This window comes from Achroia grisella, unplaced genomic scaffold (genome assembly GCF_030625045.1).
Source record: "Achroia grisella isolate CSIRO2021 unplaced genomic scaffold, CSIRO_AGI_Agris_v1 utg540, whole genome shotgun sequence".
NCBI classification, from domain to species: Eukaryota; Metazoa; Arthropoda; class Insecta; order Lepidoptera; family Pyralidae; genus Achroia; species Achroia grisella.
In genome coordinates this window covers 2,220,507-2,292,595 of record NW_026712925.1, presented here as the reverse complement: position 1 = coordinate 2,292,595, position 72,089 = coordinate 2,220,507, and the positions used below count along the sequence as shown (strand labels likewise).

Here is a 72,089-nt window from a genome sequence, read left to right as displayed (position 1 = left end):
CTATAACTCAGTGCTGATACAATAAATTTATTATTCTTAGGGATTTATAATATTTAGTTAAAGTTCAAATTAAGTTTAAGTGTATAATGTTACAGATTAGTGAAGTATCTTGTATTTGTTCCGATGCATGCGATGCTCTTCTTCTAAACACATACTTCTTATAAAAACATGTAGTCCAAGGACGACAAACTTATAATCTACGGGAATTGTCATTTTGTAGGAGTTTTGTTCGTGCAGAGAAATAAGGTTATTTGTCTGTAAAGAGACAAAGAAGATGTAGATGATGATATCTGATAATATCTATATTGAACAACTATTACACAAAATTTATATTTTAAATTTATTAAAAAAGTACCCTATTTTTCTTAAATTTTTTTCACTACATTAATTAAATGGGTTGAAATAGTTATTATCATAAATAATGTCCTTAAAGATTATTATGTAATGGCTAGTAACTTAGTAACGACTTAACTATCTATCAAAATTTGACTTATTAAGACAAAGTAGCACAAAAGGTAATTTTTAGTAATATTTACATAATATTACCATTTCAGTGTTATAATATAATGATACATAAACTGAACTCTGGATATTATACTCTGAATATATAAACATGATACCACTCATATGTTGCCATTCCCGATGACTGAAATATCATGTTCCTTAACCTATAATTTCACTGTCATATCTCACCCTATATCCGAAACAAAACTCACCTTACGAAGCAACCTCTTAACGACTGACATAGGTGAGACCGATGTACTTAAGCAGACAACTTTTTAAAGTAAACTTTAATATGGATTGGTGAAATATTGCAGAAGAAAAATATGTAATCTGGTTGAGAACCTAGTCTTTTAGAAGTCGGTTGGAAAGTATATTATCTCCAATACCTAGATAACGTCCATGTAGTATTAATTGGGTATAACTATAACCATTCTTCATCGTACAAAAATTAAAATGACATACAGTTATGTAACTGTAATAATGTTCTCACAGGTACATGTAGCACGTACGTGGCTTTATCCGAATCACATTGTAAGTCAATATGAAGTAGTGAACCAGTAAGGTATTGAGACGTGAGGGGAACACGTGCCAATAATTGCTGGACCGAAGTACTACCAGAATAGGGTATGGTCGCAGTATGAGCGATGATGAACCAGAAGTAAAATATTAAATCCAAGTTGGAACTGCATCTGGCAAGCTGAAGTTTACTTTCCGTCATCTGTAAAGTTACAAGTCTATTTTTAATGTATTATAATTAGGGTAAAATGACAACTAACTACTGCCTACTTCCTTTATGTAATAATCATTTTTATTCATAAAAATGACATTTTATTATATTACGACTACAAATTGGAAAAGAAATTCATTGTATTTTATTCACCTGCTCGAGAGAGGTTTTGTATATGTGCAGAATTAAGCAGAAGACTGTACTAATAGAATAGGAAGGAGAAAGTAGGATTCACCAACCGGGTTAATTTGATGTTAAGTTTGCCTTAGGTGTACTCTTCATCCTTGATATTCCACACACCACCAGCAGTTGTGAAATACAGTTAGAATGCACTGTTTACGTAAATTTACACATATTATCTTGTTTTTTACTTAGAACACGAGAAATGTCAAACTCAGGTACTATTGATAGCCATTATGATCACACTTTTTTCTTTAACACACACACACACGTTCGGGGTAGTTTGGGGTTCACACGTTCATGTAATTAGTACCGGTTTGCGGGAATATTTGAATTTAGAAAAGGTAGAATTAAAGTAATAAATTATTATTAATACAAGGATATGATAATTAGGAAAGAATGTCAGAACACAGAGTCTATTAATTAATAAATTTATTTAACCATAAATAAAAAAAAATAATATCGTATCAAATCTATTAATTTATTATTAAAAATAGTTTCCTCGCAATATAATATACAATAACGTTGTTTTTTGTTTTTCTTCAACAAATTCATTAGCACTATTCACCAAACCAAAAGATTGCCTTCTAGGTCGCAAAGTTGTATGATTTAACCATAAGTCACACAGCATACATAAACAGCACCCTGTACCTTACATCCGGCCATAACTAGTTCCTCAATTAATAGTCGGCATCTCAACCTCTTGACTACCTTCAATTTGTTAAAAATATGCATCAAGTAGATATGACCTTGCACTACAACATGTATAGTCAGACCCCAACATAATATATCAAACTAATAAATAAAAAAAGATAATTTTAAAAAGTGTTTATGTATAAATTTCTGAAGTGACCATATACAATAAAATATTGCTGTTTATACTATTATAAACAGCAATATATATATAATATGGACCTGTATGTATAACAGTAAGTATGTATGTAATCTTATGTAGTTTACATACATACTTACCAAATGTAGGTAGGTAGGTACTTATTACAATCGTTTACAGTTGTATCGTCTTTATTAATTATAATACTATAAGTATCTAACTATTAATATAACTAAGTTAAATACCTCACAAGAGAGTTTAAGCCTACAGTTTTACATTAGCATAATAATTAAATCATAATCGCTATAAGTCGAACTCCATCCAAACAACAGTTTTATTTCTTTGAATTAGCTCTAAGAGAACTCTAATGTAATGTAAGGTACCTTGCAAGCGAGACCCTTTGTTTTTTTTTTCAATATTTTTTACCTACATGATCACACTATTGTCTCACTAAAGAAAGCTTACACTGATAAAAATTACTAGTGGCCAATTTCTTTTATTTGCAAAAACTTATTACGTATTTGTACTTTCTATTGTGAGTACAGTGACTACTAGAGACAGTATGCACATATGGAACTATAATAGTATTATTATTTCATGATATTGGTAAATATATCTTTTATCTCAAATTCTAATAAAATTTTGTTTGTTTCTGACACTAAATAAATGATGTATTAAAACTAAATAATGTATTTTCCATAAATGATATACCGTTATCTCGTGTTATAGGTATTGAGGTCATAGTCAGAGTCATTTCTATAGAATTTAATTTAGATTTTTTTAACTTAGATTTTTTTTTCTTTGGGACTTGTCTTCTACCAGTCAGAAAAGTTAGTCACTGAATTCGACATGCAAAATGTCTATTTTTATGTCAGCCAGATTTAAAGCTACTATTTTTCGGTGTAAATCGGGGCAGTAAACTAATAGACTATGCAGTTCTATACTATGTCGTTACATAGATTTGCAAATGTCAAATACATATGAATGATGACTATAGATATTGTTATTCGTAAAAAGGAAGGAATGTTTTCTAACTCATATAATTTGTTACAAATGAATCATGTTAGAAGTAATAATTATACCTAGTTAGAAGTAAAAAAGAAACTCAGCTAACTTTGTGGTCATAAAAATCTGCTTGAGTACCTTAGTCTCACCTATTTTAGCCGTGAAGCCGCTTGCTTTATAATATGTATTCGGTTGAAGGAAAATAAATGAAATTACAAGACAGGCCTCACATCTTATACCAGAACGGCAATGTATGATTACTGCAGCACTGTTAATGTGAAATAATATTACCGACGGTTACCAGTTTACATCAGACGGGTGTCAGCTTGTTTGCCATTCCAATTACATAAAAAGAAAGAAATGTTAAAACTGTTACATTTTCGTTACCAAAAAATCTCTATACAAAAGTTTCCAGTGGAACCGTTACGATATGAAACCAATAGATAAGGGCAAAGCTAACAGACTCGGGATTAACACCCTTGAGATAAAATGCTCTTCTCAATCCCTAAAGGCTCAGTTCTAGTGAAAGATGTTTAGAACTGAAAAAGCTTTTGCCTTTCAAAAAAGATTGTGCCCGCAAACTGTTGATTTTCTTTTTCAATGGAAATTAAAATAAATCGTCTTTTACTTATCTTGTTTCGTAAAGTATTTAGTATTAAGGAGATTTAGGATATTGTAGTTTTACTTCATACGTTTACAATGTTAATATTAATGTAATTATAACTTAAATTGGCATTTCAGTGTATTATAAAGAATAAATCAAAATAAAATAAAATAATTATATTTTTTAATAAACTTGGTAAATAAAAATATACGTCTACTACTACATCCGTATAATTCATATATTTTTATTTGTAAAGTAATTGCAGTAAAAGAGACATTAAATTTGAAGTGAAGCTTACTGCAATATTTCAATGAACACCGCACTAAAATCGGTTGAAATAAATCTCACAAAAAGACAGGCAAACTGACAAACTTTAACAATCATTGTTTTCAGTTATACTATGTTAATAATATCGTAAAATCAATAGTATTTCCAACATATTATTATATACATGGTCATGTACAGACAACGATCATATTCATTACATGTATAGATTTCAGTTCCAGCACAGTTTCGTATGCACTACGTACCGTTTGAAAATTAAATAGTAATAATTATCACCATGTACAATTAAATTATATACGATTTTAATCCGAAGTTTCGCGTGATTGAAATGTAACAGAATTTATGGCCTGTCAATATTAATGTAGGGCGCTTATTAATTTTCAATGATTAATTACTATATTAATGGAAATATATTTGTGTAATTTTGGGGAGAGGATGGACGAAAGACGAGTATATGTAAATGCGAATATTAATGATGACATAGATGTGTGGGGTGACCAGAAAATACAGAAAAAGAAAGTGTATATACGAGGACGTTGGAAAGTTGCGCCAGTTATAGATAACTTGCGAGATAATAGGTTGACTTGGTATGGGCAAGATATACGGAAGAGCGAGAATCATGTCTTAAAAAGTATTTTAACATGAACGTTGACGGATGGATAGGGCGAGGACGACAAAAAAAAAGATAGATAGATTGTGTTGAGCTATGTATATAAAGAGAGTAAGCACAGATGTGAAGGCTGATAAGGGATCAGTGGAGAAGAGGACATACAGCGCCGTCTCTAAAGAAAGGGATAAAGCAAAGTTATAATAATGGTGTAGTATACGTATGCAGCATTTGAGTCAGTAACCATCAAATTTTAAATTGGTTATTGATACCGATAATAAATTCGTTATTTATTCAGTTTAGGTCATATATGATGCAATTTATCATTGTTGGATAATAAAGAATTTTATTTAGAGTTCCGGATTCGGTAACAATTTTGCATACAAACCAAAGCAATTGGCTTTTATGGTTTCACACCTTTACGTCCCATCGGACTTTAGCTATTTCGATTTAGAGCACGCAAAAATATATTTTATATCACACCGTGTACACCTAAATACAAATAAAGAACTAGAAAAAACATAGAATTCCTTTTGTTTGTATCGAAAATATCACTATTAGAATATGTCGGTACTATGTTTTAGTGTAACTATTCTCTAACATTGAGATAATTATTATTGAAAGTAATATTACACATTTAATTTCAGAAAAAGATAGAAATTAAGGAGAAGATACATAAAAGAAAAAAATAACGAATCTGTAAACACCTAAAAATTTGGTTCTTAAATTTTTGGCCGTGTGACCTTTCCTATCCGTTATATTTTTCATAATTGCAAAATCAGTATTTTTATCTTATTAATTTTGTACCCTTTAATTCCATCAAAACAGTGCTTCAAAAGTAGTATGTAGTAGTTTGTTATTAAATAGTAATAGTAATGGTAGCAATAGTAATAGTTTTAAAACATTTTAATGTAAGTTGAATGAATATATGAGATGAGGTGAATGAATATTTGTAAAACATGCACTTTAAAAATCACACACGTAATACTGATGAACTACTTCTAATCAATAGCAAACAGAATCAATTTTATGAAAAGATGAAAAGTCACGTACCCGGCGCGACATCACGCATAATCCAGAGATTCGTTTAATGAATGAGTTTCATAAAAGCTATTCGGTTTATTGTAAACAAGGTAAGAATTCATTAGCTGGCGCTAACGTTACGGGCCGTGTACGTGACTACCAGGTGATAAAACCAGCAAGACGACGTTTAAAGCCTGTCGCGCCCTTAAATTATTAAACGAAATCCCCATTTGGAGCTCCTTGACTTTCATAAGATCGGCACAGTAAAAATTCGCTGTTTTTTTCATTACTTACACTTGTCTTACAATCGACGTAGCATTAGGCACGTAAATTATTCCACTTTAAACTATCCCCAGAAATGTTTCAACGACATAAAGTAAGTCTGTAGTAATCTTTTCCGCCTCGGCTCAAATTGAATTTATAGAACAAAGCTGTTCTGGAGAGACCGCGAAAAGATAAACTGAGATTTGCTAGGGAGCAATTAAAACTTTACCTTACAACTAACTTCGTTAGCAGCTAGTGTTTTCTGTAAAGGAATTATAAACGTAGAAAGGAAATATGTCTGCTTTCGCCTTTCAAAGGGAAGTCGTGGATCGGGGCGGCCAAGTGGTAAATTGAAGTGGAGAATTACAACTGTAATCAAAGTGTCTCGTGTAGAATTACACGCACGAAGTAAATGCCAGTTCGCGAATAGTTCTCTAAATTGAACATCTTTGAGATCAGCACTCTATTAACCTTGTTTACATTTGCCTTAGCTGTACTATTATTGCCTTTGCTACAAAATTTATCTAAATTACAAACCGACTAAATGAGCAATATCTTACCGTAAAGCATAATATAATTTGGAAGGTATTTAGTAAAAATAAATTACTTGATAATAACTTCATGACTTTAAGTATTTGTAAACTTTGAATTTATGATCAATTTATTGAAGTTAATATAATTACAAAGTACAGACTATATTATTACTAAGATAATGTATAGTTACATTTCTACACAATAATTTACGCATGCATATGACTATGTCACTCAATATGTAAGTGTGTATATGTGTATGTCAAGTTGTATATTCAAATAATGAAATAATTTCTTAAATGGATGCAGTGGTTATGGAGTTTACTTTCGATAACAAGCTCTTTCTTTGTATCTCATACTGATGAAACACTAGCAGAATATAGAAACAAATGTACATAGACCATTAAAAATATTATCCAGCTTTCTTTGTCATTTGTGTAAAAAGTCAATTGTATTATGAGCAGGCATGCTTTCATTCCAATGAAGAAGAAAACCAAGAATGCTACTCGTATGTCACCTGACTTCGCGTAATGGTAAGCTACAGAGCAAAATCCTGCGCTCTTGGCGGGCAATCTCAGTGAGTGGCTGACTGCGATGGCTTAACGTTTGAATGTGAAATGTTTAAAAGACATGTTTTAGATATTTGAAATTCTAGTACTTAGATTTGTTCCTTTTAGGAAGAATTATATTAAACGGTATTAAAGTATACTACCTGCCATTTTGACGGCTGCCTTGACAGCTTCGGTGGTATAGCGGTTTAGCATACCGCCTTACTTCCTATGGTTGCGGGTACGATTCCTCTCACGGTACACAACATTTGTATTTATGAAGTATGAAGTATGATGTTTGTATTGATCTGGGTGTTTACTATGTATAATAGGAATATATTTACGAAAAAACATATATCTATGTATTTATTTTTTTTGTCCAGTACCCATAATACAAGCTTTAGGTAGCTTAACTTGGGTCTAGATGGCGCTGTGTGAATTGTCCCGAGTTTATGATTATTTTCACTGTTATCTAATTTTCTCCACTTTTGCTAGATTTTTATGCTTTTTGGTGTATAATAATTATAATAATAATAATTATTATTATTTTATCCCAAACCTTTATTGACTTGGTAATATGGTAGCCTATGTCTTTTGTTATTGGCCTGGGTGCTGTGACTTCAGTTATTTAATTTAAGTACTGCGTAAATTGTAATACCGCATAGTTGTTATTATTAATAATTAATGATGGTTTCTTAACACGTTAAGGCCTGAAAGAGAAAGAAACTAACAGTACTAGTTAGAATAGAATAGAATACGACAAAATATAAATATTCCATTTATTTGCTGTACTTAGACTGAAACAACCTGGAGTCGACCTTTTCTAACAAACAACATGTTTTTAAATAAATCACGGAATATGTTCATAACGAACATGTCTTATAACAAAATATAAGATAAATATATCCACGGTTGGTACAGGTACGGGAGGTAGTTGCCGGAGGGTAACCCCTGACTGCGTCCTCCGTGCTGGTTAGAAATGGGTACGTTACTATGTTTTATTTGTTTATTTATTATACAGCAACAACTAAAGTCATGTAGTGGTCTACAAATTATTTTTTATATTTCTAATATTTAATTAGAATATACATGGATACAGAAAGCTTGACAGATTATTCAGATAAAATATAATTCCGAAGCATATAAAATGTCTTGCGCATTACAGAAGTACAGTATTTGCCTCATCTTTTGCACTTAAAGTAGATGTGATTGGGATGACAGAGGTAAAGTTTAACTCACAAAAATTATATAATTATATTACGTTAATAAGAAAGAAATATATTTTTTATGCAATTTCTATGTTGCCATTTTTTGATCACACAATACATGTTACATAATTCGGTTTCGTTTATTGCATATAAAATGCTCTGGCTGCGGCCGGGGCCAGCCAATATTTTTCATTACTATGCTAATAACATTGTCCCAATAAACGGGACATTCCGTCCCGCAAAGAGGTTAGCAGTTTCACGAACGCTTTTACTGTGTCCGCCGAAAAATTTGAATTTGCCATGCGAAAGGTCGGTCTGGTTAATTTGAAATGCAACTGGGCATTTTTAGTTTTTCCCCGGCCGCAACCAGCGCTTTTAGCGGCGGGCTATAAAATGGACAATGAAATTGTTGAGAGACATTTTTTTTAATAAATATCTATCAATAGTGTATGTTTTTTTATTACTACTATTGTACATTTGCCAACGAAAATTTGCTTGTCTCTCTTGCTAATAATTAGGTACTAATAAAAATATCATTATAGTTATTATTAGACACTGCATGTTATATTTTTTAGCGAATATTCAATTATATTCCAATTCATTATTATCTTTATTGCGAAAAATAATATTCTCGTCGCAAGTCTTAATTGACTTCTATATATTGATACTATTTTTATGTGTATGTCTATGAATCCACATCGTACACCATACTATGTACGAGTACATATTGTGATTTCTTTAAAAAAGAATAGATATTGTAATTCAAATATGTATAACTTGGATCCAGTTATATAAGAAAAACAAAATGCTCGAATGTTTGTATTTTATTTCATTGTGTTATTCTATACCATGTACATGTTATTCTAACTTACATAATCTATAAAGACAAGATTTTATAAATGCATTAATAGTTAATATTTACTCCATACTTACAGTACTCATACCAATATATTTTCTGCCTCACACGTTCTTCTGTCTTAAAGTCGTATTCGTCAGGCGGAGGTTGGCCTTCAGCCGCTCTATAAGTCCTTCCGCGGGTTTGGAGCCATTTGAACTCGTCCCCTATCATCCGGTGAAGCTGTAAAGGCAGCTGCGACCAATAGTATTAGAGTAGTCTGACAAAAAAAAACTATCAGGATGGCAACAGATGGAAAAATAGTCCGTACTTACTGTATACAAAATATAGTATGTAAGTTATTTAAATTTGAAAAATTCTAAATAATTATGTTCCTACCAAAATTAAATAATTTCTAGGCACATAAGTAAATATTTTAAGAATTAAATGGATACATATCATATCTATACGTAGTATTAAAAAAACCATATGAAATAGAGCGGGATTTATTTATTCAAGAATAACACTCGTAAATACAATAAACTAATTATTAGTAACATAGATCGGTTTACCGAAATATAAATATTTATATTTTAGATTAGTTTCGGAAATGAAATTAGGAAATATTGTCAGAGGGTAATATAACACGTGTTGTATATCGAAATACCCAAGACGGTCCAGCGCCGGGGGCCGTACGTGACCCAACTGCAAGACGTTCACCTCGAATATTGATCTATTGAATCATTTGAAGCGATTGTGTTGATAATAATATTTAGTTCACACGAATTCAAGCAAAACATTAATAAATGCTTAAAGCTTGAATTGAAATGAATAGGACATTTTTAGGCATTTCTACAACTTCAATGCTATTTTTAAACCCTACCACTCTACGTACTAAATTGCTCTTCTATCATTACGCGACTCTGGATGACTAGTAGTCACATAATTGGCAAAGGTTGTTCTTCACATGCCTCCATAGATTTCATTGTGGTTAATTCCAGGCCAATCCTCTTAATTTGACCTGATTTCATTACCACATTTCTCTCCAAAACTTAGCGTTAACGCAGGCGAGAGCACCACTCCATTATCAATAAAAAACATGTTTACATACAACTGTAAAATGCGCTTCCGTCGACAATTAATTAAAAAGTACAATCACTGTAAGACATTTATTTTATATTTTACATTTATTTATTCATTTCCTGTCGCATGATAAAAAATTAAATTTATACCTCTGTATAGTATTTCACTGTAATGTCCTCAGAACTACCACCTAAAACCAGTTGAGATATCGCATAAATGTAGGTTATTCTTTAGTTTAAAATATCCTCTTTCATCGATTGAAATCATCAAGAGATTGAATCTTCAATATTTCTTCTAGAACTGAATGGGTTTTAAAGAAATAAATTTTTTTGTCTTTTGGAAATTGGTCAAATTTAATTTCGAGTGAATTCCTTCAAACTTTTGTAGTTCTTGTATACCTAATATAGGCAATACCTCTTTAGATTTAAAAATGAAAATTAATTCTAAAGAGAAACCAGAATATTAGATTACATTTAACTTTTAATTTCAAATAAAAATTATTGATGCTCTGCTTTTAAACGCAATTTAGCAAACGTTAGATAATTAAGACTTGTAAATCCGTAACAATTACTAACTAAAGTTACAATTTGGAAAGTCTTTCCAATAATACGTACTATTACTTACCAATGAACTTCATGTTGATAGCCTATGACCTAATTCAATATTACATGTCTGTACTTTACACCCTTCTGTGTTCAGTTACATTATTTCTTATAGAATAACACATTATGTGACGACCGTGGAATACGTTAAGTGCCATATCTCAACCTGCAACTGAAACACAAAATACAAAGCTAATTGACGACAATAAGAGATTAGACAATAGTAACAAACGCTCTTTATACAAATTCTACTACTGGTAAATGTATTATTACAATGATAAAATGTTTATTCTCGTGTTGGTTACACATATTTTACATTATTGATAAAAAAAAACTACTTTTAAAGGAATGCAGCAGTTTTCTAGAGTCCTAAAACGAACTGTAATATCAAAAGGAATGCATATGCACAGACACATTGATCAACAAACAAATGTACCTCGTATTTCCTACCTAAACCGGAATATTAGAAAAGTTTTTCGATCCCCTGAATGGTGGTACGTGAGACTGAGACACAAGTATTGCACCGAAGCCAAGGATAATCCTTTGGCGAAGAGCCAATTCACAATACGTAAGGTAGTTTTCAATAGAGCAGTTTAGCCAGCGTGCCCAATAGTATGCGATAATTAAGCGAAGGCATGTGCTATTATAGAGTGGTTGGTAATACAGGAGTTACGTATTGGAACTTTATATTATGGAATCTAGATAATGGTAGCTAATAGTGGCTTCCTATATATTATATGTGCCTACATGGTTAAATGTTTCCTAGTTCAGTATTAAAATACTCATGATGTTTGTCCCTTTCCCTCTTTTTTCTATAATTCGTATAGTTATTAAAATTATTAACAACCTTTAATATTTCCTTCTTTATATTAATAGAAATCCTACACATAAATACATCAAAGTAAGTAGGAGCATAATGACAAAAATAAAGAAAAAAAGATAGAACCACGTGAAGTCACTGCCAGTACTACTATAAAACGAGATCAAGCTGTTTAACAGATAACGCTAATAAATATTGTTGATATCTAGTTTTCTATTTATTTTGAGTCAATACAATACAAAAAATATTATAACAAGAAACTTAGTCTATGTAAACACTAATCATACTTCTACCAATATTATAGGTATATAAAAACTATGTCTGTGTATCTATTAGTTATACATTTTCACTATAAAAATGCCTGAATTAATATTAATAAAATGACATATAGAGTCTTTTACTAAAATAAAATAATCTGCATGAGGTTGAAATAAGAGACCAAAGGTTATGCAGAGGAAATCGCAACTGGTAATTTTATTCTAAATAGTAGACGAAATCGTAACCATTTTAAAACATGAACGAATCGAACTAAATTAAAATTCTGAACGAATTATAATGTTACATGACATATGTGTATTACATTATTAGTTAACATAAAAGGTCAATGAAGGTGCAGGTATACAATAGATAGTGTAGGTGTAGACTATTAAAATATTTATATTACGTTAAAATTGAAGACGATAAATATAATTTCCTTGAAAATATAAGAAAATAGTTTATTTTCTCTTGAGACGTGTCAACAAGACAGGGGGAAATCATGAATCATTGTCCTCTCATGCAAGGTGCACGCCGGACGCGAGTAATGCTCCATCATCTACTCAGGCTACAGAACCGGATATGAAGGCTGTATCTTCATCCTCCATACTATACCTACTAATGATGCTCTCAGAGGCTGTTTTTGCTTTGAGATGATTGATGGAAATATTTTTTGTAATTTTGAAAAGGAAATGTATATGATAGATTCCATATTAATATTGTAAGTATGTATTGTATTGTAAGTAATATTCCATATTAATATATAAAAGTGTGTTTGCATATTTGATGTCTTTTCTACTAAATGACTGAATTGATTTTAATAAATTTTACGAGATATCTGAAATACTTAGCTAATTAAAAACAAATGAAGTCTCACAGAACAGAAGAAGAATGGTTAGAATATATATTAGCAAAAATCCTAACGTTATTATATTCTTTTTCACAATTCTTCAGCCCTATTTTAATGCTTTAGGATTAGAGAAAAACAATAACAAAATCAGATTTAAACCAAAAATTAAAAAAAAAAGGTTTCACTAGCATCTGGACAGTTTAAGGTTCGTTAACAGATGATATATAAGTAAGAGTATTCGAAGGAATATATCTAAAACTTGCATCTATTCTAACATTATAAATGCTATCTTGTGTATCTGTCTGTTCGCAAACTTTTCATGACGGAACGGCGGTTTCTTAATGACGATAGATTGTATATAGACAACAGATATTGTAGGATATCAATTATCTTAAAAAGTCACTTTTGCAATTATCCTATATATAAACTTATTCTGATTCGAATGCAATAAAACTTATCTAATTTAAAATTTTGCTATGCAAGCTTCTATAGAATTTAATTAAAAATGCATAGTTTATTATGTATCAAAGAATTTAAACCTAAAAGGTACCTATATTTTACTAGGGTGTACCTATATTAAACTTCCATATTTAAAATTATATCAACGGATAAATAACAAACAAATTTAATATGAGAACAAGTATTAAACCAACAAACTATCAGCCCTTGCTTCTTTGTCCACTAGTCGAAGCGTCAGAAGGTAAACAATTTGAGTTTCATTAAAGTTAAATGACTTGTTCGTTGTTGATACAAAATTATATTAAATTTAACTAAAGGTAACCTCGATGTACTAAACGGTTTTTGTTTGTATGGGTATGGTTGAACAGTATTTACAATAAGTGATAAATATATAGAGAGTTTTGACTATCTATGAATGCGTCTGCATCGATATATCAATGGTGTTGTTTATCCATCTTACACAAATGCTCGAAGAGGTAGACTGAAAAATGAAATACATAAATATCAGATCTAAATTGTTTGTAATTGAGAAAAATTTAGATTAATAACATTAATATTTAAGATACTTCGTCTAATAACCGTTTAGTCGTGGAAAGATACCAGACAGGTAGACAAATACTCTATAAAATTCATTATATTAGTATGGATTCGGAGATAAATGGGTTTCTTGAGTTTTAAATATCTTACATTAACACATTTACAGAGTCGTGAAACTATGTTGCTCTGCACTATCAGAAACCGGATAATGAACGTTAGTGACTGTGGCTGCACAGAACATCCACAACGAGCTAATTTAGAAAAGTTAGTTTTCCAGACCAGATCGAGGTCCAATCTACAACTTCCCGTATAAAGTAAATACCTCTCTGTATCTATTAACACTATATAATAATTTCAGTTTAGAGTAATTTCTATTGAAACATTGATGGTATTTATGAACACAATAGAGATGAGATATTAATACCGAAAAAAAAATTAAATAAATAAGTTTAGAGATTTCACAACAGCGCCATCTACCACAATACTAAATTGAATAAAGATTGTACGAGTGACTTTATAACTTATATAAATACATAAGAAATATCCAAACTAAATCAAATAACTCATTAATATACAGGTTTGTCGGTGAAAGAAAGAAATAAGTCAGTGTACTAAACCTCTAGACATCCAGGTCCAGTTGAACATACGATAAAGTAGAGTATGTTATTATTATTTATGTTATATAGATATATATTTTTAACTGACGATTATGTTAAACACATGTTTTATTTTCGCAATTTCGTATGCATTTAATTGACATACATATGGTTTGTATATGCCATAGCCTACGTGTTTATGATGCAATCTATCTAGATTTTCAACGACAAAGAACGAACAATTTGGTCGATATGTCCTAAAAACAAATTGACATACACATTTTTGCATTTTTACATAAGCTGGCTAAACATACATTTGTACGAGTATGTATATATCTATGGATTGTAGATTGTTGTAGTTTTTGAATAACAAATATTATGAAAGCCAGTATTAGCCTAATATGTAGGCATTAGTGTCACTTCCTTCAGTTAATTTACATCTTCACTCCGAGATGGACAACACTTATGTAAGTAAATCGGTCAGCGAATAATATCCGGTCGGAAGTCACAGTGTCTTGAGCGATGGACGGACGTCGGCACGTCCTCCGCTCGTATGTCTTGTGATGTGTTAACCGACATCATGATGAATAGTGCGGACTAATCTCTCATCGTTCATTTTAGCTGGTTTTCGACATACTATTTCATTTTATTCTATAAAATTTTAAGTACTATACGTTACTTCGTCTCCTTTTTCTTTTAAGATGAAAGATAGCCCATATCCGTCTTGAGGATATAATATATCTTTATAACAAATTAGTTACATTACGATCGATTCAGCAGTTTAATCATAAAATTAGACAAATAGACATACAGACATAAGTTTATAATATTAGTATGGATATATACCTATTATTGTTTTGTTGTAACTGTTTATTCAATATATAGAATGTTCTACGTACAAAATATTGTAAAGAAATATAAAGACGTGCTTATAACGAGTATGGGAAATTATTTCTGCAGTGCTTATTTATCTATATATATGTTGCATATAAACACAAAAACTATAAAAGTATAAAGTATAGGAGCAATGCGTAATATACATAGTAGATTAAAATAACCTGAAGATCTTGAACACTTTTCCTCTTTTCGAAGACTTTTGGAAATGGTACTAAATTATTTATATTATAAATAAAATCGATATAGTATTTTATAAAGACATGAAGGAAAAGATTTCGTTTATTATCGAGAGGTAGCTCTGTCATATTATTTTAGACCCAAAAAGGTATATTTTAGTATACATTCTAGGATTTATTGTGACATATTCAGGGCGGATAGACGAGAAGATCTTTGCCAATAGATCGCATATTAGCAATGACCAAACCGATGGGATGTGACGTGGAAATAGGTCGGATGTCACACCCTTTTCGAACATAGAATATTTTTATTATATCTTTATTTTTAATATCATGAAAATAATATTATATTCCAATACAAACAATATTGAAATATCTTCACATATGGTAATAATAATAATAAAACCAAATTATTTAGTTACTAAAAATTTGTTATAAAATAAAATAACGACTGGAATATATATGGGTCGTTTTACTTAGAAACATTCGGCTTTGAAAATACGAATACCCATATTTAATAATGGGTCGTTTTGTTATTAGTCAATCTATATAAAATACATTTATATTTTGTAAATATAAAAAACCCAGAGTCGAAGAATCGAATCTGGAACTGTTAGAAGTAATAGCATGTTCTAATCCGCCAGACCACCGTCAGTCATTCATAAAACCACCACAGTCAATAAATAAATACAATAATATAAAATATAAATTATCTCAAGGTAGAATTAAAAAGAAGTTTAATTAATAAATCAATAAAGCCTTACTTTGTAACAATAAACTTTAAACTAAACTATTGTTTCATCCATTTTCATAACTAAATCTAATACTTCCAGATACTACTGACAAATATTACATAATATATTTACTAATGAGACGGTATCTAATCCTTATGCATATCTAATTTGAACTCGGACTAACGTAGTTAGATATATATATGTATCCGATATAAAATATCTACTACGTTTGTATACTTTACGACATAACGATATTATCTGGGGACTGACATTTTCTTAATTTAAGCAGCTTCAAATTTCAAGTTTTCCAATTATGACGGAACCATTTGATAATTGCAGTACGGTACACTTACTTACTTATTTTGTATCTACAAAATAACTGTACCGTTTCCAACTGCAACTGTAAATCTCTATAAATAATTATAAAATTTCATTTTGTTTAAATAAAGAGAGTCGTGACCTACTAGTTTGTTACTACAAATTATGGGTAAACGTTTATTTATCTGGTGTTCGGGCACCTTGACTTTATTAGAGTCAGTTAGTAACATACATACATATATTACTAACTGACTCTCAAGTCAAATAAAGACCAATATTAAAAATCTCTTCCATTTGAGTTCTTGGTAGTTCTTCTCAACTGAAGTAGCTGAGTTGGATGGTCGAGATAGTGATAAATAAATATGACTTGCATAAAATAAACCAAAAATTAATGAAAGATATGGAGGTAAACATATAGTATATAATAGGCGTAATAAGTACCCATAGTAACAGGGTGCGACCCTGTCTCTTTGGATACTTATATATCCCTCGACAATAACGTTCGTAAATATGTCAAGTGGTGCGTTCACCATTACGTCGACTTTAAAAACAATACCTCTCTATACTCCATCTGCAATAATATTTCTTGAAGCTACATATTTACTTATAATATACAAAATAAGAAACCATTGCAACAGTGTCACCTAATATTCCTGCCGTCGTCTACCTAATAAATTATTTTCCTCAAACGAAACATTAAATTATATTCAGAGAGTTACCAACGCCACGTAGCTAACAACCATCATGTGGAAAAATATTAAAGCATTTCATTTTGTTTGTCAAACGAGAAATTCATCTTTGAAGGTGTTATCCTGACGTGAAATAAAACTGCTACCATGTTCAAAACGTGTTTACGTCGCCGTTTCATGATCTGACAATCATACTTTTGCGGTTAAATGATCTCTAAATATATGTGAAAGGGTCGAAAATCGTAAATAACATATTCGTGGGGGCAGAAAAAAATAATGATCCCTCGGTATTTTTCGCATTCAACGCCCATACGTGTCTTACTAAGCCGATTTTTATTACGTTTCAAAGCAGACGCTTATGAAAGTATAGATTAATGTACACAAAAAGCGAAGGCAACGACTGTTGAAAATGATCTCACATATTTTGAGGTTCTAAAAGAAAAATTGTAAGAATTCTATCATCTTTGAATTTGGAAGCAATATTTTTTTAATAATGTGTGTGGGTATACATGAATATTATTTTTTACTAAGTAAACTATTTCAAGATCCTTTGATATATTATTTAGATATTCGCGTTTCTACACACGGTTATTCAATAAAAATTTTAGTTGAGTTATATTTTTACACATGAAATAAACCTAGAATGCCTTAATATAATATATAAGCCTTAATGTTTGACTGTGATTTCTCAGTAAAATAATAAATCAATTTGAAATTATTACCATCATCAGTATCCCCTTTTAATTTTCATTTTATTATCTTTTCTTTATGATATATTTAATTAATTATGTTCATACTATTTACTCTTTTTATAAAATATATTGATGATGTATACATCAATATCATGTAAAATTATATACCAGGTGATGTGACTGAAATTTATTTAACGTCATGTTTAATAATTTACTGTTCTGTATGAAGCATATATAAAAGTCATAACAAAAAGTTAAAATAAACATATCTAAAAAGATACGGCATTTTTATTTTTAAAAATATAATATTAGGCGGTTACTTGTTCAGTTCTAAAATTTGTTTTAATGTTTAAAAATATCCTTCAAAACCTCATCCAGACTTTTCTAAATATTTCGTTTAATAATTATTATTTCATTTTTATTATACTACCATTACTTACTTATACATGAAGATACGTAGTTGAACTTAATATCCCAGACCAGCAGACAGAGTAAATGTCAAAAAAACAGATCTTCATCTAAATTCACATATATTGTGTACACAGTCTACTATTTTGATGGTTGTAATATTGTATTTTTATTTCATTTATATTCTATTCCACGTCCTCGATGGTCTAGTGATTTAGCACAACGCCTTACTTCCGGTACTTTCGGGTTTGATTTTTAGTACAATACAAACACTTGCATTCATGAGTATGATTGTTAATATTCGTCTGGGTGTATTTGCATCAGTTATCTATGTAACCATATTACTACCTCGACTTAGCTTGTGGTTAGATTGCGCTGTGTGAATTGTCCTGAGAGAGAGATATATATATATTATCTTACTAATATTATAAATGAGAAAGTTTGTCACTGTGGATGATAGATGTTAGTAATGTTACTTGAATGTCACTTTTCACACAAAAACTACTTAGAATGGATTTTTATTAAACCTTAGAATAATATAACTTATGCATCAGAAGAACACATAGGGTATAAATATCACACGGAGACAATCGCGAGAATAGCTGATATAAAGGACATACATACTTAAATATAGCATAAATGTATCTTATCATAAAACTAAAATCATATTTGGAGATGCAGATTGAATAATCATTTTATTGACAGCCAAAGGCACAATCAGATTAAGTGCAAATAACAAAATTTCTGCTTTATTGAATTGGTAGTTACGTGCATTAGATATACAGTTTGGAATACTCTAGAACCTTTTATACAAATTAGTTTCGTGGATTTTAATATAAATAATAAAGGCGACGTGTTTGCACAGGAGGATTTATTAAAATGAATATAGTAAAGAATTTTTGCCTTTAGCACTTATTAAATCTGTCTACACCATAATGTATCTATATTACATATAAATAATTTAAAAAGCTTACAATAAAATCATATTCAGTTTCTTGAAGTTAGTCAAAATATTCTTTTTTTAGTACTTTAGATATCTGATGTAAATAAAATATGTACATAGGTAATCAAAGTACGCGTCGTTCGCTTTAATGTTTATGTAGACTGAATTGGAATAGGTTATAAAGAGAAAATGTTAATGGATTTGTCGTTCAATCATTGAAGATAAATCGTACATTGATCGCTAATAATTGGCAACTCATTAGGGACCTAAAATTGTAATTCCACTACCCATCTATCAGGGTATGGCTCATCTAATGCATTGACAGACACATAATTTGTCATATTTACGAAATTACTAATGAATTGATGATAAAAGAAGTAAAAAATTGACTTAAAATAGTGTAATGAATATTAGTATAAGCAAATGTTACTGTGGATATCTATATCCACAATAGAATAATAATATTAAAAAATATATATACAAATCACATTTTACTTTTATTTGAAAGAACATATTGATGGATAAGGAAATAAAAAGACTTTGTTATATTACTGATTTTTTTTTTTTATTTAAAACTCTTTATTGCACCTTAAAAACAATACAAAAAAAAACAATATTCATAATGTACAGAAAGGTAGGCCAGGCACAAAAGGCGGTCTTATCGCTAAAGCGATTTCTTTGTTATTATGATGTTCATTATTAAATCAAACGTCATAAAATTTTAAGTTACTATTTAAATTAATTAGTATCTCCTAATTTGTAAAGTATTTGCTTATAAATTTCTACCTATAACATTTTTCATGCCATAATACATTTTAATCGCCTTATACGAATATATATTGATACAACAATACATTGATATTCAATTAAAATTGAGTTCACAATACAGCAGCGTCTTGTACGTTACCACCTACGTAGTTATTAACTTGCCATTATAAGTTAAATATCTCACAATCAATAGAATATATGGAGTATTTAAGGTTCCTTAATATGAGTATAAGAACCCTATAGCAGTGTTACCTGTGTTCGTAACAATATCTGATAAATTTGGCTTGAACTGAAATTGGGATTCGAAATATACCTAATATTGAATTAGTAATTAATGAAAAAAAAAACGGGGCGAACTCATGAGTTTTAATTGTAAATACCTGGTATCATCACAATTTGTCATAAATTTTCATTCGCTATTTTATCTCTGCCAGATTATTTTTGTTTCGTATAGAATAGGTGAACAATTCTGCAGTTTAGTCGTGAAAAAGTAATAAATAGATTGACATATTTCGCATGTAATATTAGTATGGAGTAACTCCTCTCTGTTGCATATATAAACAATGAGTAGTAAGATAAAATCAAAATATTTTGGAAATTGTTTTAAAAGTCGTGTAGTGTAGGAAAACTGACTTGCGAAGTAAAATAAAAAAAAACCTTTGCATTTTTATTTATGATCCCCACTTTAGTCAAGGTTTGAAAGGATGATCTTAAATAATTACAGTCAAGTAAATTGATACACATAAATGTCATCAAATTATTTAATACACTATTGTATTAGTCTAAGACCTGTAAAAATAGATGTAAGTGTAGAAATAAAATAAAATAAATATAAATTTAACCTTGTTTTGTCTATTATTTTTATTTATATTGTGTTAATGGCGGAACTCTACTTTACTTGAATCAACACCCGCTTGTCTGTTTTTCATTCTATCTGTAGGTGTTTTATAAGAGGCTTAGAATTTACAGATTCTCACAGCCCATTACAAATAACTGAAATCCTCTTAGTTTCTACTCGAGAAAAAACTACTACCTACATCATTTTATTTTTCCATTTTTCTGTTTCCAGTAGTTTACAAGGTAAATGGATGTTTGAATAAATTTTATTAACTCATTACTTTTAAAGAAATATGAACTTTATAATATATTTTTTTGTAAAATTATGAATACTATTATTTTTTTTTTTAATAATGAGACATAGTTGTTAATTAGTTGTAGTCCGATGTCATTTCGCAAACTATATCAAATTCTTGTCGAGGTTGTCGACGATCTTCCACATTAATAATCCCTGTAATTAGTATCAAATCAGCTTCCATTTATTTGATATCACCACTGTGCAGTATTCAGTGCGGTTTAAACACAAATCATTAAATACTTATAAATAATTATGGTCATAATCATTGATAATTTTCCAAATAAAGGCATTATGCATTTAACGTGCTATTTAAGGAAATAGAGATATAAGAGTAATGTATTATCTGTATATATACTTTATAATCTATATCGTATTCGAAATATATCTGTCATATAATCGTAATTTGTATGTATGTTAGTATTTCTTAATATATGACGCTCGATTAAATTATTTTCATACAGATGCTGTCTGTCACATTATGTCTTGGTTTTCGCTTTTAAAGTGGTAATTGTGATTTAATTATTCATTCTTAAATTTATTTAAATAGAGATAAATTTAGTTGAATATTTATACAAATTTTACTAAAATGCATCACTGAGTGAGACGAATTACTTGTTATTTCCTTTTCTACCATTTTTCACGCATTCATTGGCAGAAACGAATCGCTAAAACATTATCCAACACTTAGTCGTTTCGGAATGATTAATAAATACGCAAAACAAACAATGTTATTATTGAGACTCGCGGGATGGTGTAAATTCAAAAATATCAGTAACCCTTGATAACCGGTTACCCGCCGACCGGGCCCAAAGGACCTGGGGAGATGATAAATCTTCATTTGCCTTGTTCGCACATCCGACCCGCCCCTCCCAATTAGTTAACCCGTTTCTGGTGTTATGGTTGGTATGTGCGTTCGGATTTCCGCTTCGGTCACCTATACCCGTTTGCTGTCGGTACCTAAGTATTGTATGGATGCCGGAATCAGTAAGTAATGAGGCAATTTTGATTAACATAGTTGATTTCATATAATCAATGTTGCTCTCAACTGTGATTTCGAAACATATAAGTAGAATAGGTTTAATAGTCTTAAATATTACATTAATTAAGTGGTTACATACAAAAAACTGTAGGAATGATCGTAAATTTGAGAGAAATCGGCTGTACCTACTTTATTCACTTTGTGTTCATTTAATATTACAAATTTAGCCATTTAACAAGTCTAAATAATCAGTGAGAATGCTTGGGTATCCCAAACAGATAACTTTGAACAAAGTCTATGTATCTATAAAATATATTTTTTAATAGATTTATAAGTTTCGATTTTGATTATTACAAACAAGATCTTTATAATATTAGAATATCTACATATTGTGTGGATTTATTAGGTTTTATAAATATTATTATTATAATAAACGTTATTATTTTATTATAATATAATGATATTTAAAACAAAGAGTAAGCTTACATTAGCAGTAACAAAGCTAAAGTTCCAAGGTTAGGCAGCATAGCATATAATATAAGTTTTGCCTCCCCAAGTTGCTGCTGAACTGACTTTGCCAGTCGAAGTGACCCTGGCAGGTTTGATTGATGTCTATCGCACTAGTTACGTAATGACTCAGAAGACAAATGACAAATCATGTGAAAAATATTCTCACTCGATCTTAATATTGTTAGATTTCATACTGAAAATATAAAGTCTGCAATATGTAATTATATACGTATATAATTACATATTGCACACTTTGTATATTATATCATACAAAAAATGTACTAAAATCTCAGTCAGAACAATCCAATTTTGAATAACATACTCGTATAATACAATATAAAGACTATTGGTACGTATATGTGTATTCGTTTATCTTGGCAAAAATATATATAATTAACAGGAAAATCAGTTTCATTGTGGAAAATAACGCTATATAAAATATATAATAAATTAACAGAAGACTTTAACGATTTCTACTATTTATAAATAATTATTAAGAATGTTATTTATTTTCCCAAATTTCCTATACCATAATATCCGTGACATATGGGAGGATTTATGATACCATATAAAAGAAGGTGATTAGATTAGAAAGAATACAGGATTTTAAGACTCTTCTCTCTAATTACTCTGTAAGTAAGTTGTGATCATGTATAAATACATTATGTGTAATAAAATGACGTAACAAAAACTACAAATAGATTTGGCAATTGGCGTGGTTTTTATTTCCACATTTACACAGACATATCTAGGTGATGATGAGAAAACCGAACAAAGAATGTCAAGTGCGCTGAAATGGTGCATTCAGTAAGAAAATGACAGGGGAAGAGTATTTCACGCGCCACAAATTTCCCCGTGAAAACAATCGTAAACTGACTTTTATTACTCAAACATTCGCCATTGATTCACGGCCCGAAACAATAAAAATACTGACTCAATCAAGCTACACAATTTTACGAGCTTTGTAGGTGAGTGGATTTATTGTCCAAACGCCAATAAAATAATGTTTCATTTACACCTTGGAGCAAGATTTCGCTAAGCGTTTAATATTTACGGTAGCAACATAACTTGGTTATTATGACCGCGCCTAAGAAATTAGACTTAAATTTTTAACTCAAAAAGAGCAATATCGTTTTAGCAATATAATAACAATAAATCACAATATTTATGGGAAGTATTATGAGATTCCTTTATTTTTATAACGCATAATTTAATTACAAAAAAATTAACTTCATAGGCTGTACATTTGTTGAAACGATCTTAAATATTTATTAAGAATAGATAATGAACCAAACTTTAATATGATGCATTTTTTTTTTATTGTAAGTAGAAGTAAAAGTAAATTTTTAAATTCCAAATTAAAAAGGAATTTCTAATAACTTGCAATACACATTGTATCACCTCAACTTTCAAACAAAAAAATGCATCATAATCAGTCCATTAATTTTGAAGCTACGATGCAGACACACAGATACAATGACACTTTAAGATATAATAGATAATTGAATTCGGGAGTTAATAAAAATAAATAGACAATATTGAGAAATAATAAGGAAACCATTAATTTAACCGGAGGGTGGGAATTGTCCTCAGCTTTTCTTTGCCTGTAATTATGTTAATTCATATTCTTATGACAATTTTAACCTAATTCCTCATACCGTTTTTACGTAATACCATATTATATTATCTGTGGTAATACTTAATCACAAGTATGTAAGTGTTAAATTCTATGACATTACGTTAAACCACTAATATATGAAATATATTATTATTATATTAAAGCGAACAATGTTTCCAGAAAAAAATAGAAATTGACCTTGAAATTCTATATATAAATAATACTTTCCGGTATCCATTATGATTCAAATATTCTGTTTCTGTAAATTTTAACAGTACCTAATCAATAATTTATTGTAAATTGGCAACTTGAATCCGACTTGTCATGTATATAATTTTAGAGTATTATTAATTTATAACGACTTTCAAAATACAGTACTTGATAATAACAATAATTTTCCCCTTTTTTTAATCAGTTGAGTACTTATCTTTATAACAATAGTTTGAATGTATATTACATTAATTTAAATCTTGTCAAAAGGAGAGCTAAAAACTTCAGATTTATATATTTATTTGTACATGCGTATATATTCCCAGTGTAGAGTATTTTTGGAGCGTTGAAGCGTGTCACATCCTCAAACATTTCACTAAAAGAGCTGAATTAAATTAACTCTTCTAATGAGCAGTATATTTCATTGAAATTACGTTCGTCAGCTTACATTTATCTAAGTTTAAAGAGGCCTTGCGTAAAGACGCCTGAGCATTTCTTTCGGTGAGAGTAAGCGAGAATTCCCAAACGTGTACTCGTTTACCTCGTAATTTTTCATTGAGCCTGAGAGTCGGCGGGAAAGCCTTCAATTAAGTTTCTCTTTACCGTTTGGCCTCGGAAAAGGGAAGAAAAATGAACAACAGAAGCTAGGGACAGTTAGAAGGCTTTCGTCCGTTCACTCTATGATGTCAAATGTCCTATTACATCGTTTTTGTTTCAATATAGGAAGCATGCACTGTACAATATTGTTTGCACAATCTATTGGATCCTTGTTACTTTTATATGCACTTTTAAATAACGAATTGTTTTAATGAAAATATTGATATACTATTCAATTATTATAAATATGTCAGTGTATTACGTTTTCATATTTGATTCGATTGATTCGATTTTCATTTTTATGAGGAAAACACTGCGTCTAATGAGACAAATAATAATTGATGTTCCAAAATTACTTTGGTAAGTATTTATTGTATATCTAAATAATAGTAAACACTTATACAAATTGGGAATGATACATGTTTTTCTTTAATAATTGCTATTTAAGTAATAAAAACAATCATACTTGAACATTATGGTGAATATATGAATGTCGATATATGTTATCGACATCATATATTCACCTCCTTCTGCTCGTCCTAATAGATGTTCGATTATGTTGTGCATACATGAATAGATATAATAGCAATGGATGCCAAGATTACAATTATAATTTTCAATATATATGCGAAGCAATATTTTTTTATATGTAATAATATAAAATTACATTATTTTAAATAGTGCAATAAAGGATAAATAATAATACAAATCTATGAAAAGATCTATTGATATAAATTCACATGTGACACAAATAACAATTCCATTTTAATCTTCTATCGCTTATTAATAAAATCTAATATAATGTAATGCATAACAAACTGCTTGTTCAATAATAAATAATGTTACCTGCTGTTCTAAACGATCAATTTCAAAATAACTTGAAACCAAGAAACTCAGCTAAATCTCACAAGATACATTTAGAATGCACGTCCGCGATACTTTATATTTTAGTGTTCTTAACTGACATTTACAACTATTCCGAAGAAATATTACGTAGTTTCATAAAAATAAGCTTCCAGTTCGTTCACAATCTAGACTAAAGATATATATTATATGCCTTTGTATTTGTATGCAATATATACCTACATGGGATCATCTACAGAGTATAAATTGAATGTTAGACAATTTCATCTGAGTAAAAATAGAGGCCCGCCCTATGTTACACTAAATGCAAATATACGTGGCATGTAAAGTTGTTCGACACGACAACGACAGTCAACAATGCCTCTGACTACCCCACGTGGAATAACAGTCTTTAACTGTTATATACATATATAGGTATATTTATTTATTTTAATAATCTTACCATATATATCAACCTATGCAATATAATTTTAGAATTAACATTTTCGGACGGGCTTGTAAAATTACGTTCTTGCATAGAATTCATTCATATGTTGCACTCCGAATAGATTCACATTATATTCCTAAATGTGTATTTAGTTGAAGTTCCTAATGAAAGCCGCAATAGCATAAAGGCGACGCACAGTTCTGCCAAATATAAACAGCATAAACAAAAGACGTGAAACACCAAACAGATGGATAGTTGTGGACCAATTTACTCGGTACTTATTCTGTCTTTTCAGTAACAATATTTTATTACTAACCTAATAAATACAATTGATGGTTGTTAAAATTTAACAGTTATTTTCAATAGAGACGCACGTATGCAATATTACGGATTGCTCCTAATTGGTTAACTAGGCAGATGGCGGATTACGGTGGATGTTCATTTAGCGCTGTGGGTCTGCCCTAGAGGCCGGTTGCATAATTCACGTGGCACGATTAGCGCGTCGCATTAGTCAGGTAAATTAATGTATTTAATATGGCTATTGATTTTTATTTTATTAGTATTTTAACTATTGTATTTTTGTTGAAAAATTTTTTATAGTCATGGCCTAGTGGTTTATTAAACGTTTTTGAGCCTCAAAGATCGTGTGTTTAATTTTGCCCAACGCCAAAAAAAAGATAATAATAATCATCATTACCTTGTCTTTTTCGATAATTTGTGGTCAGTACAGCAAGTCGTTGTAGAAATAACGATAACAAACCAAATTAATTCGAGAGACTTCGGTAAACTTGCCTAATATCACGTTGGACTTCATAGACCTTCATGAAGAAAGACTACTGGCCGAAGGGCATCGTGGATGCCGATATACAGTACCGTGGTGTAATAAGCTAAGGTACCAACAATGCAGTCATCATTGCCATGATCAAAGAATCAATTTTAATACATTAGTATTACCTATAATATTAATTCATATATATGTTCGTCTATAAGGTATTTACGATATGATTTAGTATAAAATAAATAAACAAAATTTACCCTATGAAATGTCAAAGTCAAGTGTCGCGTTTGTCATAACCCTAACAGTTGATAGTGCCTCCGACTACCTCATCTTCCTAAATGAGGAAGTCAGAAGCGCGTATAACAGCAGATGAGTGATTTGATTATTTTTTTGCATTGAATAGGCTCCGAAGCTACTGTACCGATTTGAAAAATTATATTACCATTAGAAATCCTATATTATTCTTATAATATATTATAGAATATTTTCAAAAAGTTAAGGATTCGAATGAAAATACAAAATAAAAATTCTTATTGCGTACGATGCTAATGTTATTGACAATAGAGCAAAGTGATGTACTACAGTTTTTTGGAGAATATTAATATCGAAGCATGTATAACACTTATACAGCCTTCAATATTGGATTCTAATGGTAAATGCGCACGCTGTCGATTCCATAAAACGATAAACCTAAAATAAGATCTGAATATACTAAGTAAGTAATATTTTAATATCTATTTATTGCAATTCTAGTTCAATGTTCGATACCAATCGACTTACTATCAGTGCTACACTAGATTTCGCCATAATGTGCATTTGGGATTGCTTTTAGAGTCGTTTGCATAATTCCCGTTCTCCGATCAGGCGGTTCGGCTGCATTAGCCATATACTTTGCTACACCTAATGTAATTGAGATGCTAGTACGAATTTAATTTAAAAAAGTATTTATTTCTTAAACTTATTTTCGAAGTTGCATAAGAAACAATTTAAGATTCTTCGTTATTAGGTTAGAACCAATTTAATTATTATTGCAATTGTCAGGGTTTCAGTTTCGAGGTATTAGTGATATACTATATATATATTTGTCATTTATCCACCATCACTATCCTAAAAAACTAATTAATGATTATTCATTGGTTTTTGTGGATTATAACAATTATTATAGTATTTTTACACTATTCTGAATGCAGATTTTTTTTTATTTCCTACAGATTTTCCTTTGCTAGCAACTAGTTAGTTCCCATATTTTTTCTTAATTTTTCAAAAACGAAATATTCATTATTACTTAGATTTTACAGCATATTCATAAAAGTTGATAAGTGTCATGATTCTTGACTCGAAAGCTTCAGATGTGATATATTGATTAATTTGTTAGTGATTGCATAATCAACATACAATCGTTTGCATATCCAATTAACAAAGACGCGTGACTACATACAATGGTTGTATTAAACCAGAGGTTCCCAAACTTTTTTGTGTTGTAGACCCCTTGCCATATTTTTCGACTCCTTATATTGATTTTTTGTAAATTTCTAACTGTAGTAAAGTTTAGTGTTAAAAACTTAAAGTAAAAACAACATGACCATGAACATGATGACCGCTGTCGTAGACCCCTTGCAGTTTGTCATAGACCCCTGGGGGTCAACATAGACCACTTTGGGAATCACTGTATTAAACCGTATCTTAACTCTTGGGATACTAGGATATCTCATTACGTTAATTGTTAATCAAATAGAATATATCTATTTCTAATAGCTATTATGAAGTTGTAACATTACAGACAGTTTTCGTTTTTGCACTGTTGTCATATCTAATTATTTTAGAATAAAACTCTTTCATTACTTAACAGATTTTAATTTTTCAATTCGTTTTACAATTATTTACAAATGTATTTATCACATTTTCACAGTCAATACATACAAATTAATATTTACAAAAATTACAATAATTATTTTGCTATTTTTTTTATCGTTGACCTAATGGTTCTATACACAACTCTCTGGTCCTGGTATCTCTTCTGCTATGAGATGCTCTCTTCTACTTAACGTCATGTTTCCAGATATTGGCTGTTTGGCAGACGAAGACCTCGGTGGAGATAATAACTGCGAACAATAATAGAGGCAATAAGTAATATGAAAATAGAAGTAGAATAGTTTATTAATAGATACTATTACCCGAACTCAAAAAAGTAAAATAGAAATAATAAAGATATGACGTTTAAAAAATAATTTAATTAAATATACTAGATTTAAACATGGTGCCAATCTACTTAAGAATATTATTTTTATTTTATCTATAAGAATATTTTAAAATATTGTTTAGTATAACTAATTTCTTTATTCTGTGTGAGATCCGTTTTTACTTTTTAAGATGAAATTAGTTTAAAAAAATAACGAATATTTAGTATTCATAATAGCGATAACATCACACAGCATATCCATTATATAAATATGTATATGTTTAAGCAATATATAATTTTTTTTCTTGTTTTAATAATATGACTGTTTTCCGTATAATGCGACTGAAATACCAATGAAAATTTTATTTTCAGTGCTGTATCGAATAAAATTCATCACATTCATGTACATATTAAATATGCCAAGAATATTATTTTATTCTTTATCATTGCCATTATTCACAAGTAAGGTACATATATATATACATATAAACAATTTACGTTAATTGTTGTTGTTAGCCTTATTAATATTTATAGAATATTTTACATATAAAAACCAAATAATAAATTGTGTAAAGTTGTAACGGTTGACTATAACGGATTTGTGTAATACGGTAAATACTTTGTTAGTAATTTTTCACTATGCATGACCAAATATATAGTTTATATGCTAATACAAAAATAAGAACAATTCTTTATAAATTAAGATTTATAAAAATTGAAAGATTCTGTACGAAGCCGTCTGCAATTATTTTCATATTATATACTGACATTTCGTTCTCCCGTTGCGTGCAGCGAGCCGAGTCCACTCGCCCACTCTTCAGTCTCACCGAGAGGGCCATTTTTGACAGCCACCTCTATACCACACTTCACATTTGGAGGGCCGCCATCTAAAAATAACAAATTGGAGTTCTAAATTTTGAAATTAGATACGTACGTTACTGGACATTCTATTGTCTCTTGCTTCTTTCATAGCAGTCATTTTAAAAATAAAATCGACATAAAACATTGTTTGTAAATACTACTGACACTATTTATTTTTTCTTCAACTGTTTACTGAAAGTGTTCGTGTCTGTTTATGTAGGTACGGTCTTATTACGACTTTACCTACATAATTAGTGTCTAGCATAATCCCAACAATATGTTCTTCTAAATTGTCAAGTTTCTAATTTTTACAGCGCTATGTGCTAGTCTGAGAATAATAGAGAAAATATAAATTAGTTTCTATTGTGTCTAATAAACTTGAAGAAAGAATTCTCTTCAAGAACAGAAACACTCATAGTTTTATTTTCTTTGTTTCAAAGTTGTCTATTAACAGCGTGGACAGCAAAGATATTGTGGAACGAGTTAAAAATAGTAGCTTATATATTGTAATTATCTACAAGTATAAAAACTATTCTTTTAATTAGTGTGATCTAATATTCTCACTGAGTCAAATCAACGTATCTAACATGTTTAAATTACAGGAAGTATATACGGGTGTTACACTTTCATATATTAAAATAAATATACCAAAGTATATTCTGTTATTTTATTAATTATTTTATTATTAATTTTTACCTATTATAAAATTAATTCAAATCTCATTACTTACTACTAAATAAACATAGTTTACCTTTTTTATCAGGTGGTGGATTTAATATATCTGGTTGTGCTTGTTTAGGAGGTTTCAATGTGTAAGCTACAACATATTGGCTGTCGCCTGCATTTAATTGTAGTTCCGAAGACTGTTGCTTCATGGGTGGTCTGATTCTGTAGAATATTTTATGTTGATTCTTATATAGGTAAATAATAATATAAGATACATACTGTTATATTTTTAAAATATTTAAAAGCGGAGATATGCCTGCTGATAATTTATTTCATTATTGTTTATAACATACTAACGAACGTAAGAGAGTGAGAAAGTATTATATTATATTTTGGAACTAAACTATCGTCAGAAAGTACTCTGTTGATAGATGTAAACCCCATGAAAATCCATCAAGTACTTTTTGATATTATACTTAAGATTACTTACAGACAGATGCGGGGAGGAACTTTGTGTATTAGAATTCAATGGTAAACATCTGTAAATAATAGCTTAATACAAATTAATAGCTTATTCAACGTTATATAAGGTATTATATAACGTTGAATAAGCTATTAATTTGTATAGTAAAAAATGATCAGTCGATGGAGTTGATCGGACCAATTTGACATACCCTATGATTCCCAGTAACCAACTAGTCTAGTGTTGTCCCATTTAGTAGGAACTCTTACAGATCCCGTCGATCGACTTTACTGAAGTTAAATCGTTCACCTATAGGTATTTTTAAACAGCTGACATCAGAAAGGAAAAAAATAATTTATTTGTAATTTTATTCCCGCACACTAAAAACAAACAGCAATTAAAAAATGTACTAAAGTAGAACCAATTTTTTTTATGGATACCTTTTTCTACGCAGAAAATAACCAGTTACAATAGCGGCTGTGGCAAAAACAAGTGACGTAAGGATGATCGCCCAAAAAGCACCTCTCGAAACACCAGCCACCAAATTGTTGCTTCCATCTTCATTACGAGAAAAAAAAATACAATTAAGTATAAATGACTTGGGTGTAATTGCATAGAAAACAAACGGTAATTAACAGAGAAACGGTTTATTATATCGCTAATAATTACAAACAGTCATCTCTATATATAATTCGGCACGAGGGATTCAAATAACTGAAAATCGATAGGTATCGCTGTTAATGATGTGTAACGTGTCTACAACACATGAAAAATGTTTCAGTATGTCGCATCTCTACTCAAGTAGGATCACAAGTAAACAAAATATTTATTTTGTGTAAAAGAGTCTGCTCTATTCCGCTTACTTCTGCCGCCTAGCACTTTGCTTTAGATTAGATTCATTGCTATATCTAATCACAGGATATAGAGACACAACGTCTTCCGGAATGGTAGTATATGAGACTAATGATGACGTGATATCCATGGTGCTATACATGTATTGTATATGAGCTACGACCACCCCTTTATAACCAGGGGGCTCGTAAGCTTGTTTCCTATTTCAGTTAAATTTTTAAAAATCTACCAATATATCTACATAGAAGGTATATGAAATAAAAATATGATATAAATTTAAAATAAACATAAGATAAATACATATTAAAATTTCTCTTGTTTTAATTAAAACGTTTCGATTCCGGTTCAAATACGGTGCAGTTTCGTTTTCATAAAGTTATTTCGGTATTTTCTATGTTTTTGACAATTAAAAACTTGTGACCTATCGACGAACTGTTCGCAATCAAAGTTCAAATGAAAAAGTAATTTAATTGAAACATGCTCAATTTACTTTGTATTCACATATACCAGTATTGTACAAATGTTTTATATTGTATACATATTCGTTTACTAGAGGACATATAATTAAGAGCTATTCATAAAAAAACGTACAAAATAAAGGTAAAAGTTGTTGTAAACAACAGTACTAAATTATTATCGCATTACAAATGACAAAATTATATATTACTATGTATTTAAGCAAAATAAAGAGAAGCCCAGAAATAAAATAGAAAATTTATAAGAGGTAGGTTTTCTTTAAGGAAACAAACGGATTCTTAAAGGTGCAGAATTGATTACAAATACATATAAGTAACTATATATGCATTCCGAGTGGTTTTAATAACTTGCTATAGTATATAATTTCACAAATTCATAGAGTAAAAATAAATAATTAGTACCTAAATAAATACAAAAAATTAAAGAAATATTACAATTCAAATATTAATAATTTGTGAATAAATACAGATTACAGTAGATCTTTAAATATAATAAATCTTAAAGGTAAATAATATAAATACAATTATTACCTGTTCTTCTTTCTGGATCTTGGTAAGCTAGAGCATGTACCATAATCCGTTCAGAGGCGCCTTTATCATTTCGTGAATGCACTGTAAGTCGAAGAGTATTGCCACTCGACCACAGAACTGTCGGTGGCACAAGAAATAAAGCCACACCATCTGTTGAAGAAAAACAATATGTCGATTAATATTATCATTTTTCTCCTCATTTTCATTGTTTTCCTTTCTTTTCATTCCTTTATATGTTATTCTTTTATTTTCTTTATAAATATTTTCCATAAAAATAATAATATCAGTTCAAAAGAACTGATATTATTATTTTTATATATATTTGGTTTTCCAAAGAAGATATTAAGAACCTTTCAATATTGTTTTGGTGGTGTGTAGTCACACAAAAAAATTTAAAAGTTCCTTTGAATGAAGTTAAATGTTTCGTAAGTATGATATGATGTGAAAGTTGTTCATTAAGAAACATTCAATTTGTTTCTTAAATATCAAAAACACGTGTACAAATCAAGTATGAGTATATAATTTTCCTTCCTTTCATTAAATTAAATTAATATAGCCACTGATACATGATAGGTAAATTTAAAATTATAAACAGAGGTAAACTGATATCGATGATTTTGTAAATAATTGATCCATTAATAATATCGTCATGTAAGTGACAGCTATCAGTTATTCGACGACCTCAATATTTTATTGCTTTAGCACACCGCCTTGATTTTGATGGTCGAGGGTTTGATTCCTCACATGATACAAATATATGTATTCATGAGTAGTGCCTAGCGACTAATTGTGTGAAATATTCAGATTTTTTATTACAAATATAAAATATCTTATATTTGCTATTTTTATAACTCACCAGTTTCATTGCTAGTAACGTTGAATTTTACTATTCCACTAACAGCATCCAAAGCTTCGAGTACAACCAGTTGTGGTAGACCTCCATCATACCCAGCAACACAACGTACAACTAAAGCACCTCCCAAATCCTCATGACCAGAATCCTCTATCCAATTGGTGTTGTTCCCAGCCGATACCGTACAGTTGCGTGGAGGTGATGGGCGAGCTAATAAAAGATAAAATAATATATCTTTCTTTCTTTGATTCTTTTGTTATTTTTAAGCTTTTCTTATTTGTATATTACTCTTTTTATTTAATTGGAATGCCAAACAAGCTGACGGTTCACCTGATGGTAACCGTCACCTATATACCTGTCAGCTATATACATATAGCACTACAGATATAACGTTATCATATGACACCTGCGATAACATGCGTTGCACTAACTGCGATAACACCCGATGACTAACATGGCATGCGTCTTAATTTTACTACCTAATCTGCACCCTACAACCGAACTACAGCTTAGCAAGGAAGCGGGTGACTAAAATAGTTAAGACTGCGGTGAGGTGAGACCCACGCAAATGACTATTTATGGTGTACCTCTGGAATAAACCTACAATTAAATCAGTTTTCTTGCTTGAAACGATATTATTCACAACTCTCAATTGAAATGGATTATCATTAGTGGGATTGACATTTTGTATAAACTATTTGAGATTGAAGATGTGAGGTAATTTGTACAGTTTATAATTGGTACCTACTTATTGGTATTGATTGATACGGTTCGCGACTGTTGTATGGTAATATGGTTTAAAATGTAGAAGTTTATGATTTATATAATCATAAACGTCTACATTTCAAACCGTTACAATTGAGAATTATTTATAACATCGTTACATTATTAAAGGCCTTGTTAATTGTATGCACAATACAATACAAATGTTCTTTTTATACAAGTATAGTATTCATGTGTCTTTCTTTCAATTTATAATGCAAAATTAATTATATGTATTCAACCTAATATATAAATGTATATATAGGAATTATGGATGTAGACTGGAACAAAGCCTGTCAGAATATTTAATTTTGTTCTATTTTGTTGTATATAAATCTATTTATATGACTATTAAGATTTTATCTAGGTATTAATGAATTGTATACTTTAATTATTTTTTTACTTCAATTTCGTATTCTTATGGAAATACCTGCTGGAACTATTTGGAAGACACAAGGTTGATCCTGACGACCCACAGTGTTAGTTCCTCGGCATGTTAACGCTCCATAGTCCCTTTCACTGGCCGGCGTGTATCGAAGTTCGCTGACGCTTCCGTTTACTGTACCTGTTAAATTATAATACAATATATATATAATGCAACAAATATATTACATAAATGCATGCAGTTCATATGAAATGTTTGAAAAATATTTTCCCTTCCCACTAAGCTTCATGCTGAAATTGCTTTAGTTTCATGAATACTATCGCAGGTTTTTAGATTGGAACCGCTTTTATGTTTAAAAGTGCATACAAATGTTTATTCTATTTATCTTTTATATTGCCTAATATTTAATCTAGATCACCATTTGAAATAGGTAAATAAAAACTTACGTTATTGGTTTTTGTCATTGAATTATGAATGTGATAAATGACAAAATAAGCTAGCGGAATATTTTTATAAATTGTTAGTTTGCTTAATATTAAATATACGTGCTGTTGTAGCCTTGATTATGGTATCACAATTAATAATTGGTGTCATAAAAGCGACGGCCAAATTATAATGTAAATATTGTATGTAAATACGTAGCATACGTCCAGAATATTTATTACATACATAAATTTATTCCCAAATCAATAGGACTTAATATAATAATGGAGATATAATTATTTAAATGTGGAAATGTTCAGCGTATAAATTCCAAGTGAGTATTAATAATATTCTATTATTTTAACAGAATTTGTAAAATAACATAGATTTTATATTTCATATTAACAATACACTTTCGATTAATTATAAAATTATATAGAGTGCTATATATAATACGAGTAGAATAGTGATATTATAAATATAAGTACATATTGAGTTAATAATAAATATAATAGAGTGAATTTTAATTATTGCACTGAAACACGATAACTGTCAATTATACTGTCGGTTTAACCTCATGGAGAATATTCAATATTTTTTTGATTGTTCGTTGTATTATTTAACTAATATCTATAAAGGGACATATTATGCATTGGATATGATTACATGCTATGTGGTTCAAACAAAATCTAGAACATCCAACTTTTTTTTGAAAAGAGCAACAGCCAAGTTTCTTGTCTGATCTTCTTGACTGAATCTGCATTCCGAATATAGCAGAAGAATCACGGAATGCTTATATTAAGTTTTGAATAAAGATTGTTCCATTCTTTGTATATATGTAGTCGTTTCTATTTTTTTAATAGATGATGAGGATGACCTACCGTATTTACCCTCATAACTTTTGGTGATAGAAGAGCACAAAGTAAGAAGATTCAGGTCAATTAGAGCAGTTTAGCATGGAATTAACTACGATGATTAGTAGCGGGGAGCTGCGTGACTTCAACCCGATGTGACAATTTTTTAGCAATTGTCTCATTACTAACAATAGCGTACCCGAAGTATTTTTGCTAATACTTACCATATCGAGCGGGTGATACATTGAAACTCTCCCCACTATTGTTGAACTGCCACAAGAAAACAACTTCTGCGGGGTCGGCGTGTACAGCGCACCGGACACGCAGCGCTTCATCCAGCGCAGCGCCAACGACTTGTGGTGATAATTCACCACAAACCGGTGCATCTGTATAAAAAAACATTTAAGTCGTAGTTTTCATTAGATTATACCTTAATGGTCTAGCGGTGACTACTTTGACTTACTTCCCGATGGTCGTGATTTCGGTTCTCGCACAACACTTCTATTCAATTTATATGTGTATTGAACTGATTATTTTCATATGTTATGATATTTTTATATGTATTACAGATTTATAAAATAATGTATTTAAACATGTCTGTTTTGGATAACAACCATAATACAAACTCTCTTTAATTTAAGACTAGATGGAGTGCTATGTAAGTTGTCAGGATACTATTTTATTATTTTGCATATATAAGTATGATAAGTCACATCAGCTCAATTCTACGTATTAGTTGCAATATGTGAAATTCAGAATATTAATCAGTAATTGTAATAGATTGATAATAAATAAACATTTACAATAAAAACGAACCAATAAAAAAATATCTCAAATAAATGTGAAATAAGCTGAAAATAAAACACCGATAAAATTACATACACGCAAAACACACAAATGTGTTATTATGAAACGGCAAATATCGTCGAAAAATACATAAAACGCTGCGTCTATAAATTTAAAAACCTATCCAACCAGTTTTGCTGTCATAAAGCGATAAATATAAATCAAGGGGCAATTATTTCGGCAGCGGCGAATTATTTCGTCTTCCCCAACTCTGCAATTAAGTCTCGGTCAGGGGAAGGAAGCCTGCGATGCGCCAATATAGAATGCTGATAATAAATCTTGCACCGGACATCGTTGTTGATTTACGTAGCCCTCCTGTATAATTAACATGTAGACAGGATTCAATTGTACCTGGTTATATGCTACTACTAAGTAGTCCTACCATTTATGATGTTGTAAACTATACTATACTGAATACAATATTTAATATTTCAGATATGGCGATATATTTCATACAATCTTATGGCAAAATAAATAACAGAGTCTGACAAAATAAGCCAGGGAGCTGCACAAACGGTAGTTTCCACTGCCTAGAAACAGAATTTATTTCTGTCCGTTCACTAAAACAAAGCTCTATGAATTAAAGTGAAGCCACTGAACAACAGATTGCTAAGGTAGGTACAAGGATCGCAGTAGTATTAGGCAATAATTTTGATGATTTACTGCCAGCGCCGCCTTCTCCGGCAATTACTATGCGGCCGTTCGGCCACGGAAGGAAGTCGGTACGTCGATCCCGACCGCAATCATTTGAATACCTATTCGCAGACATGTCGGTATTTACAGCGTTGTAACTCATACTATCTATAGCGACATTTTACGGCGGACCTACATGTCATTGTATCCGATGTTTATAGTAGGCTATGTAAATGAAACGTCTAATAGATTGCGCTGTTTCATGTTTACAGTTCGCGTTTCGGCGTGTTCCGCTTGATAAATGCGAAATTTTGTTTTTTACCGGAGGCCACCATTAACTTGGTAATCGTTTTGATGTTTTGAAATAAACTTCCCTATTTTCATTAAGTAAGATATTTTCCTAATGATCTTAACTGAAGATTGAAAATTAAAGGCGGAAATGCGTAATTAGAACTAATCGTAGAACATTACGCACATTCGCTCAGATATGGCGTACTACGACGTTATTAGGTTCGAAGAATCTCCAAGCTATTTTAATCTATAGATTTTATTTACCAATAGAAATTCAGATAACTTTCTAAGCCTAAATCGCGATTAGGTAAATTAAATTTATAGCTATTTGTTGTTCACAATATATAAACTTGATAATTCAGTAGCTAATTAATTTTGGAAACTAACTTGAATACATAATATTAATGTCATTATAAACTAGCGAATCGCATAACGTTCACAACAACAATGGTCATTATTTATATTTTAAAAGTATTAATCATTCACTGCATACCTTTAAATTGTGCGTTAAAAATTATTATTTGCATAAATTATCGTCACATTAACATCATTATTATTAAGTATTTCATTTATTTATACATATGTATACATTATATATAAGAATTCAGCAGTAAGCAGTTATATGTAAGTGTATATAATATGTATTTATTTGACAATATTTATAATAATTAAGTAATGCCTTGACCAGACTCAGTGTTATTACTCCTCTCCATCGTAAGGTTGCGTGGAAGAAATCGCTATTTAGCGATAAGACCGCCCATTGTTACCTCTGTATAGTAATTATGTTGTTTTTATACTCGTATTTGATATACATATTAATTTATATAATTGTTATTTACTGTCAGTGAGAGGAACAATAAAGAGTCTTTTCATTTCAATAATCGTAAATGACTATATAATGTTTCGATTACAAACTGCTATTTACAAACATACTGCAAATATCAGGAAAAAATCTAAATTATCGGAAGAAAACAGAATCAAAATTCAGGGCACGTGAATATAAATATCACACTACTCCACGGATGATATTAATGGTTACTATCGTAAACTATGCAGGTATATCCCAGAAAACAGGAATTTATTAGAGACTTTGTACGAAAGTCGTTATCTTTTACGTTTTATCTAGTATTTCCATTCAATAGTTTGTTTGGCAAGCTGTTGTGGTTTGACGAATAACATATAGAAGTAGAATTTCTAATACCATATAATTATAAAACCCTTAAAATTAAGAATAATAACATATAACCGATACTAAAATCATTAGTTTTGTGACATTTATGGTATTTCATAATGTAATAGTTTCTTGTTTAACTAGCGTAAGTAGCATTATAGTATAAAGAAATATGTAACATGGTATTTACCAATATCACCTTATTTTGAACTCTTTTCGAGTCGTTAAAAGCATCCTTCAAAGGTTATTGTCTAGCTAAGTATTGTCGTACTTATCGTAACTAACAAATGTTTATTTAAACATTACAATAGTTTATTACTCATGAATACAAATATTTGTGTCGTGCGAGGAATTGAACCCGCGTCCATCAGAAGTAAGGCGGTGTGCTAAACCGCTAGACCACCCAGGCCGTCTACCATCTTATTAACTCATATATGTAACAATTGCAAACAACTATTAGAACGATATTATCTTCTTCGACTAGCAACACCAACGACAGTTGTCATTTTCAGCTGGCCGTAATAAATAAATAATTTTTAATAGTCTATCACACGAATATTATATTTTCAATATCGTTATCAGTGATATAATAGTGCAATAAGTGTCGATTATTGTTTGTGTACAATTTGGTAGTGTATTATTTGCAAAAATCGACATCAAAATAGTGTACCGGCCATCTGTCAAACTTCTTTCGTTGGTAAGCAACTAATCTTAAAACTATTTTTATTACTATTTGTTGGACTTATTCAAAGAATTTCATAATATATACAAGTTTTATAGAAATATTCACATAAAGTTAAATTGATATTAATAATTGTGAAGTTCAGTTGTTGCGTACGTCGAAGGAAAAAATATACCCACAAAATATATTGTAAGTAATTTTATGTTTTATATTAATATAATTTGAAGGAAAGGAGCACAATCTAATTCCATTTACTTAATCTTGTAAAATATAGGTTGTATAAATATATCTAACAGAAATTATTCAAAATTTTAACACATAAAATAAGTAAGGTTCAGTTGCTGTTCTCGTTGTGATACTTTGTTTCTTTTAGAAATAACTCACTTCACTCTCCCTAGTAACTATTCATATATTCAATAATGTTATCTACCCGTTCCACAACTGCACGGCAGACAGAGATGAAGCTTAAAGTGGCCCTACAAGAACTTCAGGCATCCAAAGATCTCAGTGACAAGTTGATCAGGGAGAGAGAAGAGAGTTGAAATTTTAAAAATTATAAATAAAAATACCCAATTAAAATCAGAATTGTCAGAACTTCATAATAGTCATCAGGAAATTATTGAGCAGCGGGATCAGCTTCAAGAACTAATAAGTAGCTTTCATCAATGTAGTGACACTCATGAAAGCCTAGGCGTATCACTGAATTGGAACTTGAGTTAAAGCAGGCATATTCTAAAATCAATGATCTAGACACAAGATTGGAATCTCAACAAAATAATGAGATTAGTAATTTATATGAGGAACTTATTAGTGTTAACTGTGTGCCTCCTTCTACTATTCCATGCACCCATCCTGTTGTAATTGACCTTATAGTGATACATCACCTAAATTAGGCAACTATAACAGTAACATTTGTATGTTGAGTAATAATAAATTAAAAAAATATTTAAAACTAAAAAAGTTTATAATTAAGAATCGGAATATATTAAATAAGCGTTGCAAAAAGGGACAGTTATTGAAAAAAAACACTTTAAATAATTTAAAATTGCATGATTACATTAATATATGTGATAATAAGTTAGTGGAAAGCCAAAAGTTATATGACATTGATACAGACTACCTAACTTCAAAAATCAATAGTTTAGAATCTTCGCTTCATGATTTAAATACAAAGTATATTATCTCTTAGAAACAAATCCAGGAGCATATTTTAGCAATGGATGATCTGATTGATGTCAGTAAATACAATGCTGACCGTTTTGAGTCGTTGACTAAGCATTGTACATGTAATCACACAAATATATCAAATAATAATTCAGTTGTAACTATGCTGGAAAATGAAGTTCAGGGTGTTTGTGCCAGTAACTGTAACCCTAAGAGTAGCACAATGGTGTTCTCTGACAGAATAGGCTGTAACTTTGGGTCTATTTTGAAGTATCATCTTAAAGAAACTACTGTATGCCAGAAGCATCATTTACACAAATAATAAATAAAATGAAGTCTACGAAAATGAACAATATGACCACAATTGTGTTATTTTTTGGTATATTCAATTAAATAGGCAGGATATAATTAAAGGAATTGAATATTTATTACAATTAAATGTGTATAAGATTGTATTGTACATCTTCATAAAAAAATTAACAGTATACATTACCTGAACAACTTATTACATACATTGACATGTCGTCATAGTGACATTTTTACATTTTTTGATACTAATAGTTTTATTAGTGATTTTTATTTGACAAAAGATACAATGTATCTCTCTAAATTATCTAAAAATAAAATAGCCACTTTAGTGGCTTATAATATTGACTACATGAACAGTTTACATGGTAAACTTAAACATAAAAATACTGACATAACAAATAATTCTATTAATATTTGTGACATAAATACTATGACTGCAGATTTAAACTGCTCACAAAGACAAAGGGAAAGCAATCAGAATTAATAATTGTTCATCAGAACATACAAAGTTTTCCCGGCAGCGAGTTAATTATACAATTATTTTTAGAAAAGTATAATATTGATATTGTCTGTTCACAGAACATTGGCTTAAAGAGAGCAATATGATGTTCAATTTAAATAATTATAACGTTGTCAAATAGAAAGTCAGTTAACAGAGGCGGGTCTATGATAATTGCAAGAAATAATATTAAAGTAAAGGAACGTGCTGACATTGTTAGACTTTCTATTGAGTGTTGTATAGAATTATCTTGTATAGAACTAGAAAATTATATCCTTATATGTGTGTACAGGCCTCCTAATAGTGATTACAATGTATTTGAAGGGGTGATGGAGGATATATTAAAAAAAATATTTAATAGTATTAAAAAAATTATTGTATGTGGAGATTTTAACGTTGATATTCTTTGTAACACACCCACATGTACAAAAATTATTAGTTTATTTCAATCATTTGATTTAAGTCATGTCTTTCATGAACCCACTCGTGTAACTGCCACGTCTGCTACTTGTCTTGATAATGTTTTTTGTAACTGTGAGTATACAGAAAAATTCATAATAAATAAACTTCCTTCAGATCACTGTGGTCATTGTTAAGTTTAACAGTCAGATCAATAAAGTCAACAATAATAAAAAATCAAAAAGACAAATAAATGTTTACAATATTAACAAATACAAAAGCGCGATTAAAAATAAATTGGATTTGCTGTTACAATCTAGTAATAATCCTGATTATCTTTACACCAAGCTAATTACTATTCTATCAGGAGAATATGAACAATTTTTCAAAAAGAAGTTTATGTTAAATCTAAATTCACGGAATGGGCAACAGTAGGTATACTTAAAAGTAGAAATATTTTGTTTGATTTATACGATCAAAAAAAATATCGATTTGATGACAAATTCACCACTTATGTGAAAAATTATTCAAAAATTTTTAAAAAAGTTTGTATTACGGCTAAATCTAATTATATTAATAAACAAATTAACCAGTCTTCTGACAAAATTAAAACCATCTGGGGCATTATAAATAAAGAAACCGGAAGATCTAAATTAGCCTATAATCAATTTGCATTAAATTATGATAATAAATTAATAACAGCAACAAAAGATGTAGTTAATGTTTTTGAAGATTTTTTTGCTAACATTCCGATTAACATTACATCTTCTCTGGACTCATCTCCATCTCGAGCAAAAATATTACTAGAGTCTAATATCGGTTGTTGTGCTTTAAGATTTAAATTTTCACATGTTAGCCCCGTTCATATCATAAAAATATTCAAACATCTAAATTTAAAAAATACAGAGACCTTTGGGGCATGTCTGTAAAAGTAGTTAGTTCTTTCATAGATATTGTTGCTCCATATCTAGCTACTATTTTTAATAAATGTATTGATAATGGCACTTTTCCACATTTAATGAAATTTACAAATTAATCCCACTATTTAAATCAGAATAAATTTGAGCCAGGGAACTATAGATATCTATTTTGCCAGTTCTAAGTAAGGTATTTGAAAAGATAATGTTAAATCAAATGTTACAACACTTCAGGGATAACCGACTGCTTCACAGTCAACAATATGGTTTCACCGCCGGCAAGTCTACCACTGACGCAGGTGTAGCGCTGATAACACATATTTTCCAATCATGGGAGAAGTCACAGGATGCACTCGGAGTTTGTTGTGAGCTATCAAAGGCATGTGATTGCGTGGATCATAAAACACTTTTGTACACATTATGGTATAAAAGATAATGATCTATTAATGAGAACTTATTTAGAGGATAGGGTCCAAACTGTAGATATTGACGGTATAAAATCTAAGTATTGGGATGGGCGTTCCACAAGAATCTTATTTCTCTTTTTAATTTACATAAATGACCTTCCCTTTATGGTAGAGAAAATTGCAGATATAGTGCTGTTTGCGGATGATACTTCGTTAGTGTTTAAAATTGGACGTCAAACTAATCAATTAGACGATGTAAATTGTGCTATGTCTGCTATATTAAATTGGTTTACATGTAATAACCTATTATTAAATTCCAGCAAAACAAAGTGTATAAAATTTACACTTCCTAATGTAAGACCAATAAATACACAGTTATTGCTTAATGATGAAATAGTAAATTTTGTTAATGATACAGTTTTTTTAGGTATAACAGTGGACTCGACCCCGATTCAGTTCAGCAGCATATGCAATTAGAAGAATTAGGCAATTAACAGACGTGGCGACGGCTAAACTTGTATACTTTAGTTATTTCCAATTATGTCATATGGTATACTACTGTGGGGTAAAGCAGCCGATATAAATACTATATTTATTTTACAGCCATACGTTTTATGGTATGGGTTCAAGAGAGTCATTACGTCAGTGTTTTAAAGATTCAGATATCCTCACCGTTACTTCACAATACATTTATGAGAATATCATGTATACACGGAAGAATTTAGAGAGTTTTAGAAAACTTAAAGACTGTAAGAAACTTACGCAATAAAAATAAGCTAATTTTACCTAAATGCCGCCTGCACAAAGTCAGTAATTCATTCTATGGTAATTGCAAGATTTTATAATAAACTGCCAGAATCTGCACTAAATCTGACAGAGAGGCAATTCAAATCTTATATTAAACAATTTTTGTGTAAGAAAGCCTATTACAGGATAGACGAATTCATAGACGACAACATATCAAGTAAATAACTAGTTATTAGCATACAACGTTATAATTTAATTTTCTCATTGCTTTCTTGATTTAATTGATTAATTTTAGAAATATGAAAGCGTAGCGGTTTTTGTATTGATTGCCGCATGCATTCTTATGTAAAATGTGAATACTATAACGTCAGATAGCAATTGTAAGTAGCTTTGACGTAGTCTAGTGTTTTGAGTAGTCATGCTCACTAAAATGTCCAGACTTTTGGCGGCGTGGTGGGCCGGGTCATTGGGCTCAGCGCAGTGATGGCTGGCTCATCCGTCATACTCGTGAACGGGTGCTGTGCTGCTTGTAGGGACTGGTCTGCTCTAATCACTATGACTGATTTCCTCTTATTAATTGTTTAACCAGTTGGTTATATATTCAATATTATTTCTATTTGAGTATTTAATAGAATTAGTGCTAATTGGTGGTTTGTATTCACACACTTAAACTTAAAAATGTAAAGTAATAATAAAATTATTTAAAAGAGCAACACGCAAGTTTCTTGCTCGTTCTTCTTGTGATGAGACAGCTTTCCGAACGAGCGGTAGATTAAAAAAAAAATGTAATGACTATTCAAAAGTGCTTCAATGTAAGTTTATTTGAATAAATGATTTTCTATTCTATTCTATTAATAGGTGTTTTTATAAAAAGTACATACACTGCACTCTCAGTCGCACGATGTCACTGGATGTCTCGCCCCTAGTGTTTGCAGCCCGGCATGAATAACCTCCAGCTTCTCGCCTCGTTACCTTTTGTAACACGAGTGACCGCGTACTGAGAATGATCCCTGACGACATGTTCTGCGTCACCGGCCTATCCTAGAATGGATACTAGATTTTATTTATATACTAGCAAGATATTATTTTATTACCTGAGCCCGAGACTTTGTACCCGTATAACTTTTTTGTTTGTGAACCGATTAGGCAATGCATTTTCGGTGATTACAAAATAGCGATACATTTTTGATCAGTTGAAGTTTAAGAAACTTTACCTGAATTTACCTTGATTACATACATGTAATTACACACACTAACATATGAATATTAAAGATATTAATATTAATGTTGTGTTAACACATATTAGTGTTACATGTGAATATTAATATCGTTAAACGAGTTGTCACATAAATAATTTTCATATTTGTTTCAAAGTTCCACTGTGGTCACGAACTGACTGGAGTAACAGCGATGTCACTCTTAATAGGTGCTAGCAGTTTCTTCAACTAGCGTCACTAGCAGTAGATTGACCAATGAACAATCACGACACAGTACTCACGGTATCCGTTAATCGTGTTAAAACTCGTTTAAACGTATTACGTAATGTTACTAAATGGAAAGTTTAAAAATAAGCAGTGGGATAGAAACAAACGAGTATGTATAATTTTCAAGCAATTCTCCATAACAATTAACTTAATGATACAATATTTTCAAACATCATTGATAAATTTTATTTATCTCATGTAAATATTATTCTACTAATCGGTCAATTATTATTATAAATATTATTTGGAATATTACAAATATATGTTAACCAGGTACCTACATATAAACTATCAAAATATTTTGTATGTATTACTCAAACTTACATTATGGTACCAGGATATCCGATGCTCTCGGGGATTCGCTCTTACGTTACACTCGAAGTATACGTCATCACCTTCTTTTATGTCATGTGGATTGAGAGTACTGCCTAGCGATAACGTCACCAGTGGGCTGTCTGGAGAGAAGATCACTTTTAATGCTACAACTAGTACTAACCCTCGACTTTGTATGCATTTAAAAAATACTGCATAGGTACATCCTTTATCTAGATACAATCTATCTTAACACGTGATAAATTAAAATTAAAATTCAGTCTTGATAATAAAATAGACAGACACGTAGATAGACATTTATAACTTTAAAACTTTATGTTTCTAATTGATTACCAAATAACATAAAGTTTTATATAACCGTCAAGAAAGTTTAAATTTATTACGAAATCTTATTGATTTCAACTACAACATATCGAAAAATAATAGCTGTCCCTATTAGTTACAGTTTAAACTTAATTTTAACCTGGTGGTTGGTGGCAAAAATATATCATACAATACTTTGTAGAAATTCTATGCATGCAATGAGTTGAAAACATCATAATAATTAATAGTGATGCAATTGAAAAAGATGGAATCGATTCTAATTTACATATTATGCGACGCGAATCAATGTTCTTACTGTTAAGTTATTGAACTTATATAATCAACATATATAGTAGTAGAAATAGACTAGTAGTAGAAAGGCATTGTAGGTGAATATTAACTGCATATTTATTTGTGACTTGTTTTTATATTATTATATATCGCGTAAGGTTTTAAAACATATGTATTACCAGAGTTTGTTCAAAAACTGCCTGAAAAAAGATTTAAATATGGTAAAAAACACTATCTTTGTAAAGTGCTTATTATAAAATTGAAGAGTTTGTAAATGATAATAAAGTTTTTTTAGAAAAATATAAAATGCATAGCGCTGACAATGTTATATGATTGCACTAGAAATTAGTGCATAGTGGTTTCTATGTTGATAATCGCATGCCTCTTACTTGTTATAATAACATTTATTTATTTGAAAGAGCAACACACTAGTTTCTTGGTCATTCTTCTTGTGATGAGTCAGCGTTTCGAATGAGTGGTAGAATAAAAATATGACTATTCAAAAGTGCTTGAATTTATTTGAATAAATAATTGAATAAATTTGCATAATATATTACAAATAAAAACAATAAAATTTGTCAGTTCTGATTGTATTGACTGAAAGATGTGACTTACCATGAGTGTCTCCAGTGTTTACATAATTTAATACATCTACTTTTGATTTCCATTTGTATTCAAGTATTATTATAATATTGATATGAAATTAAAACAATACTAACATACAACATTTAGCTGTAAGTGGTCGTCAATTGCTTTTGTAGGCAGCGTTGGGTTGGTGGCCACACACTTCACAATAGCGCTGTTGTCCGCTGGAGTGGGCGTATATGTCAACGTGCTAATTGACCATGTCTCATTCGACTGCGCAGTTACCTATACATATAATGAAAAACATATCTCTTTAGATTAAACACGGTTTTACTATTAATCAAATTACTATACACAAAAATAAGAAATCTTCTTTTTACCTTAGTAAAATAAGTATGTATTTCACGTGTAATTAATTTTTATACTGGACACACTTTAATTAAGATTAATTATATATATTTTATTTATTTAAAAATACCCAATGTGTTATTCGTAAAGGAAATGTTAAACTGAAAGCCAGTAATATTATTCCACTTACGTTACTAAGTGAACAAATTTGAATAAGTCCATTGAAATTAGTTTTTAACATCTTCATACAAAACTGACGTATTCAATGTTATGTGACAATTAAAAAATAAACAGGTTACCACTTTGTGTTCTAGTGAAAGTTGTTAATGTAATTCTTCTCGGTATTTGACTTGATACGCTCTTTATGAATAATACTATAACTTTAAATGTACGTGCAATGCTACAATGCACGTACATTTAAAATTACATATTTTTGCTAGATTACCTTTCCTTTGTCGAAACTCCTGTTGTCCTTGTACCAGGCAATCTGGGCTGATGGTCTACTACCTTCGGCCATACAGCGTATAGACGCAGATGTACCCGCAAGAAATTGCTGTGGCCGATTTAATAATGAGACGGAAATTGGAGCCACTGGTGGAAAGAAACGATAATTTTTTATCAATAAATAAGTAATGAGTAAAATTCAATATGTGATTCAAAAATATATTTTTTTTAAATGCACATATTATATTTTTAGAAAATGGTAGCTGTACGTATACATATGCAATTGTATATTATTGTCAGCAATAATATAGAAGTATGAACAGTCACATATATACATTATGCCACCCTTTATGTATTTCTAGTACAAAAGATTCATTCAGCTTTCATAACTCATTCTTCAAACAGAAAAACATAGTTTACAAAAAACGTTCCGTAGTGTTCTGCATTCTACCATTGTATAAGATCAATGTGTAAATTAATTCAAATATTATAACTTTAATTGGAATTTCAAACAAGCTGATGGCCCACCTCATGGTAATCGGTAACCGTAATAGACATTACCCTATCATAAGACACCCGTGATACCACTCATGCGTTATTCTAAAGATTTCAGATGCCAAGCTTTACCTAATTCTAGACTATAACTGAAACACAGTTCATAAGCTGTGCAAACTGCTTGGCGGCAGAAATAGGTGACAATAAAAAGTTACCTACCTAGTGCGTACCTCAGCACTAGGTAGGTAACTTTTTATTGTCTACGTTGGTAAAATAATGGTAACAGTAATTCGATTCTAATTATGGTTTAATGAAAAATGTAAAGAAGTTCCCCAACTGCGACGTAATCCAATGAGTGCGTGGCCTAGTTGTGGCAAGGTGGAGTACACACCAGCAATCACGGGGGACTATAATTAATTACTCGTTTCAGTTTCACAGGGAACTCGCCAACGTAATGAATTTCTACGATTTCCAACGAAAATCCAGTAAGTAACTAAAGTGGAAATAGGTTTTTATTTTTGTAGTTCCAACTTTTAATTGCAATATTGCTCACTAATTTATGTCAATGTTTTATAGAGTCAGTGAGAGTACAGTCTGAAATTTTCTTATTAAGCATTTGCCTTCAAAGTGTTATTATACAGTTTATAAACCTTCAATTAACAAGAATCGAATCAATAATTTAAATTCAATCGATTTTTATTATTTGAAGGTTGTAAGCCTATTAAACTCTTGATAGGAATATTATGAGTAACTGACTTGTAATAAAATACAGGTCATATCAACGTTTAAATATTATTTACGTTTATATTCCGATTGCAAAATTTACTTTAAATATATATGTATATCTAATGTGTATGTATTGTTTATTAAGTAAATTTACTGACTTTAATTCTTTTCAATGTTTTTTAATCTACAATTATATATTTTTTAAACTATATCAACTAAAAAAGGTTTTGACCTGAAAAATAGCTCCTGAACTATATATATATACATATATCTACATTATTAACTTTTCTAATTAATATCAGAAATCTCTATTAAAATTAATCTATTGCAAGTTAATATGCCTTAACATATTGCATTTTATGTCAATAAAATTCACTTAAATATGATTAAAGTTGCTTTTTACATTTATTAGATATCATAAGCCGTATTTTACACAAGACTGACCAAAGCAAATGAATTGTGATTAAATTAGAGATGTTTGATTTTTAACAACACCAGTGCGTACGACACTTCACACTCCACACTTCGTTATTACTGAAATATATTAATTTCTGTACGAATCAGTGATACGTATTTAAGTTGACGGCCACGGTGGTCTATTGCTTAGCCATAGCGTCTTACTTCCAATGGTCGCGGGTTCGATTCCTCACACAGTGCAAACATTTTTATTCATAAATTTGATTGTTTGTATTGGTTTGAGTGTTTTTTATGTTATGTGTGTATTTATAAAAAAACCAAAACATATTTTTAGATATCAGTTTTTTAGTACCCATTACACAAGATTTGCTTAGCTGAGACTAGTTAGCGCAGTGTGGATTGTCCAGGCTTATAATTTTATTTTAAACTCGTTCATATTACATTTTTGTATGCAGATAAGTGTCTTATAAAATACTGCTACGTTGAATTTATGAATACGCTACATATTTTGTCTCGACTCTGGGTTTTATGAATTAAAAATCTACCTTCGTACAAAATTGCAAAGTCTATAGGTTGTACATTGCTTTTTTACAAATATTACCCAAAATTATTTACTAAAACCTTAAAATTAAATCCATTACCGCAACTAATACGTGACTTCAAAAGAGTTGTACGAGTACATCGATATTTTTTCACTATATAAATATTTACTTTATAATATCAAAGGCTTTGGTAATGTCATTATATTCTGTGGCATACCTACATTGCAACTGACATGTTTTCTGATGGTAAAATAGTGTTTGCAGTTTGCAGGTAATAATTTTTTTAAATGTTTTATGACACACTTACGGATCGTTCATGAAAACGACTATACCTACAGATATAAGCAACAACAGGGTAATCATATATATTCATATTATATTCATAACATATTCTGCTTATCATTTTCTATATAATAAAATAGTAGCTAATTGTTCCGAGTGGACAGTTAAAGCTATCCTTTTTATTTATCATTTTTAATCAATGGAATATGAGATCCTATAAAATACACTAATTAAAGGTTTAATAACTAGTACATAGAAAAAAGTAAATGTATGTAATATATACAATAGATATTAATAATTATTGAGTATTGTCATCTAATAATGTTTTAGGATTTATTCTGAGGTATTGATGCCATGCTTCTATTTTACCACACACGTTTTTTTATTCTAGATGTCCTTAATACAACCCGTGCAACCGGACAACAGATGAACTATAATTATTCTCAAATTTACGAAATGTCTGAAATTAGAAATAACAAAGTATTGAAATAAAACTTACAATTCATTTCTAATCTGACAGATTTCTCCTGAGGTTGCACTAGATGGGTATTTGCTGCTCTGCATTTAAAGGTAGTGTTGAGGTCCTCTCTCTTCAAATGTTGGAGTTCAAGTCTATTCACCACCACGTGTGTATCAGTCTTCACGCCGATGTATTGAGGAGCTGGGATGCCATCTATCAGCCATGTGACCACCGGCTCTGGACGGCCTAGTAATAAACAATTATATTTAATCACAATATTGAAGTAAATAGTTACAATAACATTTTGATACTGTCAAAATCGCTCATATACAAAGTGATATGGGTGACTGATTAATAATGCTATTAAATCAACATTAAATTTGCCTTTTGTAACCAATTTTACGAAGCGTATAATTATGGTTTACTTAAGTATAAGTATTGTATACTACAAGCACATTTATTAAATTAATCTAATAAATAGGCATTGAAACTTAAGGCCTTAAACTTATACGGTTTAAACTTAATGGTACTTATTCTTAAAAAAAGATATCTTTACAATATATATAGTCACATAGAGAGGTTTCTTTCCACTGGGCTTGAAGAAAATAAAATAAGCGTTAAGCTGGATTAAGCACCGTGTCCTAGGAATTACTACTTAGAAGGCTGAAGTCGGGAAAATTCCTCGATACCCTAGAACTTTGTATTGACATTCGTTCCTCGTTGAATTCAGTGAATTGTTTATTTTATATCATTAATTATTCGTCGAATTAAACATAATTCTCATTAAAATTAAATAGTAAAAATTATATTTGTTTAAACGTCTTACAGCCATCTGTGGGTCTTATCATTTCAACGAAATATAACGGGCTTATCTCTCAAATCCCACCAGAGGTGTCAACAAAACCGACAGAAAGCTGTTCGGCTACAAGATTAAATAAAGAAATATTGGCAACTTTCCATAACTGTTAGTTTAGAAGCCAAAACTCTAACTTCACTACGACATTACTATGAGATGTACTCCCTTACATATATAGATATAAATATATATAAAGTCCACGAATTATTAACCAAAACCTCTATTGTTAATCTAACTATCTAAATCTAATACAAAATTCGTACTTCATTCACATATGTCGTCTTTTGCGTGCATATCGGTTGCGCTGACTCTTGACTACTTCCGAACAATATATGACTAAGTTAATCAAGATAGGTTTCCTGAGCTTACTCCAATATTTGCATTCATCCACTTTCACATAATTTTTATATATCTGTATCGCAAATCATTTATATGATTCAGCATTCTTTCTTTTATTGTTATTATTATACCTTTAACATTATAAGATTAATTATAAAATATTTCCTAACAAAAAAGAGCAACAATTTGTAGAAATGTAGATGCTACGTGTTTATATTTCTCAAATGAAGGCCTCGGTAGTCTAGTAATCAGTCTTTTTTCCGATGGTCGAGGATTCTATTCCTGCATAAACATTTGTATTCAAGAGAATGACTGTTTGTATTAGTACGTTATTTACAAAACAATACATTTGAATATTTCTATTAGTTGTCTAGTAGACATAAAACAAACTCTGCTTAGCTTGTGATGAGAATTGTCCAGAGTTTCTTATATGTAATTGTTGTCATTTAAAATTTACATTATTACACTTGTCGCAGTCTATTTGTAGAATTTGTCATTAAATATATTCTAGCTGTATTCTCAAAGGAACCGTTTCCGGTTACGATTAAGTGAATGCGGACTACAACGTGTTGCACACTAAATGCAGAATTTTTCAGCAGAGTCGCTTTTGTTATATATCTATTTGTTTATATATTTATCAGTATCAGAATTGCATCATCGAAGATCAAAATAACACAAATAGGTTGATCCCCGGCCACATTGGATTCAAACATACTGAGCAAAATATGGATATGTCTAGTGTTGTGTTTACTACAACCACAGATAGAATAATAACATACTACAATGTTAACATTTGACAATGCCTCTGACCACATCAGCATATTATTATTAGAACGAATACTAAAGTTCTCCATATAAGTATCGTTATTTGAAAGTGTTAAATTCTAACCCAGCGCTCTATAGAAAGCACATAATTAAATATGGAACTGATAAGGCTCAGGGGACGAGTTCACCCGGTGTCCACCCTGCTGCATCATCACAATTGTTGAGCACACAGGAAAGATAATCCGCGGCGAATACTGGCGCTCCGCCAACCTCCCATACTGCGGACTTTCAATGAAGCCATCCGAATGGAATATCTCTTCCAATGTTTCCATAAAAGAAATCGGGCAATAGAAAAATTGAACTGAATTGTTCGTTTAAATTTACTTTTAGCTACATTTAGCACGTCAACGTGTCTACAATGTTCCGTTTTAATTCTGTGTTATCTTTGTTTTCTCGTAATGCTTATTGACCTTTATTTTTCAGTCAACGTTTCCAAAATAAAAATTAATATTCGTTCTCATATTAGAATGTGAATGAATAGACGTACTGTTATAAAACTGAAATATAATTAATACATTAACAGATTAGTCACAAAATTGTGGCAATGCATAAATATGAGAAGATGCTTCAGTAAGTAACCAACATGGATTTCAAATGTCAAGTTTGGTCTTTATTACTTTATTGTTTCACGTTTAACAATTTATTGAAATATATATATTTCAGTTTTGATTTGATTGAAAAATTGCAGTTTTGATTATAATCAAAACTGCAATTTTTAAAAAATGCATATGCAATTATACACTATTTAATACTCTTTTACTAACAATTAAATTAATAAATTAAATAGTTAATGCCTATATAGTTATTAATATATTATGTCTACATATAAAAATAGAAAATTAGTATGATAATAGCATATTTCTGGCATACATTCACAACTATTATCAGATACAGGATAGACAGAAAAATTATCAACTGTCAGAACTATCAAACACGGTAAGCGCAACATTTGATATGCCCACATTTCGCTTGGTAGGTATATTTAAAACCAACATGACAGTTGGTAAGCCTTGGACCGTCTCTCGAATTAGTAAATCGGTGTTTTATGATTGGAGAGTCGGCTAGAAATTTACAATCACACAGAATAGTTTTCGGTCTAAATAGATATAGTAAATTAGGTCACAACGATATTATATAATCAAAGATAAGAATTCATTATCAACTTACCACCTCGTACTTCACAAACTAGTACTAAAGCTGTCCCTTCTTCTAAAGGACCGACAACGCCAGATACATCAGCTCCAGACTTGTCGTAAAGCAGCATTTGATGAGGAGGCACTGTAAGAGAGTGAAAATCATTGAAAAGACTTAATATTAATTTTGGCCCATCATTCATTAGAGTTCGCTAATGTGGTATGGTACAAGTGTGTTACGACAACTGATTTATAACATTGTATAGACCAACTTTGGTGGCTATTTTGACTAGATTAATGAACAGCTCTTCAGATTGCGATAGAAGCTTGATACCTAATTTATATTTAGATTTATTTTATGACGTACCATTAGAATAAACTAAAAACAAATTTGTCTAATAAATATGTATATATATGTATTACGTCATTATTGTCACATGGTCATGACATCCTGTACTATAAAAAATATATACACTGTATCTCAGAAACGATTCTAATTATTTCAATAAAATATTGTACTCCGATAATTGACTGTTGTCGAAGTTTATATTTATTGGATTTTCTCAGTACCTACTTTCTTATAAAAATTAAAACAAAATACCGTAATGTAATGCGCTATAAATGAATAAAACACTTTATATTATATTGATTACATATTCACATAATAATTAATTGAAGTAATAAGATACCGCGTTACTGTTACGTTATTAAAATAAGTATACATTTACATAAATCTCAGAACACTTGAGCTCTAATTTTCATCTTATTGACTTTCATGAATACGCCGAGGACACTCGCATTTGAAAGCTAAAATTAAGCGAATGAACATTCATATTAACCCCAACATGCGATATTACACGGGCGGCTTTATTTGATTATTAATTGACACCATTAATTGAAGCCCTCCGCTCCCAATGGTAATTGGATATTTTATGATGTTATGAGTTAGGCTGATTATATAAGTGAGTTCTTAGGCGAAACAGTCTCTTTGTCTAACAAAGACAGCTAGTAAATTACCAGGCTGCTCAGTCTAATGGATTTCAATAGCGTTGCATATATGCAATATAGGCTTAGGCACTCGTAAATACATTGTACTGCGCAAAAGAAATTTTCTTCCCTCACATCTTTTGCTTGCGTCTTTCGCGCGTTGAATAGGGCAATTTATTTGAAAACTCCGCGGTAGTTTACTCGACATTTACAGATCCTATTTATTTTTTATCCTTTGCTTAAATCGTTCCTTTTTAGAATGGCATTGCACTGAAAATAAGCTTATTATAACGACTTATTCACTGAAGTCACGCGAAACGGAACAAAACTATGAATAAAATTGCTTTTAAATGTAATGAATATGTAATGTATAAATTGGTTATAATTAGCTGTGTTATTACTAAAAATAAAAAAGTCATAAAAAACAAAGTTAAATTCGTGAAGAATGTAATTAATTCCTCGAGAATCCTAACATTGAAGCGGACAAAGTTATTACCATCCTGATAACGTCAGAACAAAGGACAATTTGATCTATTCAAAACTAATTTCCTTTTAAATTTAACCTGTCTCCTGCAGATTTTATCTGTGTCACCGTCGGAGCATCGTTTTTATCAGTTACTGTGTTAGCAACCTCAGTATAGGAGTCGACAGTTGATAATTAAAATGTCTACGGGATGTCATTAGCCCCGACCGCGATGCTCCCGTGATAGCTATATTGATTCCTTGTCGCCGCCTCATAAAATTTTCATTTTGCTAAGTTAAAAAGGTTTATATTGGTTTACTTTTATATTAATTCTATTTATGCTTATTTACTGTTACTCATATTTTCATACACTGTTTCGACAATATGGAATTAATTTACAGTTTGTAATATAATATACTTTATAATATAAATAAATCGACAACACTCTACAATTGATCCTGTTATACTTTAATAGAGAGTAAAAATATACTTGAATTGAAAATTTTCTCCTATTTGAATATTAACGAACAAATTTTTGCCTTTAGTCTTTACGGCCTATTTGTATAGTAGATTTGAGTAGTAACAGAGAGTATGATAGAAAATAATGACTACTAAACAACTAAATTAGTTGAGCTACTCTAAAAATAACCCAACCTCAGTAAATTAAAACTATTTTAGTTAAATTTTCAATATATTGATGTAATAGAGATTCGGTTTATTAAAAAATAATCAAACTATTTTAGTTATCACTATTTTTCAGTAAATAATAAACCTAATAACCTAATAAACCTTTATGTAGTTATTTAATACTAATGTTTTGTAGTCACTATTTCAATTTATCTTACAGTGCAATACAATACAAATTATTGTATATTTACCTATAACAGTAAGTCGAATCTGGAAGTTTCTTGTCGGCGAGTTCTTGAAGTCGACTCGGCATCTGTAAACTCCTTCATCGTCCAATTGTACTGAACTCAATGTCAACGCTGCTGGCCTCGCAACTGTTGCGAAATATGCCCGAGGACCGAAAGCACCGGGGTCTGACCATTGCAGTGCTTTGTTGAAGGAACGGCCACGGACGTCGAAACTGTTTGGCAAAAACAATGAACCATAAAAACAAATTTTATTGAATTAGTTGTTATTCTGCGGAAGTCCATTTTATTTCTTAATAACAGAGGTCTTAATGATTCCAGTGAGTGTAGTTAATTATAAATAATTACTAATATCTAGGACGCTACACAGAGGTAGAGTAAAGAAGTTAAATAATCTATATTGTTTCCGGCCTGAAATGCAATACCTACTTATTTTCCTAGTAAAGCAGAAATATTAATATCACCATGCATGTCATTATTACACCAATGTAAGTACAGATACATTATTTAAAATTTATAAAATCCAAAAACTGCCATATTGTTGCTAAAATTCATTTTCACTTAAAAAAAGACTGTCAAACCTAGAATAAAAGAAAGAGGGTGTCCTGTGAAGTTTTTCAATTTCCGGACACGGTACATTTTCTCAATTTACCGACCTCCGTCCTAATTTATACAGCAAGAAGCTTTGAGAGATGATTTTGATTGTACACCCTGCTGTTCCCAGGTAAAAACAATTTAAACACGCTTTTTATGACAGCGTTATCTATGCAGAGCGCTTGTTTCTCCTCGTTATAGCCTTAAAGAATCTTATAATTGCAATTTTAGGTAGATAATCGTTGCCACAGTATCTGCAGTCCATATTTAAATAGGAATACTTAGAGTAAGACGCTACGACGAGTAAGATTTTTGTGCGTTATATTTTATAGAAAAAAATTGGAGAAAATTAACAAACTGTTCGAGACAATACAGTATTATTTTTGATATTTATCTTAGGAAATTATAAATAATCACTAACGACCTACACCTCCTTCACTTGTATTGAATCCTACAGTCACGAAATACAAAGTATCTATTAAGAATTTGCTAAGGCCACGTTTTCGTCAAAAGCTTTTTGTATTATACATAAAACATTTTTAAATAACTATTTTTTAATGTCTTTTGAAATGTGTAACTTGGCTTCTGAGTATGATACCTACACATCAATATTGATACATAATGTTGATGCAGATAATGGGCTAGGGAAAATTGCTCTTTAATATATACACAGTCGAATCACTTTATTCCTTATACATATATGAACATATTTATGATGAACCCTTTCGGTATAATAAAGAGCTTGCTTGTTATTCATTCATTTTTATATGTTTGTCGTATTATAATAATGTGAGTATAAGTACAATTAGGAGAAGGATTAATACATATATTGTATATACTTAAGCCTAATCGTGTATTGATTTAATATTCTTTTATGGGTATATGTTACTAAAACTCTTAATTTCTTTAGGTAAGCATAGGTCGGCAATTGATTTTTATATTCCATCTTTAAGTTGTTATTAAAATAAGTATTATTCACATTATTACGATTTGTTGATGGCTTTGATCTGTTTATAGACTTTGCCTTTGACAGGCTATAAAAAAAAACAAATTGTATTTGACGATAAAAGCTTTACAACACCAGAAAGCTAAATAATTTCAAGGTGAAACACAAACAACGTTTTATTTATGAAACATTCAATTTTCATTTATAATATTATATTTCTGAAATCGTCTATAAAATTATTAATCAAAGCAACTTCTAAAATATCGACATTCTCAATTATTATGAATAAAATATATAATAATTCATCTATAACATTTTCGACAAAAGCTGTCATCTTTGAAGGATCGCGCTTTTGTAAATTGTTCAACTATCTTTCTTTTTAGGTTTAAAGCTGTTATTGTTAAACGTTTTATTACGGAACTGGGATCTTATCATGTATTGGTATTTTTGTTGGGATTTCGGATTTTTCGACTATTGTAATCGGAATCGGCCAATTCGGTCTCATATTTTCGTTCTTATTAGCGCTAGATCGGATATTCGACTATCCGATCGGAGATTCAAAAATATATTATACATATAAAATATTAATGAGAAAATATTTTCAATTCTACAATTTTTATAACATCCCTTCAATTTACAAATGTATGTATATATCGACAAAACCTTCGTGGTCCTCAAATCGTCAAGTGTGATTTTCTTAACGAGCACCCCGTGACGTCTTAAGTGTGTTTCGTTGTAGGTAAGTCGTAGCTAATTGGATTGGCCCGGCTTCCGTTCATCCGTTTAAGGTGCCGCCTGACGGTTCATTAGGTCCGACTTAACGCTGTTAATTAACGCATTCATAACTTTATTTCTAAATATACGTCACATGTGGTAGATGCACGTTAGTGCTACATTTAAATGAAACCTCCTCAAGTGAACCCAATACACTGAATATGAAGATGAGTAGTTAACAAACAGATATTAACTAGGGAAGCCGATTTAAATAACTTTGGGGGCTCAAGGTATAAACGACAGACAAGCGTAGTAAGTCACCACTTAATATGACTCATGTGCAGTTTTAAAGAGATCTAGTGTAGAGTCTGCCTCGTATGTATTGCTACTTAGGTATTTATTTTAAAATTATTGTAGTTTTCTATTAAGATAAAAAAAAATTGCGACACAATTACTAAAAACTTAAAATACCTATATATTGGTTTTCCACCACTTTTTCTAAACCAAAGCACCATATAAACCCGATCTTCATTAGCATCAGGTGTGACGTCACACGGCAATGATGCCGTCCGGCCAAGTACTGCGTCCACGTCAACTGTCGATACTGGAACAAAAGATATCATTATTTATTTACTTTTAAAAGAAATATGTTACTGTAAACTTATATTATAGAATACGTATAATTAATAAAATTCACGGGACTTCCCACATTTTATTTTACTTGACTTTTACTAATGATACGTATAAATAATGACCTCGTCAAATGTAACACTATATTATAGAATTTCAAACGCTTATTTCCATACGATTTCAAGACAATAATATTGTTAATAAAATCTGTCTGATATAAAATACTATCAATAATATAAAATTTCAATGTATTTTTTTGTAATAATATTTTTACTGGTGAATAAAAACATTAGTATTCTATTAACATTAAATTAACACATTATTTAAAAGTTGAAATACAATTCTTACTAGACAATGATAATTCACATTTTTCTGTATAAAAATGTAGGTTCGTACATTAAATAATGTTTTCATTATAACCTTATTCCAATTTTAGAAACAATATAACAATGAAATACAGATTAATAATTGAGCTAATTTAGAACAATGAATATACCTAATCGTACCGCATAATAAATCATAAACGCAAATTTGAATAATATTTCAATGCGATTTTTATCCAGTTCGTTATGCGATTTCGAGATGGATGACATTCTCGAGGTCAGCCCATTTACATTTAGAATTAATCCAAAAAGGGGACGTTAAAATAAAATTTATTACACCCTAGATAAAAAAATAACTGGCAGCATAAGACACTTTTCTACGGTTTATAATAAAATAAGAAAGAAAAAAAGTGAAGAAAGGAATCCCCCGTGTAATACATTTATTCATTACGAAAGTAATTTAATGAAAAAGCCTGTGAAAGCCCAGTTAGGGCCTATCAGTCACTGTTCCGTATGCAAGTAAATGTTATAGTTGTAGTATCCTTACTTATTATAATAAATAAATTAGAGAATCAATTTTTATGGTCGCTTTATTACAGCGTCCAATTAAAAGAAAATAGCAAATATTTATAGTAGTTTTATTACAAAAATTTTACTCACATTATAAATAAGAAAGTACTTATTCAATAACATTATGCTAAAATAGCCTAATAAATCATATATTAATATAAGTAATGAATAAAATATGATCAAGTATATGAATAAAAGATACATCGTCAGTGGATAAAAAGGTTGCTTTTCTTCCAAAAACAGACTTGTCTATTACTCAAAGACACCAAACAAAAATATTAAATATAGGATACTTTTTTCTATACATACATACTAATAATATAAATGCGAAAGTCTACAATTCGTTGAAGATATTGCATCATAAGGAGACAACCTACCTTTTATCTCAAAACTCGCCCGGGTTTCTCACGGGTGTACATGTATTATATATATATACTTTCGCATTTTTGGAAGAAAAGCAACCTTTTTATCCACTGACGATGTATCTTTTGTTCATATACTTGATCATATTTTAATCATCAAACCTTCTTCTAGACTCACTCTATCTATTTAAAAAAACTGCTTCAAAATCCGTTGCGTAGTTTTAAAGATTTAAGCATACATAGAGACAACAGCGACTTTGTTTTATAATATAATATGTATGTGTTTGTAATAATGTTAAGCAGACAAAGTCATATGTAATTAAAAAAATATACTCAGTAGTAGGAAATGAACCAATTAAGTACGGTATAACTTGTAACCGCTTGAATATACGGTTTCATAATTTTCTTGCGGAATACCAAAAAAATAACCGTGACGGTGAATGAAGCGACTCTTCCGGCTCAACTGCCTCAGTTTAGGGCCAACATTTATCTCAGCAAAGTTAATTGAGGCTCTGTGTTTTCCTTTATACATTTATACACGTCCCCGTAATGGCTAGATGTGCGAATTTCTTTTCCCAATTTAGTTATGTGGCAACGTGCGTGTTGTATTGCAAATCGAATAAAACAAGTCAAAACTCGATTCGTGGCAACAAAGAGGCATCCTGAACATCACCATTCAGTAGAAATACTGTTGTGAAGTATTCATCTTGATTTCTCGCTACCAAAGAGGCGGCGTGTCTGCTACCAAAATATAATATTCATGCTATTTGGAGAACAATCTTAACTTACACAATGTATTTATTGCTCATATTTCCTAATGTTATATAAAACAACATTGCGTTGGTGTTGAATAAAAATTGTGTATAAGTAAACGGTTATCGCTAATAAGAAGGAAAAATATATTTCTTTAATAGGTAATATTAGTGTCCATATTCCGTTTGACAGCAAACGACCAGTGTAGATAATCATAAGAATATAATACTAACTGGCGATTACAATCATACGGCGATCACAGAACAAGGGACAGTTGTAACAATAATGAAGGATAATAATACTAAGGTATTCTAATTGTAGGTATTCTATATTAACATTATTTTATTTTGCTTCTTTGTGTAAAATCTCCGTTTTGATCGACATTATCCGGTATTATATTTAATCTCCTTGAAATTATAGCCAATTCTTTTGATATACATTTTGCCCATGTAATTTATTTTAAGTAAATCCCATTATTGCTGGTAATATTTTGAATGATTTGCGGGGATTGGTATTATAATCTTACCTATTGGTGCAACGTGTGTATTGATGTACTTCGGTTTGAGGCTGTCTTATGAAATATAGACCCAAAATTTTTAATTGTCATATAATTAAATCATTTTCATTTTCTTATTTTTATGATAAAATCACATATATAGTAAGTGTATTATATAAGAGATATATTAAAAGAATGAAGAGAATACTATGTGTAAGGATGCAAATCAATCGGTTTTCTCTGCAAATCCGTTAGGTACCTAACTTGAAAATAATTGGTTCTCTATGATACTGGATTCAATCTTAATCCATCCGTTCATTAAACTATAATTAAATCGCAGATATCCAAATAATAGTTTAAGATCTTTGTTAGTACTTAGTGTACATAGAAAAAACACAGACCAACTACATGGATAAAAATGTTTGGACCGTGAGATCGAACCCGCGATCATCGGAAATAAGACGGTGTACTAAACCATTTGACTACCGAGGCCGGGAAATCAACATCAGTAGGTTAAACAAATATTATTTCACATAGAACTGTAAATGTGACGAATGTTTAAATTACTGTGGGTTCGTTTTCATAACTAATCAACTTAATATAATATTGTAACAGAGAAAACACACAAAAAACTTGCTAAATTTATCTCTGATTTCCAACATCTGTTTTCAGACATTTAACTTTTCAGCTCAATTTATTTAAGAACGTCTTTGGATTCTTCTATTTTCCTCCATTACACAATCCAGAAGTTAATTCAAGATTTCAGTAGAATTTCTTGTTATTACTTACTTACTTATTTGATATTTTCTAATAAGAAATAACGAAACTTAGAACACAAATGAGCAGCATGATATTATTACAAGTATAAAAATAATATTATGTTATGAATTATTAACCATGCTTTAAATAAAATCATAGAATCTTTTATAGTTATTATACTAAGTATAGTTGAAACCCCGCGGTTTCGTCCGCGGGGTTTCAACTATATATATATATATATGTTCTTCTGATGTATCCGCTATATTATTATAAAGTTTCATCAAAATCAGTTCAGTAGTGTCTGCGTGAAAGAGTAACAAACATCCTGAATGCATGTTTGTTACTCTTTTACTCACAAACTTACACGTCTCTAATATTAGTAAGATGGTGTTATGAAACACAAGCCATACAGATAATATATGATCAGTGGTTAATATAAGTACAAGTATATTAACAGGCCAGTAATATGTTATAATCAAAGTTCCATATACTTATATTAGCATTTAAGGCTATTGAATTCGAATTATAATAAAGAAGTAACGAGTCATATCACTATATCGAAATCTTAAAGTTTATGGATATGGCACTATTATAACTATCTAGTTGTCTAACTCTAATTGTTAGATTTATTTATTTAAATAAATATCTAACAATTTACTTTAACAATACATATGAAGTATGGTATGTTGATATATTTTTAAACAATTTTCATTACCTATTTACAGCTTTATGCTTATGTAATTTTATGAATTTTTCGTTACTTTTTTTTCTTTGTCATTAAATAAGCGTTTCAAATAAATTATTAATAGTAAAAAATAAGATGTTATGTAGCAGATAGATACACATGCATCTTAACCATTTACAGAACTACGCAGCAATTTTCCAAGTATCTATATTTTTCCTAGATGCAAAGGGTACAGAGTAATCCAGATGGACGCGTTCAGAAGTGGTTCCATTTGAAGTAAGCAATGTAAGCTATGAAGATATTACGGAAATTAATATATGTATAGGTAACTACATAATTGTATAGTTACTCAGTTTTTATATAGATTGTATATTCTGTTATCTCCCTATTTTTGATGCTGCGATATGGATAAAGCGGATTGTACAACAATATTTACTAGACTTAGGTATTTAATTTATTAGGTTTTTATATAACAGGAAAACAAACGGCCCATTTGATGGCAAGTGCCTACTATTGCCTCTATATATATACCAACATCATTGCGGACATCACGATATTAAGTAAGTATGTAGCCCTCATCCGTTGAAAGGACTGTGGTATATTCTGCCTCCGTACCCTGTATGTATTTTACAAAGCAATATGCTTGGCATCCGAATTAATAAAAGAGATATAGAGACCCACGCAGATGACTTTGTACAAATATCTACCTCGGAGTTTCACTTATAACATGGTGCATATCATTACAAATAAGTAGAATAGAATAGAAAATCATTTATTCAAATAAACTTCATTTAAGCACCTTTGAATTTCAATAGTCAGAAATTTTTTTTTAATCTACCGCTCATTCGGAAAGCTGTCTCATCAGAAGAAGGATAAGTAAGAAACTTGTGTGTTGCTCTTTCAAATAATCCTGTTAAGTTCACATTTTGCAAGTCGAAACATGTGAATACAATCTACCAACCAGCACTAATTTATTAGGGTCAAATACAAAAACACAATAGAATTAAATCAGTCGTAGTGATAAGAGCACACTAGTCCCTATAAGCAGCACCCGTTCACGAGTATGACGGATGAACCAGCCATCACTGCGCTCGACTACATTTTAGGGAGCCCAAATATAAATTAGAACAGATATAGGAATCAAACCTGCATTTATTTATTTAGTTTTCTATCGTTACTAGCTATACCATCTGCTTTTTAAACCATTAAACGATAACAAATAGACAGAAATACAACCACACATTCACATTTATAATATTATATTAATATATAGTATGTATTTATTTTAGAGAAAACAAATATAATATTTTTATATATAATACATACACCTATGGGTACTGTTCATGTGTTCCAATAGAATCTATAAATCAAATTTAAAAAGATTAAGCACTTATTAAACGGGAAATCGACAAAGAATACGAAAATATTGCCGTCGTCAGTCAATGTGTCTTACTTCCAAATCGCGTAAGGTTTTTTTTTTGTTATTGGGTGAACCGTTGAAACCTCGAGACGAGGCATGCATTATGATAATTTCCATCGTATCCGTCGGAAGAGGCAGGCCTGTGAAATGTTGAACGGCACGTGATAGCGAAAGAATACTTTTCATAATACAGCTGTATCGACGAATCGTGTTTTTCACATAATGACGTTACTGTATCAACTACGTTACAGCATTGTGGTATTCTAAAAACATCTATTTTTACACGTAGAGTAAAAATTTAGTACAAACTATATGTATAAGGTACATACATTAGAAAAAGTCTCTGTAGAAACAGTCGCACTAAGAATGAATTATCATGAATGACTGTATAATATTTATTGCAAATATTCTTACAACTTATAGGGCCTTTGCAGTTTCACCGAACTATAGGGTCATGTTATACAAGGGATTCGAACCTCGATCGTCGTAATTCAATCCTCGATCCTCTATTGAATTGAACAGAGAATCGATCGGAGGGCAATTAATATAGAAATGTAATTTATGACAAAAACATCTTGATAAGATCAAACTTAGAAATTAAATTAATAATTATCCAATTCTAACCGTTGAACGATCAAGAATTTAATGAAAATTAAATATTACCATGCCATTCCTATTTTTTCTATAATATTTAATTATAATTACACCAATGTGTGTGTGAGTGCGTTAAATTAAAGCAACATGCATCACGTTTATTAACTTGATGATGATTAGATCCTAATTCAAGCGTATAATTAAAATATAAGAACGAAACGAAATATCTATGCTATATGCGATATCTTATTCATTTTATGTTACTTTCGACTGAGCACATTTTAAATTAGTGACTTACAATCTATATTTAAAAAGCAAAGAATATTTATGTACTTCGATACTGTTATTGAAGATTCTATTTTCAAAAAATAAACTAGAATCGGTTCTACGAGCTATGAACTCACAGGGTGCTTATTACTTGGTAGTATAGGTAAAGATTGCCGCATAAAATGGGCCGGGAAAGTAGCTTCGATCACGCGAACATTTTGATTCACGTCCAGAAACGCTTTTTAGAATCGCTCGCCGACCGCGTGATCGAATGATTGTAACATTCAAAGCAACTTTCATTACAAATGTACCTTTACGCTTACTTGATTCTCTTTTACGAGAGCCGAGAGTTCTTGGAATGTAAACGATGAATTTACTTTACATTTCGTTCGCAGATGTAACTTCTAAATGAAATAGACAAGCACGAGCGTGTAATTTTAGCTGTCGTAACAAATTGCTTTCTTAAGCTGAATACATTAATTTACTTGTTTAATAAATAATACATGATATATTTCTGTAATAATTTTAATACAATAAATTATTGTAATGCAATAAAAAAGATGCACTTTTTTTATTGCGTTACAAAAATTCATTTCAAAACAAATTATACCCATATCAAAAAAATAGTTTATTTAACCCTAAACTTTCACCGTTCTTCCATAAATCCCTATATTAATACCACTATTAAATGGCAAAATAATGTTTGCAGGGACAACCAGTTATACATATATACCTACTATACTTAAAAATACTGTGTATTATTTAATGTACTAATATCCTCCAAAGCTCCATCGCTCAAAGATTGACTAGAAGAAAATCCCCCATCTCCTTTTTTTGAAAATCCCTCTTGTGGGATAAGTCCGCCTTTGTACCTATTTATTTTCTAAGTTATATGTGTCCTTTTATACATAAACTGTGCAATAAAGAATTACAAACAAAGAAACATTATACAATATACCTACTTGAAAATACCCAAACCAATATAAACAATCATACTAATGAATACAAATGTTTTTATAGTGGGAGGATCGATTTTGCGACCATTGTAAGTAATGCGGTATCGGTGACCTAAACCGCTAAACCACGAGACCAACGAAGTTATAGAAATGTTTCCAAAAATACATTCAATGATAATAAAATTATAAAACATTAATTTACTTATACATTCGCCAGTGAATGATGCTTTTAATAAATATTTAGATGCCATTTACATCGACCACTTTGATCGAACAACTCATAAAGCTTCAAACAAGAATCGACCTTATAAACATTACTCCGAATTTTGAAATAGTTTAATTAAAATCAAATGAATGCCATTCGTAACAACTTGTATTATGAATTTGCTTCCATCAATTTCTAAGAAACTTAATAGCTATTTGACTTTGGTTGTTCTAAAGTCACCTTTTATACGTAATATATATAATCAGTAATCATAACCAAATCAAGCATATTGCAAGCAACTTAATTAAGATTTTGTTACAAACAATAACGATATCAATCTTAACAAATTTGGAATGAAAACAACACGTGCGTTAATTAAACATGTACTAATACTATATAAGAATATAAGAGTACCTATCTGTCTTTCTATTTGTTACTTTTTCAATGCTGAATGACAGAATCTTAGTGAAATTGACAAAAAGGAAAATTGTATCATAAATACGAATCATAATCATAAATACGATACCATTTATCTAAAATACAAATGAAGTTAGGTGTAACTGTTTTCTAAACACATTTAGAAAATAACTATTGCCGTTTGTTCTGTATAACGGACTATTTGTTTGTTAACTTTTCACGGCTAAATGGCTGAACGAATCCTATTGAAATTTTACATGAAGGAAGATTATATCAAAAGGGCAGATATAATCAGATGAAGCGAATATATTATAAAAACATATTACTATTACATACACAAAGAAGGACGAATAGATAACCTCCATACTGAAGTTTGTTAAAATGAGTCATTAAAAGAATAGCATACCAACCAATATTATTGAACATTTAAGACCTAGCTCCCTAGAAACTAATTCAGAATAACTGGTCTGTCGCGTTGGTAAATCGATTATACAATTGGCATCCATCTCACGAAGGATTCGAAATCGGTCAGCGGGTCCGTTGGGGAACGCAGCCGCAGTTCCCCGCGGCACGACAGCACGTGATCTGACTTCATACCCAATCTATACCTTTGTTCTTCCCCACAATTCTTACGTATCCGAGAAAATTCAGCCACGAAAGGGGTATAGCACAGATGTTCACTTATTTTTAATTTTCATCTCCCCGATTTTCCACTTTCATTTCGAACCATATATTACATTCTTACAATAAGCTCGAATAGTAGCTTTTATAGTTTCAAAAGATTGTTGTACTTGAAAACATGTGTTACTTATAAATGAACTGACTATCAGAAATAGAGGGAGTCTATTGATAAAATTGTTTTGATCTGTTTACCTTATTGTAGCCATTATTATTATATGTATATTTATTTTTTTATAAATAATTATTAATTTAATTCGCAACCAAAGTAGCAGTTATTTGGTAAATTTTGGATTGAAAATATTCGGCGATCACGGATACTTCATGGTGTTATAGAGTAAAGTGGCTTCTTAGGTATCATAGATGTTTTGAAAATAAATTAATAACATATTTATTTACTTTAATGATTTAACTTAACAATTCAAAATTCATAGTTTTAGGGCAATATCTTATTCCATTACAATGCTATTTATGTCTACATAAAGTTTAAATATTCTACATAAATTATATAGAACATTAAAAAGAACAACACCGTTCTGTTTCACGAGGAGCGAGTAAATAAGCACTTGATAAGTATCTACGTGAGCTGTAAACGCATTGACCCGGCCACTAAATAATTTTCAACGCCGCACAAATATTAATTCTCGTAGCCAAAATCCGTAATATGCAAAACAAGTTAAATAATATGAAAGCCAAACCCACCAATGTTTTGCGTGACTCAATTTTATATCATTAAACTTGCAACACCACAGCTTTTGTCCTAATTGTACTAATGATTTCGAATTAATAATGTAGAAAGATAATTATGTAATATGCATAATGATATTAATCTTCTTTTTGTGGGGTTAATACTCGAGTTAAGGCCAACATTGAAATGGGTAGGTACCCATGTAATTTATTAGTTTTTTGTCACATATATTATTAGAGATTATGTTTCGGATAAAATTATGGTCATTTTTATAATAATGAAATATTTAAGTTGTTACAAAGTTATTAATAAAGTGTTAATTAATAATGTAATTTATTACTCTTATACTGCTCCGTATGTCATACATTTGTTATTTTTTACAAGGTCTTGAAGACTCATTGAATCTGAAAAATAGTCATAAAATGTAATGAATGTAGTGAGATTTTGTTGATAAATCTGTATTTTTTATTTTTTTTAAAGTGACACAAAGCTGTTTGTACAAAATGTTTGATAGAAAAAAAATAACAAAATCTGACTATCCACTTTATAAAAAAAAAGTCAGATTCAAAGATAGACACTAGTGCAGTTATGTATTCTACGATATTATTCATTTCACTAGATTTTTGTACATTTATTTTCTGAATTCTTCGCACAATCCGCAGATTGGTTTTGAAACGGAACCTCATTGGTTAATTTAAAAATAGATTTTCTGCAGTTTTTACGTTTGTTCACACTATTAATTCTTATCGTATTCTAGAATATAATGTTAAATTATTGATTTGTAGTTTTATACATTCTTTAATCATGGTTATTCGTCGTCATGGCACCGCTAATTATGTTTACGTTGATATCAATGGGCTGACCCTGAAGGCATAAACACTCAAACAAAGAACAAACGATTATACTTCTAAATACAATATTTTCTTGTCAAAGTAAAATAATCTTTATTTTTTAATTGCTACAAATCCGTCGCCTGCGGAATTCTGTTTCATGCTTTTATTTTAATTTCTGTAGTTATTTACACTAATCTTTCAAAGACAGATAGCGGATTTTATTATTAGGAGGGACCAATCGGTGCATTGGTCCCCATTACTAATCACAATATATATTTTCATGTGGTGAAAGATTATAATAAAAAGTGAAGAATTGAATATTTAATGGTGATTAAATTATATTTATTTAAATAAAGAATCTAATGTATATCAATGAATATTGTAAAGATTGAGATTTTTTTTTATGATTGTTTGTTTATAATGATTGGAGTAAAAATATATTTGATCAATTTAAAAAATCTATCTCCAAATAACGAGCAATCAGCTCCGCGTTTACTACTACAAAATATTAATATAAAACTAAAATAAACAATATGAAAGTTTAGTTTTTTATTTGTGCAAATCATGCTTTCTGTTGGTCGAATAAAAATAAATTGATTTCGTATTATAGATAGAGTTTATTGACTTCCTGCTATGTTACGATTCCGTATTATTTCTCGCTTTCATATCAACATTTAAGCCGGCATTTGTACCTTAGGGATCAGAAACGGCGTATGTTTACGTGGGTGTCAGGTAATCGCATCAGTAACATAATAATACATCAATACTTAGGCACATAATAATATATATCTACACTCTACTCACATATATAAATTTATACCAAGTAATATTATCTATTGAAATATTAATAACAATATAGCGAGGATGTTTATATTTAGAATACTTAATGACGGTTATGATTTAATTTCTGATAAAGAATATGACTTTTTGTATTGTTTAAACCGTTTTCTGCTTAAACTTTGTATTGTAAAAATATTTATAATATATAAATATTTTCAGCATTTTGGTACTCATCTCCATAACTTGGAATAGATGATGTGCTAAATTGTCCAATTTTTATGTTGTTCATATATGTATTTAAAAAAGGTACCTAATGTATATCGATAATTCGATAGCATAGGATACACACGGTACGGTTTGTCTAAAGTCTGTATTATAAAATTTTCCGCCCGCTTGGCGCTGTTTTTCACGAAGAGCGTCAATTTGAAGCGTCAAAAACAAGACCACAGACTTCAATTATACGCTCGTGGTATAAAAAAATGTCCGAAATGCCCCGAGCGCTGAACCCATTGCGCGTCAGTTTCATGTATACTGCAGAACTTTCTACTCGTCTGTCATAAAAACGCATGCACAATCCGCACACCGGAATTTTCTCCCTTCTTTTTCTTTCTCTGTTTCATGATCATTTACAGTTCAATATTTTATTTGTTTTGGACACTTACAATTTCAGCTTAAAGCGAAATCGCTTTGATAAACAGCTTCTTATGTATAAGAACAAAATCTTTATTATTCTCCTGCTATACTATAAAAAGGTCGTAATGACAACAATTGTTTTATATGTATTAATTATAAGTAGTCTTGATTGCTTTATAGACAAAGTGCCAAATTATTACATTAAACAATCTTTCAAAGTTAGACCTATATTTGAGTCCAGAGTTCATTGGTGTGTCATATCATGACTAGATCGGAAGACCATAGTACCAGAAAAATGTTAACTTATTGCAAATCTTGAAGAAAATAAGCGCTGATAACCTCGACTTAATGGATATATCGAAGGAATAGATAAAAGAGGCTTCTAGAGATGGATCATTAAGAGAGCGGACCTTTATTATAACAGGGGATGATGTTAGAAGTCTAACATACGTATATCTAAGCCCACAATCTTACAAGGAATAGGATGCAAATCTTCAAACTCTAGCAGCTCTTTGATATATTTTTATTTGTGATGTGATGATATAGTGAGTATGTCGCTCAATGGTCGAAATTCGAACAAAACGGAACGAATAAATATTGAGAATTCAAAAAAGCTTACTATAAAATTGAAGAATTCGTTAGCAATAATAATGTTTTTATAGAAAAACTTTAAATCATAGCACTGACAATATTATCTGATTGCACTAATAATGAGTGCGTAGCGATTTCTATGTTGATTATCGCATGCCTCTTACTTGTTATACTGTAATTATTTATATAAAAAAACATCTATTAAAAAGAGCACACACAAGTTTCTTGCTCATTCTTCTTGTGATGAATCTGCATTCCGAATGAGTGGTAGAATCAAAATATGACTATTCAAAAGTGTTTGTAATGAGTTTATTTGAATAAAGATTATTTCTATTTCTATTTCTATCTCTACTTCTATTGATTTTAAGTTTGAAAGTTAATAAGATTTTATTGTCAAATACTAAATGTGTGTTTGTAACAAACGCATGCTAGATACAAGATTTCTCTTAGTGATAAATTAGCTTTCAGGACTCCTTTTCTACATAAACTTGTTAAATTCTTTACTTCTCGAAGTTGGTTTTTACTTCATATTAATTATTATA

General features: G+C 30.2%; 1 protein-coding gene across 1 annotated transcript; it reads right to left on the bottom strand.

Moving 5' to 3' along the window:
• Positions 1 to 28,975: 28,975 nt before the first annotated feature.
• On the bottom strand, positions 28,976 to 59,530 carry LOC131847570 (synaptogenesis protein syg-2-like). The gene is made up of 16 exons (XM_059197161.1): positions 59,379 to 59,530; positions 56,660 to 56,868; positions 54,366 to 54,476; positions 51,218 to 51,424; positions 48,258 to 48,403; positions 47,599 to 47,749; positions 46,277 to 46,407; positions 45,350 to 45,509; positions 36,628 to 36,789; positions 35,172 to 35,306; positions 33,983 to 34,189; positions 33,127 to 33,276; positions 31,708 to 31,825; positions 30,890 to 31,026; positions 30,046 to 30,164; positions 28,976 to 29,200 (listed from the first exon to the last, which is right to left on the bottom strand). The coding sequence occupies exons 1-16, from the start codon at positions 59,528 to 59,530 to the stop codon at positions 29,084 to 29,086; spliced, it is 2,412 nt and encodes an 803-aa protein (XP_059053144.1). The 3' UTR covers positions 28,976 to 29,083.
• Positions 59,531 to 72,089: the final 12,559 nt, after the last annotated feature.

Excerpts from the sequence above, each read along its gene's own strand:
- LOC131847570 (XM_059197161.1), bottom strand. The coding sequence starts at position 59,530 with ATGATATCTTTTGTTCCAGTATCGACAGTTGACGTGGACGCAGTACTT. Across the intron at positions 35,307-36,627 it reads TGTATCACCCGCTCGATATG|GTACAGTAAACGGAAGCGTC; the intron begins GTAAGTATTAGC and ends ATAATTTAACAG. Across the intron at positions 33,277-33,982 it reads CGTTACTAGCAATGAAACTG|ATGGTGTGGCTTTATTTCTT; the intron begins GTGAGTTATAAA and ends TTTCTTCAACAG.